This window comes from Myotis daubentonii, chromosome 3, assembly GCF_963259705.1.
Source record: "Myotis daubentonii chromosome 3, mMyoDau2.1, whole genome shotgun sequence".
In the NCBI taxonomy this organism is placed as follows: Eukaryota; Metazoa; Chordata; class Mammalia; order Chiroptera; family Vespertilionidae; genus Myotis; species Myotis daubentonii.
The window spans coordinates 136,704,407-136,776,495 of record NC_081842.1 but is presented as its reverse complement, the minus strand read 5'-3'; the positions used below and the strand labels follow the sequence as shown (position 1 = coordinate 136,776,495).

The 72,089-nt window shown below is 43.7% G+C and overlaps 1 protein-coding gene across 7 annotated transcripts; it reads left to right on the top strand.

The window, feature by feature from the left end:
- The first annotated feature begins 38,562 nt into the window (after nt 1-38,562).
- Nucleotides 38,563-64,752, top strand: MCUR1 (mitochondrial calcium uniporter regulator 1). Of its 7 annotated transcripts, XM_059688669.1 has the most exons (9): nt 38,566-39,144; nt 48,847-48,966; nt 54,393-54,496; nt 55,600-55,701; nt 56,558-56,599; nt 57,408-57,479; nt 60,833-60,886; nt 62,509-62,623; nt 63,425-64,752. In XM_059688669.1, exons 1-9 carry the CDS (start codon nt 38,724-38,726, stop codon nt 63,478-63,480), a joined length of 1,086 nt encoding a protein of 361 aa, XP_059544652.1. In that variant the 5' UTR covers nt 38,566-38,723; the 3' UTR covers nt 63,481-64,752. The 7 variants fall into 7 exon arrangements, with proteins under 7 accessions (XP_059544657.1, XP_059544654.1, XP_059544653.1 ...); XM_059688671.1 differs by lacking the exon at nt 55,600-55,701 and having other exon boundaries at nt 38,564-39,144; XM_059688670.1 differs by lacking the exon at nt 57,408-57,479 and having other exon boundaries at nt 38,564-39,144.
- The last annotated feature ends 7,337 nt before the right edge of the window (nt 64,753-72,089 follow it).

The following is a 72,089-nucleotide window of genomic DNA, read 5'->3' as shown; positions in this document are numbered from 1 at the left end:
CAATCCAGTTCTGGTCAAAGGTTTGTAAGAGAAATCTCCTTGGGAGAACAGAGAATATCAACCTGATAATGGACCACTCCTAAGAAGGAAGACATTAGCCACCCTGCCCTTCCCCCTTTTTCCACTGCTTCCTACCTTCAAAGGTAGTCACGTTATCTGGAGCTATTGTATTATCTGGAACCATGAAGCAGCAAGCTTAGCATGAGAAAGCAACACAATTAAGATAACAGAATAAAATGATAGTAAGGAGTTCTTAGGTGTCCTTGAAGACAGTGTTGAGCTGCTGCAGCAAACTTGAAAGTGCCTGTCCCCAAATTTCCTGTTAGGATAATTAAGGCTTTATAGCTTCAGCAACTGTTTGTTAGTATAAACTTGCAACCAAAAGTATTCCTAAAAAATTAGTATATCTTCTTTGGACAAATGTCTATTCAGGTCTTTGGCTCGTTTTTATTGGATTACCACAGTTTTTGCTATTGAGTTTATGCATTCCCTGTACATTATAAATATTAACCTCTTGTCAGATATATAGTTTTATAAATATTTTCTTCCATTCCACAGGGTGCTTTTTTATTTTGTTTATAGTTCCCTTTGCTGAGCAGAAGCTTTTTAGCTTGTTGTAGTTCTGCTTGTTTATGTTTGTTTTCGTTGCTTGTGCTTTTAGTGTCATTTCCAAAAAAAGTATTGCCAAGACTGATGTAAAGGAGCTTTTACCTGATGTTTTCTTCTAGGAGTTTTATTGTTTCAGGTCTTACATTTAAGCCCTTAATCCAGTTTGAGTTATATTTTGTGAAGAGTGTAATAGTGGCCCAGTTTCATCCTTTTGCATGTAAATATCGAGTGCTACCAACACCATTTATTGAAGAGACTATCCTTTCCCCACTGAGTATTCTTAGCTCCCTTGCCAAATATTAGTTGACTTGAGTTTATTTCTGGGATCTTGATTCTGTTCCATTGGTCTGTGTCTGTTTTTATTCTGGAATCATACTGTTTTGAGTACTATAACTTTGTAGTATAGTTTGAAACCAAGGAATGTGATTCTTCCAGCTTTGTCCTTTCTCAACATTTCTTTGGTTATTTGAGATCTTTTGGGGTTCTATACAGGTTTCTTTTCTATGCCTCTGAAAATTCTTTTGGAACTTTGATAGGGGTTGTATTGAATCTGTGTTTTATTTATGTTCTATTTATGTTTCAAATAGTCTGCTGTTGGTTATAGATGTGCTATTAATTTTGTATGTCGATTTTGTATTCTGCAACTTGACTGAATTTATTAGTTTTAAGAGGTTGTAGGGTTTTTTGCAGACTATTTAAGGTATTGTATATGCAGCTATCCCTTTTATAGCAAAATCCAAGACCCTTACATAAAATGATGTAGTATTTGCATATAATCTATGTACACCCTCTCATATACTCTAAATCATTTTTAAATTACTTATAATACCTAATGCAAAGTAAATGCTATGTAAATAGTTGTCATTATGTATTGTTTAGGGAATAATGACAAGGGGGAAAAGTCTATACATGTTCAATACAGAGGCAACCATTGTATACCTAACTACATAGTATACACATCAGCAACAATATAACTTTTTTTTTTCAAATATTTCAATCTGTGACTGGTTGAGTCCATGGATATAGAATGCATTGGGTATAGAGAGATGACTGTATAAGATCATGTCATCACCAGAAAGAGATAATTTTACTCCTTCCTTTCTGATTTGGATGACTTTCATTTCATTTTCTTGCCTGATTGCCCTGGGTAGGATTCCCAGTACTATGTTGAATAGGAGTGATAAGAGCGGGCATCCTTGTCTTGTTTTTCATCTTAAAGGAAAAACTTTCAACCTTTCACCATTAAGTATGATGTTCACTGTGAGTTTGTCATATGTGACCTTTATTATGTTGAGGTATGTTCCTTCTATACTTAATTTGTTGAGAGCTTTTATTATGAAAGGATGCTAAATTTGTCAAATGTTTTTTCTGTATCTATTGAAATAATTATATAATTTTTATCTTATATTCTACCAATGTTTTTTATTGTATTTACTTATTTGCATGTATTGAACCATCCTTGAATCCCAGGAATAAGTCCCATTTGATAATGGTGTATGACCCTTTTAATGTGCTACTAAATTTGGTTTGCTGGTATATTGTTGAGAATTTTTGCATCTGTACTCATCAGATATACTGGCTTTTAATTTCCTTGTAGTGACCTTCTCTAACTTGGTATCAGGTAACACTGGCCCCATAAAATGAGTTTGGGAGTGTTTCCTCTTCTTTGATTTTTTTTTTTTTGGAAGAATTTGAGAAGGATTGATATTAATTCTTTAAATATTTGGAAGAATTCACTAGTAAAAGCACCTGGTCCTAGGAATTTCTTTGTTGGGAGGAGGACAGCTCTATTTTTTAGTTAATTGTGTGACTTAGAGTACTTTAGTAATTGCTGAGTTTTCATGAGTTTTTATCTTTAGTAAGCATCCTTTGGCTGAAGCCACATTTAGCAGTTTGTCAATCCAAAATTGAATTTATAATTTCAATGACCTTAAAACTATACAAATTCCTGGCTGTGATTAGCTAATGCCTCATCACAAATAGCTGAGAGCCCTCTAAGAACCAAATTTCTACCTGAAGGGAAAGCGAGGAAGGGCAAGTGCTAGAGAAGTGAGAGGTTTCCATGACTACCCAAACAAACACAGATCTATGTTCCACCTGGGAACATGGTAAGAATTTTTATTTTTTTCAAATGTTACCTTCTTTCTGTACTCTTTAGGAAAATCCTAAAGGGGAAGGGGAGGAATAAATGTATGTCTTGAATTAATTAAACAATTTCCTAAGTACCCCAAGCTACTCTGCCAGCTACAATGCAAGCACCAGTCAGACATAATCCTTCTTATCTTGAAAGTGTTGGTTACTGGGTCTGTAGTTAAAGTCAACAAAACAGGCAGCCTGCTGGAAGGAAGCTCTAAAGTTAAAAATAGGCTCCACACATTATTAGCAACGTGACAACTCCAAAATAAACAGAAAGAAATAGAAAATGGGTTTATAAAATGGGTCACAGTGGTTGAAACTTCACCTGATATTCTTTGTTCTATGGCTTTTTAACTATTAAGGATTATACAAATACTAGAGGCCCGGTGCACAAAATTCGTGCACTGGGGGAGAGGGGTGTCCCTCAGCCTAGCCTGCACCCTCTCCAATCTGGGACCCCTCAAGGGATGTCTGACTGTCCATTTAGGCCTGATCCCCTCTCACAATTCAGGACTGCTGGCTCCCAACCGCTCCCCTGCCTGGCTGCCTGATTGCCCCTAACCACTCCCCTGCCAACCTGATCGACGCCTAACTGCTCCCCTGCTGGCCTAATCACCCCCAACTGCCTTCCCCTGCCAGCCTGGCCATCCCCAACTGCCCTCCCCTGTCCACCCAGTCACCCCTAACTGCCCTCCCCTGCAGGTCCAGTCGCCCCTAACTGCCCTCCCTTGCCAGCCCAGTCACCCCTAACTGCCCTCCCCTGCAGGCCATCTTGTGGCGGCCATCTTTGACCACATTGGGGGGGCAACTTGTGTGTTGGAGTGATGGTCAATTTGCATACTGGACATGACTAATTAGTATACTGGGGCTAATTAGCATATCCCCCTCTTATTACATAGGATCATTCTTTAGACTAGTAATATTAGCACACCTTTTATATATATATATATATATATATATATGTATATATATATATATATATATATATATATATATGGTGCTTATTCTCAGAGGATAAGATTTTCAGTCACACTTAGTGTAAGTAATGCTGAAGCAGAGATGAGTATACACAGATAAAATAAATAGCTACATGTCCTCCAGAAAGACTCACTGGAAACAGAGTCTAACACAGAGGGGCATGAAGTTGGTTCATCTGGAAGTGCTCTCAGGAGATGAACCCAGAAAAAAAAATGAGGAAGGCAGGAAATAGGCAAAAGGAAAAGCTGCTTTGCAATGCAGTCGTGACAGACACCTCAGCAAATCCTTCAAAGAGCTCTGGAACTGGAACAGCCCATTAGATTGTCCCAAATTGAGATAAAAGAATGTTACAGACTGAAATGCACCCCCCCCCCAAAAAAAAAAAAAAACACAAATTAGTTTTCTACGTTGAAGTCCTAACCCTTAGTACCTTAGAATGCAACTCTATTTGGAGTTGGGACCTTTAAAGAGGTGATTAATGTTAAAAGAGGTCATGTGAGTGGGTCCTAGTTCAATAGGACTGCGTCCGTGTAAGAAGAAGAGACACCAGAGAATTACACACAGAGAACAAAGGCCATGTGAGAACACAGCAAAGAAGGCCACCATCTGCAAGCCCAGAAGAGATGCTGCAAAAGAACCCAAAATGCTAACACTTGATGCTGGACTTTCAGCCTCCAGAACTGTGAGCAAATAAATCCCTGTTGTTTAAGTCACCCAGTCTGTGGTATTTTGTTATGGCAGCCTGAGCAGATTAATGCAGGCAGCCAGGCCTGTGTCTGTCAAATAGGTCTTCCATTCCTGCCTATAATTCTGTTATCATAACTAGCAATGTACTTGTTTCATCCACCAAAATAATAATAATAATCACCTTCTCCCTGTCAGGCATAATGACTTCTTAAAGAATATAAACAAAAAAGTAATTACGATAATGTGATAAAGGGCAATAATACAGGATGAACATGGAGGGCATCATGAAAGTACAGATGGGGGCACCTAATTAGACTTGGGTGGTCATGGAGGGCTTCTGGATGAGTAGGAGATATTAGGTTGAGAGAGGGGAGGAAAAATATAGGAATAAAGACCAGCATGTGCAAAAGTAAGGAAGTGAGAATTGATGGCATATTAACTGACAGAAGGGTGGAGGGTAGGGTGAGAGGGGATGGAGTCGTAAGAGAGGAAGATGAGGGAGTACACAGTGAGGGGCCATCCCAGGACTATGGACCTTACATGAAGAGCTGCAGAGAGGTATTGAAGGGTTTAAAGCAAAGGGATGAAATAAAATCTGTTCTTCAGAGAAACATCTGAAATGGATTAGGTAGGAGGAGGATGGATTGGAGAGGATGAGTGATGAAGCTCTTGCAGTAAATCAGTTGAGCTGGGAAATTGCTGTGAGGACATAGAGAACCCTTTTAATCTGAGCCACAACGAAGAGGTAGAAATAAGAAGACGTGATTTATTGACCGTCAGTGATAAAGCAAAGGGAAGAGTCCTTTGGAAAACTGGGTGGATGGTGGCACCCATCCCAGGGAAAGGAGTAAAGCACAGGGTTAACCGTTACCCCATTAACTGCCATCATCACATTCAAACCCAAACCATTTTTTAAAAAAATATATTTTATTGATTTTTTTTTACAGAGAGTAAAGGAGAGAGACAGAGAGTTAGAAACATCAATGAGAGAGAAACATGGATCAACTGCCTCCTGCACACCCCCTACTGGGGATGTGCCCGCAACCAAGGTACATGCCCTTGACCGGAATCGAACCTGGGACCCTTCAGTCCTCAGGCTGATGCTCTATCCACTGAGCCAAACAGGTTAGGGCAAACCCAGCCCATTTATATGTGTTCACAAATATGTCACCCCACTGAGACATCATCGTCTTGACTATGAGGAAATAATTTACATCTCTGTTCACTTGGAACAATAGCTAATGCTACAAGAAAAAGCATGAACTCTGAGGTCAAGCAGACCTGACTTCAAATTTCAATACCACAAACTATTGACCATGTGAGTTTAGGGCAAGTGGGTGATTTTTTCTCTGAGCCTCAGTTACCTCATCTGTGAAATCGAGAGTAGCACCTACCCTACTGGGTTGCTGTGGCGATCAGTGATTATTAAGTGTTGGCGTATATGCTAAACCTAGAATACGTATTTATTCATTCATTCATTTGTAAGTACTTGTAGGTGCCAGGTACTGTCCTAGGCTTGAGAATTCAGGAGATACATTCCATTAAAGGGAGACAGGTGTCTGACTATAAGCCTATAAACAAGATAATTTCCGACTGTAACAAAACAGAGGGAGATAATAGAAAGTGCGAGTGAGAATAGGGCTTGCTTCTTTAGGCAAAATCATCATGAAAGACTTCTCTGACAAGGACACATTTAGCTGGCACTGAGTGATGAGCAGGAGAAAGATGATTTCCAGGTAAAGGAAATAGCAAGTGCAAAGGCAGGCCCTGAGGTTCATGCTCATTAATTATTAGTCTCCTTTCTTTCCTTGCCTTATTGCAGTGAATAAAATAACTCTATTTGCTACCAATTCAATCTCAAGATCACCACTCTACAGCAATAGGCCCTTTGTTTTCAGCTATTTATACTTTGTAGCAGCAATTCTTAGACTTGTATGGACCCTACTCCCTGAAGATTCTAATTTCGCATGAGGTGGGCCTAGATTTGTACCTTATTAAAAAGCTTCCATCTGATTCAAAGCTTGAGATGCACTGTGTTACACATAGGACAGTGAGCCCCAATTTTAAAATGTACTACTGTATTCCTCAAAAAATGTCCTTCTTAGAGTTTGATGGTTGACTTTTCCCTTCACAGCTCTCCCAGCCAAATTCGGAGTTAGATGAGGACTTATTCAATTATGAAATGAGTTAACTTTGCTCCAAGCTAGGGGAAGACATGTGGCCATGCTTTTAGCACATTTTAATTGGAGATGAACATTAACATTTTGGAGAAAATCCAAATAGCAATTAAGAAGAGGAAAGAACAAGCAAAATTATGAAACTGGTGAGTATTGTTTCGAAGAGCTGAACATCCTCTGCTCCCTAATGATAGGGAGGGAAATGTGTCCACGGGGATTTATAAATGACAAACAGTAATGCTCCAGAGGAGAAAAGTGTTCCATTTACCAAGTATGAGCTTCTTGTTTTAAGAAGCTCAATTTCGAAGTTACAAATGAGGGAAATATTTATATCAGTCATAAAAATGTAATTTATAAAATGGAAACAACTATTGTGTTGAGACCACTCGTACATTGCTGTGTGGAATCGCTGTGTTTTTTGAAAAGAGGTGATTAGCTCACTCCAGAACGGAGAGGAAAAGGCCAGCAGCGAGGGAGTCGAGCAGCTTCCGAAAGAGGCCAGAACAGAAGGGAGAGGAGAGGGAGGAGGAGGAGGCAGCCCTCGGGGAAGCACAATGCCCATCAGCAGGCAGCTGGGTTGGACTAGAGGGATTCTTACTGGCAGCTCCCTGAGAAATGAAGTCAGCGGCAGCAGTGAGATTAAAAGTGAGGGGCAGGGGCAGCAGCAGCAGTGCAGGGTCACCTGGAGTGAGCCGAAGAAGAACGCTTCCAGAGCAGTGTCATGTGGCACTTGTTAGCAGTGGCTACAGAAGGACAGGGAGACAGGGTACAGTCTCCACAGTGACCTGATCACCAGGGCCATATGGTGCCAGGAAGGAGAGGCAGTCATAAAGTGTCCCAAAGAGTCACATGCGCTCTCTCTCTCTCTCTCTCTCTCTCTCTCTCTCTCTCTCTCTCTCTCACACACACACACACACACATACACACACACACACACACACACACACACGTGCAGATACACATCCACACACCACATTCATACATACTCATACACATACCCCACAGGTACATCCACTCACCCATTCACACACATGACCTACATGTTCACACTCACACATACACACACAAAAACTCACATTTATTTATTTTTTTAGAATACATTTTTATTGATTTCAGAGAGGAAGTAAGAGGGAGAGACAGAAACATCAATGATGGGAGAGAATCACTGATTGGCTATCTCCTACAGGTCCCTTACCGGGATCGAGCTGCAACACGGGCATGTGCCCTGACCTTCTTGTTCATAGGTCGACGCTCAGCCACTGAGCCACACGTGCCGGGCACATACACTCACATTTAACCAGAAGGCGGAATTTTAAGGCATTGTTAAGCCAGACGTAGCTGGACTGCTCAGAGTCTCCAAATCATTGCTTGTTACTGTTTTCCACTAGTACCATGAATATTCAAGTGGGAAGCCAGGGAAACACCTGTTACTGTATAAACTATACTTTGAGGAGGGGAAAATAGTGACCCAATCAGAAATGCATTATCTCAATTTTAATTAATCCCCAACCAGCAAGGATCCTGAATGCTGGGAGCCATTAGAGATATTGGCTTAGACAAAGCCATCTTAAGAATTATAAGTTTCTGGTTCCTCCAGAAACTCCTAATTACCAGAAACTACGTATGTCCTGAGGTTTGGTCAACAGCTAAAGATAACCATCCTATACCCTGAAGCAACTACCTGAGCCACAACCTGAGCCTGCTACAACCCTGCTGATAAGCTAATAGGCTTCTCCACCCACCCCCCATCCCTAAAACAGTATATATCCTGCCATTGTGAGAATAAAGTTGGAGGCTTGATCAGGACTTGTCTTGCCTCCATTCCTTCGTGTCCCTTGTTTGTTTCATTCTCCTAGGGTGTCTCTGCGTTCCCCCGTTGTTGTCCCGCGGGTCGGGGCACCTGAACCTTTGTCTTTAAAAGCCTCTCTCACAACAAGCCAAACCACAGCCTCTCCCTACCAGAGAATAAATGGTAGTGCTATTTGTCCTGTGGGCCCCTCTGTGACTGTGACTAAAGGAGCAGTGCTGCCAGAGCCGGTTTGACTCTGAATAGAGTGTGAGCCCGCGGACTGATTCCGGACAAGGGCACGTACTTTGATTGCAGGCTCCCAGCCCTGGTCCGGGTGTGTGCAGGGAGCAATCAGTCAATGTGTCTCTCTCACACTGCTGTTTCTCTCTGTTTCTACCTCTCCCTCCCACTCTTTCTAAAAATCAATGGGAAAACATCGTCAGATGAGGATTAAGAACAATTTTTTAAAAATTAAAAAATACTCAAAAAATAAAGGAGCAGCGTTGCCAGGGCCAGACTTGCCCTGTGAATCAGACACAGTCAGCAGGTCAGGGAGCTAGTCCTGTAATAACTTTGAGTAAGAGGAAAAGTTTAAAAGATGTTTTTATTTTATCACTTAAATCTTTCTCTGAGGGTAAAAGCCTCCTTATGATGTGAATACACTGTCATCCCCAGAAATACTTATTGAGGGATTCTATGTGTTATTCCCTAGGAATGTCTGCCCTTCTGGAGTTCATGTTCTATGTGATGGGGTGGGAGATAAAAGGAGGAGGAGGGAGACAAAAACCAAATGGATAAAAAAAATATACAGCATTTCAGAGAGTTGTTTTAAGTTCTGTGGTAACATGTTAAAAGGATCCAGATAAGCACCTCAGCTCTTCCTTCTGAGTTGGTTCTCCATATTCTTGAGGTGTGTCTTTTAGAAATTCCCTTAATGAAGATCTGTTGGTGATAAACTCTGTTTATTTATCAGAATTGTCTATATGTCAGCCTTCTTCCTGGAGAACAATTTTGCTCAGTATATAATTACTAGTGGCCTGGTGCACAAAATTTGTGCATGGGGGGGGGGTGTCCCTCAACCCAGCCTGCCCCCTCTTCCAATCTGGAGCCCCTCTGGCAATCAGGGACCTCTGGCTCCTAACCACTCACCTGCCTGCCTGCCTGATTGCCCTTAACCACTCTGCCTACCAGCCTGATTACCCCCAACTGCCCTCCCTTCTGGTCTGATCACCCCTAACTGCCACCCCTGCCGGCCTGATCGCCCCCACTTCCCCCGCTACCAACCTGCTCGCCCCCAACTTACCCCCCTGCTGGCCAGATCACCCCCAACTGCCCTCCCCTGCTGCTTGCTCACCCCCACTGCTCCCCCTGCTGGCCTGATCACCCCCTACTGCCTGCCCCCCACACCGGCCTGCTCGCCCCTAACTGCCTCTGCCTCAGCCCCACCACCATGGCTTTGTCCGGAAGGATGTCCAGTCTCCCGGAAGATCTCCCAGTCTAATTAGCATATTACCCTTTTATTAGTATAGACTAGGGGCCCAGTGCACGAAATTCGTGCACTGGGTGTGTGGGGGGGGGGGAGTGTCCCTCAGCCCAGCCTGCACCCTCTCACATACTGAGAGCCCTCAGGTGTTGACCCCCATCACCCTCCAATCGCAGGATCGGCCCCTTGCCCAGGCCTGATGCCTCTGACAGAGGCCTCAGGCCTGGGCAGGGGACCCTCATTTCCCCCCATCACTGGTTCTGCCCCCAGCCCCTCTGATTGCTGGCTCTGCCCCTTGCCCAGGCCTGATGCCTCAGCCAGAGGCGTAGACCCCCATCACCCTCTGATCACCTGATCGGCCCCTTGCCCAGGCCTGACGCCTCCGCCAGAGGTGTCAGGCTTGGACAGGGGACCCCCATCTCCCCCCGATCACTGGCTCTGGCCCCTGCCCAGGCCTGAGGCCTCTGGCCCAGGAATCATGCCTGGGCAGGGGACCCCCATCTCCCTCTGATCGCTTGCTCCACCCCCCGCCCAAGCCTGATGCCTCGGCCAGAGGAGTTGACCCTCATCACCCTCCGATCACCAATCACCAGATCAGCCCCTTGACCAGGCCTGAGGCCTCCAGCAGAGGTGTCAGGCCTGGGCAGGGGACCCCCAGCTCCCCGTGGTTGCAGGCTCCGCCCCTGCCCAGGCCTAATGCCTCTGGCTGAGGCGTCCGGCTTGGGCAGCGGGGACCCGCAGCTGCAGCGGCCCCGCAATCGTGGGCTCCGCTTTAGGCCCAGGCAAGGGACCCCTAGCTCCCGGGACTGCCAGGTTCGACCGTGTCCAGCTCCCATCGTTGGCTCCACCCCTACTTCCTGCTATCACTGGCCAGGGCGGCAAAGGCGCTTGATTCTCCAATCATGGCTGGGGGGCAGGGCAAAGGTGGCCCTAGGGCCGCCTTTGCCCTGCCCCCCAGCTCTTAGCTCCTCCCTGGGTTTCCGATCACTGTCAGTGGCAGGGGGCTTCTTCCTGCTTTCCCTTTCGCCTCCCTGCATTGTGCCTACATATGCAAATTAACCGCCATCTTGTTGGCAGTTAACTGCCGATCTTAGTTGGCAGTTAATTTGCATATAGCCCTGATTAGCCAATGAAAAGGGTATCGTCGTACGCCAATTACCATTTTTCTCTTTTATTAGTGTAGATGGGTTGATAACTATTCTCCTTCAGCACTAAATATAGTTTTCTTTTTTTCTGGTTTCTGTTTTGCTCTTGGTACCTCCATTATTGTCTTTGATGTTTTGCAATTTTTTTACCATATGTCTAATTGCACATTTCAATAAATCAGCTTTGTTAATATTCCTTATTATTTCTTCATTTTCTACTAGTATTTCTTTCTTTTTTTTCCTCTCCTGAATTTTTTTTCTTTTTCTTTTTTCATAAAGGATCAGAGTTCCTTCTTTTTTTTAATATATTTTTATTGATTTCAGAGAGGAAGGGAGAGGGAGAGAGAGATAGAAACATTTATGATGAGAGAGAATCATTGATTGATTGCCTCCTGCATACCTCAATGGGGATCAAGCCCACAACCCAGTCATCTGCCCCAACTGGGAATCAAACCATGACTTCTTGGCTCATAGGTCAACACTCAACCACTGAGCCACATCAGCTGGACTAGCTTTTCTTTTTAAGACTAAACGTTTGTTATGAAATACCTCTTTAGCTACATTTATTAAGGTTTTTTAAAATATTTTTATTGTGTTCTTTTGTTTGTTTGTTTGTTTGTTTTTTAGAGAGAGAGGAAGGGTGAGGGAGAGAGAGAGAAATATCGATGTGAGAGTGAAGCATCAATCCGCAGCCCCATGCATGCCCCCTACCTAGATTAGAACCAGCAACCTTTCAGTGCACAGGCAAATACCCAACCAACTGAGCCACACTGGCCAGAGTCATCCATTACTTTTTCTTTTTAATTGCTTTCGAGAGGAAGGGAGAGAGAGATATAAACATCAATGATGAGAGAGAATCTTTGATCAGCTGCCTCCTGCACTCCCCCTACTGGGGATCGAATCTGCAACCAGGGCATTTGCCCTTGATCGGAACTGAACCTGGGACCCTTCAGTCCACAGGCAGATGCTCTATCCACTGAGCCAAAACAGTTAGGGCCATCCATTATATTTTAATGTCTAGTATTATCTTTGATCCTTGAGGTATTTGGAAATGTATTTTTTTAAACTCTAAACTAATTAGAATTTTTAGTTTTCTTGTTGATTTCTAACTTAATTTCACTGTGGTAAAAAAAAATATGATCTTGAAATTTGTCAAGATTGACTTTGTGGCCCACTCATGGTTGATTTTTGTACATGCTCCATGTGTTCTCATAAAAAATATATATTCTCTAAGTTTTGGATACAAGGGTTTATAATATTATACTATAATATTGTTAGTAGTATTTTTGAAATCTTCCATGTCCTTATTGATTTACCATCTTTTGATCTTCAATAGTGTGTTAAACTGTCTCACTAGGAAGGTAGATTTGTCTATTTCTCCTAATGTTTTTCTTTTCTTTGTGTATTAAAGGCTTTGTAATAAAGTGCACACAAGTGTTGTTATTTCTTTCTGGTAAATTTAATGTTTATCATAATGAAGTGATCCTTTTGATGTCTAGGAATGCTTTCTGCCATAAGGTCCAGTTTTCTGGTATTAACATAGTTACAACAGCTTTATTTTGTGTTAGTCCTGGAATCTAGACTCTAGAAGTATTGCTTACACAATCACTATTATCCAATGGTGGTCTTTGAAAAAACTCTTTAAGGATTCTCAGGATACCGGATTCTCAGCTCACTCAGAACAAATGTGGGGAGGTTTTAGCTTTCTCAATAATAATGACTTTGCTTTGTGGAACTGCGCCACTCTCCCCTTCCGTGTCCTAGGAGCCAGGGAGGAAGAATTTGAAAGCTAATAATTAACAGCATTTCAGAACTTCAGGTAATTTCAGTTTAGGTCAGTAAACTAGCTTCATCCATGTGTCATTTGAGGTCACTACCCAGGTGGAGCCCCTCTCCCACAGCAGGGTGGGACTGCCCTTGCCTGTGCCTCACCTGCTCTACAACTCACCTGGGCCCACATCCCTTCCTGCAGGTCCCAGACGCTGGTGACTGGCAGGTGTTTTTGCCTAATGAGCCAAGGGAGCCTCTTGTGCCAGTGGCATTTCTTCGGGGACTGCAAAGTGGTAGGAGCAGTTTGGGGACCTGGGAGTCCCTGCTAGCACCCCGAGTCTAGTAGAGATCCTGTTCCACAAGAAATGCCAGAATTTCCACTGGGATGGCCGCTTCTCTGTGACAACCAGAGGGGAAGAATACTCACCCTGCCCTGCCCTCCATGTGCCTTTGCCCATGGCCAAGTCCCTCCCCACCCACGCAGCATGCTAAGCTCTCCCCCACCTTAATTCTCTTGGGGAACCCAACTACTAAAAGGAGTGGTTATTAGCTCCTTGCATGAGATGGGACAGGCATATGAACACTCCCCTCTTCACAGGAAGGGCAGAGAGAAGATATGGTCACCGCTCATTAATTCTGTTATCCAAAGAAAAGAAAATCCTGCTCTCACCTCCACCATTCTCTCTCTCTCTCTCTCTCTCTCTCTCTCTCTCTCTCTCTCTCTCTCTCTCCCACATACACACACACACACACACACACACACACACACACACACACACACGCACGCACGACAAACCGGTTTTTCCTCCATCTCTGCCTCATCAAGACAAAGTGACTGTGTTAGTCCGCTCTGGCTGCCACAACAAAGTACCACAGACTGGGGCACTTACAGAAATGCAGGGTGTCCCCCCAAAAAAGGTATATACACTTTAGCAGCTAATGGCTCAGTTTTGAAAATGGAATGCGTTTTAATAAACACTGCCTTTATCATTATTCAAAGTGTGAGTATACATTTTGGGGGGAAACCCTATGTTCCCACAGTTCTGGAGGCTGAAGTCCCCGAGCAAGCTGTCAGTAGGGCTGGTTTCTTCTGAGGCCTCTCCGGTGGCCTGCGGATAGCTGCCTTCTTGCTGTGTCCTCTCAAGGTCTTTCCTTTGTGCAAAAGTGCCCCCTTAGGTTGTTGCCACAGCAAACACGTCACATCCCTGTTGCCTGTGTTCAAGCCCCTCATTCACAAACATTGGTGTGAAGCTCCGTCCTAACCGCTCCAAATGGGTGCCATGAACCTGTGTCCAGTGATTGTTGGTAAAACAAATGTGGGGACTTGAGGGGAAACAAACCTTGGGAGTATAGACAGGAGGTTAAAAAGTGCCTGGAACCACCCTCAGAAGCAAAGGAAAACAATGAAAGCAGAAGCCAACGGTGCTGGCTGAGCCCCAAGACCTCAGCCCGGATAACACCGCCTGGGACATTTTTCTTCTGCTGCCTCAAGGCTCCCTGGTGAGCAGTCATGAGAATTAGAGGTGGGCTTGTTCCAAGAAGCACTTCACTAAAGTAAAACTCTGCAACTTTAACTGCCCCACGGCTGGTCCTCCCAGGTCTCTCTTCACTACTTGTTACTGCTTGCTGGACTTCTGGAGCAAAACAGAAGTACGCGCTTCCCCTCGTAGCTACCACAGCACCATCACTTAATAGGGTTTGTTTTCCCTTTATCCTAAGTGAGTCTAGTAAAGCACAATAAATGGTTGTGATGAAACCATTTTCTGTGATCCCAATTAACTCCTTCAGGGTGATGCTTTTTCTAGTTCAATATATCTTGGGCTCTGTTTCTTTAACCACTGCCAAGAGCTTCCTTTACCCAGAAACTCTCCCAGGCAACTAATCCCCAGGAACTGGAGGCCTCACAACCTTGTACCAGTTAAAAAGGAAGGAACACCTCACACTCAATAGCATGACTACTATCAACAACATGCAAAGTAAGTGTTGGTGAGGATGTGAGAAATTGGAATCTTTGTACATTGTTGGTGGGACTGTAAAATGGTGCAGCCACTGTGGAAAATTATATGGCAGTTCCTCAAAAACATTAAAAATAGAGTTATCGTGAGATCCAGAAATTCTACTACTGGGCATATACCCAGAAGAGTTTAAAGCGGGATCTCAAAGAGATATTTGTTCACCCATGTTCCTAGCAGCATTATTCACAACAGCCAGAGGGGAAAGCAACAAAAGTGTCCAGCAACAGATGAATTCATAAACAAATATGACGTATGCATATAATGAAATACTAGAGGCCTGGTGCACAAAATTCATGCACTCGGGGGGGAGAGGGGGATCCCTCAGCCCAGACTGCACCCTCTCCAATCTGGGACCCCTCAGGGGATGTCTGACTGCCTCTCACAATCCGGGACTGCTGGATCCCAACCGCTTGCCTGCCTGCCAGCCTGATCACCCCCTAACCACTCCCCTGCTGGCCTGATCAAGGCCTAACTGCTCCCCTGCCAGCCTGATCATCCCCAACTGCCCTCCCCTGTAGGCCTGGTTCCCCCCAACTGACCTCCCCTGCCAGCCATCTTGTGGCCACATGGGGGTGGCCATCTTGTGTGTTGGAGTGATGGTCAATTTGCATATTACCTCTTTGTTATATAAGATTATTAGCCCTGAGGCCCTGAGCGGGCGGGCGGGGGTGCAGGCACTGACTCGTGCCCATGGCCGCAGCACCGGAGCCCAAGGAACCCGGGCAGAAGGTAACCTGGGGGCGGGTGCCTCCGAAGGACGCGGCCTCGGAGCTGGGACACCCGAGGCCGAGCACGTGTCGTTGGCTCCCCTGCCGCCCGGGGCAGAATCTGTTCATGCCCCCCGCTGCCCTGGTATTTTTGTCTTCATTCTGGACCGGTGACCACACAGTGAGAGGGTGGGCCACTGTGAATCGCACACAGGCCTTTGGCGGGAAGGGGGTGTTTAAAAGCTCCCGAGGACGGGGCCTGGTCTGGGAGGGCCTGGTTAGGCTCCACGGGTTTCCGAGCCGAGGAGGAGAGAGATCGGGACTTCCCATTAACCTGGATCTCGCCCGTGTGGAGCACCGGTGTGATCGCAGGTCCCCCATCCATGCCAGGTGCAGCTGCTTCCCCCCGGGCCTGTGATCGGGCCCCGCCGGCTGCTGACCCCCCAGGTGCTCTGGAGCTGAACGGGGCTCCCCAAGGGCTGCGGAGCGAGTCCCCCAGCTCATCAGCCACCGCACATGCATCGCCGGAAGTCACTCCCTGGACTCCTTATTGTCCAGTGGGTGTCAGTGGGCCCATCATGCACACAGTGAGGACCCGCAGGGCATCCTAGTTGCTCCTAGTCTGTAGTTTTAGGATCGTCTGACCAGCTTGGATGTTTTGCTCACTTTTTCAAAGTTCTTGTTTCTCTGGGGACTTTCCCACCTATATTTGGCCAAGACAGCCGATCACCAAAAGGTTAATAGGAACAAAGCTTGGATAAAATTTTTCCATATTTAATAACAGATTTTGTCAATTTATACAACTCTTGGTGCCTTTTGTTTTTAATGTATATTATTTGGGATAGGTTTAGTGTAACAAAATGTACCCTTGTTTGAAACTTCCATATTTAATATATGGAATTCTGCATTGTTTTGCGAGAACACTGGGCTCTTGAATGGAGCTTTAATCCCTTCTGTATCGGATTGTTCACTTTGATAGGCGAACTGCTGTCATGTAATGGTCATCAGGGTGTTTTAATTCATTGAGACTTGATAAAAGAATTCAATGGAAGAAAAAAATTAGTGACCTATTTAATTGGTCCAGCATTAACAAAATACTGTAAGTAAAATCAGTCCTGTAAGTTGTTCATGAAACACTCGTACCTATCAAAGCTCATCAAAAAGTATAATAAAATTAATATAAGCTATGTCTAAAAAAAAAAAAAAGATTATTAGCCCTGAAATAAAAGGAAATTCTGATACATGCTAATACATAGATAAACCTCAAGGATGTTATCCTGAGTATTATAAGCCAGTCACAAAAGGACATATACGTGATTCTACTTAAATGAGTAACTAGAGTAGTCAAATTCATAGACAGAAAGTAGAATGGTGGTTTCCATGGGCTAAAGGGAGGGAAGAATGGGGAGTTATTGTTTAACTAGAGGCCCGGTGCACAAAAATTTGTGTACTGAGGGGGGCAGGGGGGTCCCTCAGCCCGGCCTGTGCCCTCTCGCAGTCTGGGACCCCTCGGGAGATAACGACCTGCTGGCTTAGCCCTGCTCCCGGGTGGCAGAGGGCAGGCCCAATCCCTAGGTGCAGCCCCTGGTCGGGCTCAGAGCAGGGCCGATTGGGAAGTTGGAATGCCGCCCCCTGTCACGCACAGAGCAGGGCCAATCAGCGGGTTGGGGCACTGCCCCCTGTCACTCACAGATCAGGACCCATCAGGGGGGTTGGAGCTCCGTACCCTGTCACGCACAGAGCAGGGCCAATCAGGGGGTTGGGGCGCCACACCCTGTCACACACAGAGCCGCAGGGCGATCAGGGGGTTGGGGAGCTCCCCCCTATCAGGCACAGAGCAGGGCTGATCAGGGGGTTGGGGCGCCTTCCCTTGTCACGAACAGAGTAGGGCGGATAGGGAGGTTGTGGCCCCGCCCCCTGTCACACACAGAGCCACAGGGTGATCAGGGGGTTTGGGCGCTGCCCCCTGTCACGCTGATCCCGGTGCTGGGAGGCATATTACCCTTTTACTATATAGGGTAGAGGCCTGGTGCACGGGTGGGTGCCGGCTGGTTTGCCCTGAAGCGTGTCCTGGATCAGGGTGGGGTCCCCACTGGGGTGCCTGGCCAGCCTGGGTGAGGGGATGATGGCTGTTTGCAGCTGGTCACACACCCTTCAGGGTGGGGGTCCCCACTGGGGTGCCTGGACAGTCTGGGTGAGGGGCTGAGGGCTGTTTTCAGGCTGGGGGTGACTGAAGCTCCCAACCGCTCCTTTTTTCCTTTTTTTTTTATTCTGGGCCAGCTTTAGCTTTGAGGCTTGGCTCCAGCTCTTTGACCTCCGCTGCTGAAAGTAGGTTTCTGGCCTTTGCTTACAATGTTGCGATCCTGCTGGCTGAAGCCCGGAAGACTAAAGCAGGTTTCTGGGGTTTTGTTTAGCTTCTATATTTGTTACATAGTTGCTTAGAGTTGCAGCTCAGAGGCCTGCAGCGGCAGGCGGGGAATGTTGGAGTCCTCCGTCACTGAAGCAAGCAAGCCTCATGTTAGTTTCAAGCTCCCTGGCTGCCGGCGGCCATCTTGGCTGGCAGTTAATTTGCATATTGCCCTGATTAGCCAATGGGAAGGGTAGTGGTCGTACGCCAATTACCATGTTTCTCTTTTATTAGATAGGATGAATATAGAGTTTCAGTTTTTCAAGTTAGAAAAGAGTTCTGGCGTGGAGGGTGGTGCTGGTTGCACAACAATCTGAATGTACTTAAAGTTACTGACTCATACACTTAAAAATCATTAAGGTAGTAAATATTATGTATTTTTATCACAAGTTTTAAATTTTTGAAAATCCATAAATGAAGATATACATTTTTAAATACATTTTTAAAGAGAAGGAATGAAGGATGAGAGTCAAAGATGGGGTGGGGTCCAGGAGAAGCGGCTGTATCGGTTAAGCATGCCATTTGGTAATTTTTAAAAGCTGAATGACATTTTTATCATGCAACAAATTATCATTGTCAAAATGGTTGTGTCAAAATATTGATTGTCCCCTTTGTAGTTACAGAGCAAGAATGACATATCACCTAAATATGCCTCTCCTGGAATCTGCCTTTTAAGTACAGACATTATCAAAAATATTACCTGCTCCAAACCCACTTACATTTTCATTCTTTTACATCCAACTAGATGGGGTGAGCTTATACTGCTGATCCGAATGGGCCATTTTAACGTGGAGGGTGAGAGGAAGACATTTTCATCAGCTGTTTGTCAATTGTGTCAAAGCAATGCATCAAAATGAAGAAATCCTATTTTTATTTCTTATTAATATTTCAAATAAACATCACTGACACCCCTCACCCTGAGCCTCACCCCATCACTAAGCCAACCCATTTCCTTACCTCCATATTGAAATAACTGCATCCAAATTGTTACAACTGTTTCTTTTCATTATCAGTTTTCGCCACAGACATCCAGACATCCCTGAGCTTCACACATTGCTTATCTGGTCCCATTCCTTGCAGGCACTTCCCCCGTAATGATGGAAAGAAGCTCAAGAAAAAGTGTGTGTCCAAACAGGATGAGACATCAGGTACCCATATTAATGGGAAATTGCAGCAGCCACTTTTGGTGCCCCGTGTCCCATCCCCTCAACTCAGCTCTGATTTAGTCACAACTGCAGTAGACAGTTCCTGCTGGAGTAGACTCAGACCTATGGCACCCACGCCAAGCGTTCACTTTCAGTCTCCATGTCCTGCCTCAAGCCCTTCTCTGAACTCTCACAAGCACACTCATAAAAACATGGCCTGAACACACAGGGCAACTAGCACTTTTAAGACGACCCTCAATCAGTGGAGGATGAAAGAGCTGGAGGATGAAATGCCCCACAGTCTCATCTTACAGACAGATTTGGAGGCTGCCTGAACCTTGCTCATCCAGGTGGAATTGAACCCCCATCACCTGAACAACTCACCTCTTTCCTGGTCTACCTCTCTCCACTATTTTCTTGTTTCTTAGAATTACCCCTCTCTGTAGTGTTTGATTCAGGCTCAACTTTCAGAAGGACCCATACTATGATGGTAATTTTTTTCAAAACCTGTATGTTTCATGCTAGTTTTTTTTTTTTTTTAATGTTGTTAATTTTTTTAAATGGTGGGCTAGGAAAAACAAACAAACAAAAAACTAGTTATTTTCTTCAGTGTGGTATCTCTGTGACCTGAAAAAGAGTTCATACAATTTCTATTTTGCTCATTGGTTCTGCATCAGCCTAGGAATGTGTAAAGTAAATCCCACAAGAAGGCATGTATGAGTGTGTGTGTTTGTGAGGGAATAGGTATACACTAGAGGCCTGGTGCACAAAATTCGGCCCTCTCACAGTCCGGGAGCCCTCAGGGGATGTCCGACTGCCTTGGAGGCAGGAGAGGTTCCGGCCACCGCTGCTGCACTCACCAGCTGTGAGCCCATCTTCTGGCTGAGTGGCACTCCCGCTGTGGGAGCATAATGACCACCAGGGGGCAGCTCCTGCATTGAGTGTCTGCCCCCTGGTGGTCAGTGCACATAATAGCAACTGGTCATTCCCTCTTCAGGCCAAAACCTGCTCTCTAACATCCCCCAAGGGGTTACAGTTTACGAGAGGGCACAGGCCAGGCCAAGGGACCCCACTGGTGCACAATTGGGTCCAGGGAGGGATGCAGGAGGTTGGCCAGCCAGGGAGGGATCGTGGGAGGGCTCCAGGGCATGTCTTGCCCATCTCGCTCAGTACTGGTTGGAGCATCTGCCCCCTGGTGGTCAGTGCATGTCATAGCAACTGGTCAACCAGTTGACTGTCTGCCCCCTGGTGATCAGTACACGTCATAGCGAGCGAGCCGTTGAGCAGCCTTAGCATATCATTAGCATATTACGCTTTGATTGGTTGAATGGCCAACCAGACAACTGGACACTTAGCATATTACGCTTTTATTTATAAGACTAGAGGCCCAGTGCACAAAATTCATGCACAGGGGGGTGTCCCTCAGGCCAGCCTGCACTCTCTCCAATCTAGGACCCCTCAAGGGATGTCCAACTGCCCGTTTAGGCCCAATCCCACTGGGGATGTCAACTGCCCTCCGCTGCAGGTCTGGTTCTCCCACTAGGATTGGGCCTAAACGGGCAGTCAGACTTCCCTCTCACAATCCAGGACTGCTGGCTCCAAACTGCTCGCCTGCCTGCCTACCTGCCTGCCTGATGACCCCCTGCCCGCTTCTCCCTGCCAGCCTGATCACCCCCTAAACCAGGGGTGGGCAAACTTTTAGACTCGAGGGCCACAATGGGTTCTTAAACTGAACCGGAGGGCCGGAACAAAAGCATGGATGGAGTGTTTGTGTGAACTAATATAAATTCAAAGTAAACATCATTACATAAAAGGGTACGGTCTTATTTTCCAATAGTTTTATTCATTTCAAATGGGCTGGATCCAGCCCGCGGGCCGTAGTTTGCCCACGGCTGCCCTAAACACTACCCTACCAGCCTGATGAATGCCTAACTGCTTCCCTGCTGGCCCAGTTGCCCCTAACTGCCTTCCCCTGCCAGCCTGGTCACCCCTAACTGTGCTCCCCTGCAGGTGTGGTTGCTCCCAGCTGCCCTCCCCTGCTGGTCCAGTCAGCCCTAACTTCCCTCCCTTGCCAGCTTGGACGCCCCTAATGCCTTTCCCTGCTGGCCCAATTGCCCCTCAACTGCCCTCCCCTCCAGGCCTGGTCCTCCCAACTGCCCTTCCCTGCAGGCCTGGTCCCCCCAACTGCCCTTCCCTGCCTGCCTGGTCACCCGTAACTGTCCTCCCCTGCAAGCCTGGTCGCCTCCAACTGCTCTCCCCTGCAGGCCTGGTCCCCCCGCAGTTGCCCTCCCCTGCTGGCCTGATCACCCACAACTGCCCTCCTCTGCCAGCCATCTTTGACCACATGGGGCAGCCATCTTGTGTGTTGGAGTGATGGTTAATTTGAATATTACCTCTTTATTAGATAGGCTTACTAGTGTAGGTTCAGTCCTAGGATTGTTTTTTTAAGGCATCTTTATATTTTAGCAGAAATCATAAAAAGAGGCAAATGATATTTGTGTTGAAAAAGTATTTAGACATCATCATATCCTATTTTATAGGTGGGGAAGCTCAGGCCCAGAGAGGTTAACAATGTGCTCAAGGCATCTCATAGGGGTAATGGTAAAAGTGGGATGAAAACCCATTTATTCTGAATCCAAGCTTGGTGATCCTTCATTTATACCACATAATGAAATATTTCAAACATAAAGGAGCCCATTACTTAAATGATAATGATGAAATAAAAATAGCATTTACTGGATACTCACTATGTGCTCTAAGTGCTTTACCTACTCAATTTCATTTAGTTTACACAGCCTTGAGATAAATACTGTTATCATCCTCATTTTTGCAGATGGGGAAACTGAGGCACAGAAGCATAGGGTAATCTACCCAGAGTCACAGGACTAGTAAGTAATAGAACCAGGCCTTAAACTCAGGCAGTTTGGCTGTAGAACTTAGAGGGTTTTTTAAATATATATATATATATATATATATATATATATATATATATTTTTTTTTTTTTTTTAATGATTTCAGAAAGAAGGGACAGGGAGAGAGGGATAGAAACATCAACGATGAGAGAGAATCATTGATCTGTCGCCTCTTGCATGCCCTGTACTGGGATTGAGCTCATAACCCTGGCATGTGCCTTGACCGGGAATCAAACCATGACCTCCAGGTTCATAGATTGACGCTCAACCACTGAGCTATGCCAGCCAGGTGAACTTAGACTTTTAACCCTTATGCTTAAGTGAAAATTTATCACATAATATCTCAGTTTTATAAATGTACTAGAGGCCCGGTGCACAAAATTCATGCACAGGGGGCCCCTCAGCCCAGCCTGCACCCTCTCCAATCTGGGACCTCTCAGGGGATGTCTGACTGCCAGGGGATGTCCAGCAGCTGGGCATCCCTCTCACAATCCTGGTCCTCTGGCTCCTAATCGCTCACCTGCCTGCCTACCTGGTCACCCCTAACTGTCCCCCCTCTGCCACCCTAGTTGCCCCTCACTGCCCCCCCACCAGCCTAATCACCCCCAACTGCCCCCCTACCAGCCTGGTTGCCCCTCATGGCCCTCTACCCCCGCCGGCCTGGTAGCCCCACGCAGCCTGCTGTTCAGTAGTTTGGTTGTCCCTCACTAACCCCCCTGCTGGCCTGGTTGCCTCATGCAGCCTGCTGTTCAGTCGTTTGGTCATCCCTCACTAACCCCCCTGCTAGCCTGATCGTATGCAGCCATCTTTGTGAGGGCATGAGGGTTAATTTGCATATTACCTCTTTATTATATAGGATATTTTCCCATGTATAATCAAAGTCATTGTCTTTGAAAGAACAGAAAAAGGTTTTAAAGTAGCTTTCTAGTTTCACGGGGAGCTATGGCACTGGTATTGGTGTCTTGGGAACAGGCCAGAGCTGAGCTGCCTCCACAGATGGCACCTCTCTGCCTGCCAGTGCAGTGCCGGCAATTCTGGCCACAGTCGGAACCTCCATCTGGGAAAGGGCTAGTGTTCTTCTTCCCTCTTCTTCCCAACGACTCCAAAAGTCCTGAAGTTCTTTAGATGGGATGCTTCATTTAATACAGACTTAGTGCCTAATGCCTACAGAGGATATTTCACAGAGAGCTCCTTTCATGAGCAACTGACAAAAATGGCATTTTATCAAGACAAAACATAATCAAATTTGAAAGGAAACATGTTTTCCAGGTTCACCAGTATCAAATAATTATAGTTACGTAACTACTTTATGTCCATACAAATTATATTCTTAAAGCACAATAATTATGTCAGATTCCATATAGTTCTTTAAATTATAGAAAAGTTAAATATTACTGGTGTCTATTGTAAGCATAATGTTGATTAAGGGGGGAAAATGCACAAGCAAAGTAAAGTCTATTCTTTTTCTAAACATATTACAAGCCACTAAAAGAAGGCAATTATGCTACTGATAATAGAAATGGTAACACTAATCATAAAAACAAGTTTGGCCCAGTCTGTATGGCTTAGTGGTTGAGCGCCAATCTATGAACCAGGAGGTCAGGGTTTGATTCCCAGTCAGGGCACATGCCCGGGTTGTGGGATCCCCAGTAGGGGGAGTGCAGGAGGCAACCAATCAAGGGTTCCCTCTCATAACTGATGTCTCTCTCTCTCTCTCTCTCTCTCTCTCTCTCTCTCTCTCTCTCCCCCTCACCCTCTCCCTTCCTCTCTGAAATCAATAAAAATATATTTTTAAAAAATATATAATCTCATTTCTATACTACTTACCCCTCCAACTTTCACCTCATTTCTCTGTGTTCTTTACAGTAGAACTCTTGGAAAGTTTTACTACAATTTTTCTCCAACTTTTCTCCTCCCATTCTTTTGAAACCCACTCCAATTTGGCTTTCCTTTGTTCTTCCATTAAAAAGGGTTCTTGTTGATCTTACTAATGACTTTCATGCTGATCAATGGTTAATTCTCAGTCCTCATCCTACTTGATCTATGGGGATTTTTTGACCCATTTGCTCTCTCCCTCCTTGACATTTCTAACCACTCCCTTCTTGTTCTCTGTTCACCTCAGTAGCTGCTTTTGCTAAGTTTTCTTTACTAGCTGGCATGCCCCAGAGCTCAGACCTCCTCTCTGCTCTGTCTGCATTCAATCCCTTGGCCATCTCACCCAGGCTTGTAATGTTAAAAGGCATGCTGGCAATCCAGACCTCTCCCTTGAACACCAAATTCAAATCCACCTGCTTGCACACCATCTCCATTTGAATTCATCATAAACTCAGCATATCCAGAAACACACTGCTATCCCTGCCCTCCTCCAAACCTGCTCCTCCTGTTATCGGTAGAAGTGGAGTTCTTGGGTTGCCATGGGGAAAAAATTTTCTGAGGACCTCACAGGTGGTTGGGGTTTCATGGAAAGCTTTATTGATGATGTAAAATTAAGGGGGTTCCCTTCCAAGGTCCCATCTCTGTCTGTCTCATCATGGAAGAAGTCCAATATTGTCTTCAGCAGGGCCAGGATTAAGGCCACTACCCAGAATTTCTGTTCCATGTCCAGTCCAGCATCCTGCGTGTGGAGTCCATGACCATAGGTCATGCAGCTGCTTAATGCCACATGGCTATAGAGAGAAAACACGTAAATGCACAGGTGAATGCAGGTCGTGGAGTAGCAAGAGCAAGAGGGACCAAGTGATCAAGAGAGTAAGAAGGAATAAGGAAGGAGGGAACTCTTTGGCTGGGGATTTTAACCTTCCAAGATTTCCCAGGCTTGCACTGCAGTCCACCCGCTAGCTAACCCATTGTTCGCAGGCTAAACTGACAGACAATCACCCTCCCTATATCACCCTGACTTCGCTGGCATGTGCCCATCTCCCCCTTTGTTCGACTTCTTTCCCCAGTGATTTGTAGGGAATGGACCGGTGGTTCCCTAGGGAGCATGAACCTGTAGCTTCCTGATTAAGCTATCCAAATGACCATGCTTATAATGTCTGGCCTCCCCTTTGCTCTCTTCCTATTATTAATATTAACAAACTAGCTAATTACAACAATAACACTCTCACCATCAACCCCATCTCAATAAAAAACAATTCCATCCAGCTCTGGTGGGTTTTCTCAGTGGTTAGTGTCAGCCCGCAGACTGAAGGGTCAAGGGCTGGATTCCTGATAAAGGGTACGAGCCTCAGTTGCAGGTTCCATCCCTGGTCCTGGTTGGGGAACGTGCCGGAGGCAACCAGTCAATGTATCTCTCTCACATCAATGTTTCTCTCTCCACTTCCTCCCTTCGTTCTACTCTCTCTCTAATGATCAATGGAAAAAAATATCCTTGTGTGAGGATTGAAGAAAAAAAAGAAGAAAGCAACTGCATCCTAGTTTTTCTAACCTTAGAGTCAACTTTGACTTCCTTCTTTCTCTCACAGCGCTTACCCAAACAAAGCCAGCAGCAAATTTTGTTGCTTCTACCATCAAAATACATCCAACGTCTGACCATTTCTCATTACATCTGCTGTTACCTGACTAGTTCTAGACACCATCATCTCCCCCGTGGATTACTGCATTATCCTCCAAGCTAGGCTCCCTGCTTCCCACAACAATTTATTCACCACACAGCCAGCAGGGAGTGTGTGTGTGTGTGTGTGTGTGTGTGTGTGTGTGTGTGTGTAGATTTCAGAGAGGAAGGGAAAGGGAGAGAGATAAAAATATCAATGATAAGAGAGAATCATTGATCAGCTACCTCCTGCATGCCCCACACTGTGGACCAAGCCCACAACCTGGGCATGTGCTCTGGCTGGAAATTGAACCCTGACCTCCTGGTTCATAGGTCAATAATCACTGAGCCACGCCAGCTGGGCAGGGAGCTACCTTTTAAGGTGAGGCAGATCATGTCATTCTTCTGCTCAAAACCATCCAGTGACTTCCCCTCTCACTCACATAAAAGCCTTACTCTTTGTAGAGAGTCACAAGGGCTCCTCTAATCTCATCTTCTCCCAACTCTTCCCCTTTTCTCAATTCACACTGGCCTCTTCACTGCTCCTTACACAAACCAAGCACACTCCTGCCTCAGGGCTTTTGTATTTACTGTTCTGTCAACTTGGAATTTTCTCCCGATTTTTACTAGATCCTTTCCAACGCTAAATTAAGGGCCCTGTTCAAAAGCTACCCGATCAATTGTGGCCTTCCCTGATTGCTTTCTGTAAAAGAGCCCAGAAAAGTAGTAAAACCAGGTGGGTGATGCCAGAACCAACTGCAATGACTAATGACCCCGGCATCGACCAACAAGTGGAGACCAGACCCTGAAAGGAAAAGATGATTAGTCTATTGAGATCCTTCCCTAAGACTTCCCCTAAACTCTCAGCCTTTACAAACCCTCAAAACAAAGGTTCCAGAGCTCTTTCTCCCTCCCAGGAGCATGCTTATGCCTTTCTCTTCTCCCTCTTTTTCCCTCACAGGTGTGCATCTCTTGAACTCTAAGGGTCCCCAAGAGCTTGCAACAAGGGGAGCAGTGGACAGCAGCAGCTCCTGCCAAGATAACCCCCTGAACCTGTTTCCAAGGCCCCCTTTTCTCTGACTTCTCAATGAGCCAAAGCAGCCCCACCTCGGCTCACTTCTTTCCTATAACATTTTTAGAGAACAAAAGCAACCCTACATAGACTCTCTCCTGTTGCTTCTTCCATCCCAACTCTTTCTAGTTTCACCCTCCCCATCTTTAATAAACATACTCTCAATCACCTGGACTCATGTTGTGAAACCTTTCCTGCACAAAGTCAAGAACCCACACACTGCCAGCTGGCCCTAGGCAGACCTGCTCTGGGCCAGTCCCCTATTTTAGAACAAGTTCTAACTAATCATTAACTAGTTCTTGGAAGAATAGGCAAATGAATGGATGAATGGAACATTTTTCTTATTGTTTTCCTAATAACATAGAGGAACAATAAAAATTGTCCCACACCAATACAAATGTGCACCATTAGGGAAGTATAGCATGATTGATAAAATACAGTTTTTGTAGAAAAATTTTTGAGAAACTAATTAAAGTCCTTCTGAAGTTGTACAGAAATTCATTAGTTTAAGAATGGTACAATAAAACACACAGCAATGAAAAAAAAATAATCAATTAGAACAATATACAGTGACCTAAAGATTTGTCCATAAAGTAATGTTAAATGACAAAAAAAAACTTCAAAGTAATAAAATTAGCATCATTCCATTTTTTTTAAGTTTCAATTACTATATTATATAAATACTAGGGGCCCGGTGCACGAAATTCGTGCACTGGGTGTGTGGGGGGGGGAGTGTCCCTCAGCCCAGCCTGCCCCCTCTCACATACTGGGAGCCCTCAGGCGTTGATCCCCCATCACCCTCCAATCGCAGGATCGGCCCCTTGCCCAGGCCTGACGCCTCTGGCTGAGGCATCCGGCCGGGGCAGCGGGGACCTGCAGCTGCAGCGGCCCCACGATCGTGGGCTTCGCTTTAGGCCCAGGCAAGGGACCCCTAGCTCCCGGGACTGCCAGCTTCGACCATGCCCAGCTCCCATCGCTGGCTCCACCCCTACTTCCTGCTATCACTGGCCAGGGCGGCAAAGGCGCCTGATTCTCCGATCATGGCTGGCGGGCAGGGCAAAGGCGGCCCCAGGGCCGCCTTTGCCCTGCCCCCCAGCTCTTAGCTCCCCCCTGGGTTTCCGATCACTGTCAGTGGCAGGGGGCTTCTTCCTGCTTTCCCTTTCGCCTCCCTGCATTGTGCCTACATATGCAAATTAACCGCCATCTTGTTGGCAGTTAACTGCCAATCTTAGTTGGCAGTTAATTTGCATATAGCCCTGATTAGCCAATGAAAAGGGTATCGTCGTACGCCAATTACCATTTTTCTCTTTTATTAGATAGGACTAGGGGCCCGGTGCACGAAATTCGTGCACTGGGTGTGGGGGGGGGGGAGTGTCCCTCAGCCCAGCCTGCCCCCTCTCACATACTGGGAGCCCTCAGGCGTTGACCCCCATCACCCTCCAATCGCAGGATCGGCCCCTTGCCCAGGCCTGACGCCTCCACCAGAGGACCCCCATCTCCCCCTGATCACTGGCTCTGGCCCCCGCCCAGGCCTGAGGCCTCTGGCCCAAGAATCATGCCTGGGCAGGGGACCCCCATCTCCCTCTGATCGCCTGCTCCACCCCCCGCCCAAGCCTGACGCCTCTGACCCAGGCTTCAGGCCTGGGCAAGGGGACCATCATATCCCCCCAATCCCCGGCTCCGCCCCCCACCCAGGCCTGATGCCTCAGCCAGAGGAGTTGACCCTCATCACCCTTCGATCACCAATCACCGGATCGGCCCCTTGACCAGGCCTGAGGCCTCTGGCAGAGGTGTCAGGCCTGGGCAGGGGACCCCCAGCTCCCCGTGGTTGCAGGCTCCGCCCCTGCCCAGGCCTAACGCCTCTGGCCTAGGCGTCCGGCCCGGGCAGCGGGGACCCGCAGCTGCAGCGGCCCTGCGATCATGGGCTTTGCTTTAGGCCCAGGCAAGGGACCCCTAGCTCCCGAGACTGCCAGCTAAGTCTTAAAATGCAAAATTAAATTATCAAATGCTTGAGCCAAACTTAGAAAAATTATGAATTAGATAAATTAAAGAACCTCCATATTTTTTCTTTCATTGCTTATGCAACTCAAAATATTTTCAAATAGTTCAAGTGAGTTTAGTGTATAGATACATCTAAACTGCAAAAGATCTTTTTTTTAAGAAGGACATAAACAGATTATCAAGGAACCATTTCTTGATTTTGTTCCTTGGAAAGATGGTCCAATTGCTGGAATTATATTAATATGGGAACTCTATTAATTTGAGTGATCTGGAGCTTTCTAAGTGTCATAGATAGGTCTATGGTAGACTAAATACAACAGAAGCATAGAAGCAGGCTTAAGAGACTGACAGCACACACTACCTAGTCCAGAATCTCAATTTCTTTAGCAACAACACAGTTAGTGAGTGAAAGAAGGATCTAATTATTTTTTACAGTGTTTAAAATACATGTTTTACCTATGACTTCAACCTTGAGATTTGCTTCAAATTCCATCCCAAGCAAATGAGATACTGTATTAAAGAAATTTAATTCTGAACACATTGATAATCCCTTTATATAATACACTAGAAGCCCAATGCACAAAATTCATGCAAGAGTAGGCCTTCCTTCCCCCAGCTGCCAGCACTGGCTTCCCTCTGGCCGCTGGCAGGCACCCAGGACCCGGGCTTCCCTCACAGCCCCAGCTTCATCCAGAGGTCATCCAGAAGGACGCCTGGTCTAATTAGCATATTATGCTTTTACTAGTAGCCCAGTGCACAAAAATTTGTGCACTGGCGGTGGGGGGGGCGGGCGGCCTCAGCCCAACCTGTGCCCTCTCACAGTCTGGGACCCCTCGGGAGATAACCACCTGCTGGCTTAGGCCCGCTCCCCTGGTGGCAGAAGGCATGCCCAATCCCGCAGTGTCTGCCCCGTCTCCCCTGGTTGCAGATGGCAGGCCCAGATCCCATGCTGGGGCAGGCAGCAGCTCGGGATAGCGCTGAGGTCCCTGTGGATGTTCAGGCTCTGAAAGCGTAGTTTTTCTTTCTTGGTTTTGTTTTTACTTCTTGAAGAAATGTGTTAACACCTTTCGTACCGTTCACCAGCTTTCTTGTGTTTCCCACTCCATCTGTTAAGGACCGCTCACGAATTTTCTCGTTTTTCACGCGCCATCTGTTATGGACCTTAGATGTCAACACACTGCCTTGTCCACATCGAATGAAGGGATCTCATTGGTGGAAACCGTGCAGGTCAATCTACGAAAAACTATATAATTGCACGGACCCATAAAGCATTGCAGTTACATTGTACTTTGGTCATTCCAATAGTCTTCGTCTTCAAGTTCCTGGCGCTTTTAGAAAATGTTTTACGCAGTACCATACGTTAAAAAAGTACTAGGAACTTTAATTGTTTAATTGTTTTTGTAAATAAAAATGTTACAATTATTGAAAAGCAACACCTAAAGTGCATTATGATCTGTAGTTATGATTTAAATAACGTGCAGTTTGCCCAAAAACGTGCGGTCCCTGGTGTATGTCTTAGAGATTTCTATGTGGTACGAAAGGTGTTAAATATATATATATTTTTTTTTTCTGCACCTTTTTGGGTCCCAGGGACCCCGCCATGCACCAGCTGTCCTTTCCCAGCTCAGTGCTCCTCCGAGCTTTTCATGGAGGGGCAACCTTTTAGGTTGCGGGGTGTGTTGAGAGAAGCCCGGCTTTCTGAAAGCGAGTGTTTGATTTGGGGATTTGTGGTCTGGCTGAGGAGCCCCCAGGGCCCACTCAGAACAGTGGGGGCAGCCACAGTGAGTGACCAAAGAAACCAGAGAAAAGTTAGGAGACAATAAACGGTTCAATTTCTAATTCCGCACTTTGCAGGAGCCGAGGTGCACCCTGGATTTTCCAGGGAGAGAGTGAGCAAGTTGCATGTGTGTCCACTGCCCCTCACACAGCCAGCCACTTGGAGTGTGACTTTCGCCAGCAAGGGCGTGGACGCAGCCGCCTGGGCCTTGTTCCTGCCTTTGCAGATGCATGTGTGTGTGTGTGGAAAGGGGAGAGGCAATTAGGACCAGGAGGCGGGTGCATGCTCTGGGGGTCATGAGGTCAGCAAGGCCTAGGTGCACCGGACACGCAGGGGCCGCCGCCCAGCTGTTGGGGCCAGCAGGGAGCCGCGGTGGCCACCTGCCCCCGGGGTAGCTGGGAGCCGGTGCTGCTCCGCGGCACTCTGCTTTCCCCACCCCAGGAGGCGCTGTTTGTCAAACTTGGCCGCCTTGGCAGGAGGCGCTTGCCCGCATGTTCTCACTGGGAGAATTGTTCCCTTTGCAGTCCTTGGATCTGGGCTCAGGAACCTTAGCCTCACAGAATGGGGGGCGAGGGGGGGGGGGTGTGTGTGCAAAGAAAAGGGGTCTGGAACCCATCAGTGTCTGTGTTTTACCTGTGAATCCCGCCAGGCCTCCCACCTTCCAGGGCAGGAGAGAGGAGGCCGCTAGTGCTCCCCATGCATTTGGGGCATGGTGCCCAGTTACTTGCCTCTCGGTGCGAGCAGGACTCCGGCCTGGCTTGGGTTCAGTCACCACATGTCTCCGGAGGGCCCCCTGGCCACCCTCTTGGCGCAGAGAGTGAAGGCGCCTTCCCTGGGCCTGACAAACCCACCCGGACCTGGCCTCCCCAACTTTGTGCGAAACTTCACAGGTTGGGGTGGGCCTTGCCTGCCTGGTCGCCGATCCCCGGGCAGGGGGGTGGCCAGGGAAGAGGCATGTGCTGGTGCCCGCCTCTTCCCTGCCCCCCTCCAGCTTCTCCAATCACCGGCTGGGGGGCGGGCAAAGGCGGCCCGGTTCTCCGATCCGGGGTCAGGGGGCAGGGCAAAGGCGGCTCCCAGGCCCACCTTTGCCCTGCCCCCTGGCTCTTGCCTGCCGCCTGGGTTTCTGATCACCATCCTTCCCCTTTCGCCTCCCATCATTGTGCTTTCGTATGCAAATTAACTGACATCTTTGTTGGCGGTTAACCCCCATCTTTCTTGGCAGTTAATTTGCATATCACCCTGATTAGCTAATGGGAAGCGAGGCAAAGGTACAGTCAATTACCCTTTTTGTCTTTTATTAGATAGGATTATTATAGCTAGTATATAAATATTTATATATAAATATGTGTATACTAGAGGACCAACGCATGAATTCATGCACAGCCCACCCTGATCAGGGCCTAATTGGGGGCGGAGCCAGCCAGCCCCAACCCCTGGTTGAATTCCCTGTCAAACTCCTGGTCAAGGGGACAATTTGCCTATTAGCCCTTTATTATATAGGATTACATATCCATAAATGTGCATTTTAATATATATAATATGTATGTACTTTATAATATAAAACTTAGTTTTTCCTACCATGGAAAAAGTGAATATTCACACGTGGTGAAAAATCTTTGAATTAATAAAAGGTAATAAAAGTTCTTGGGGCCCTACTGGTTTGGCTCAGTGGCTAGAGTATTGGCCTGCGGACTGAAAGGTCCCAGGTTCGATTCCAGTCAAGGGCATGTACCTTGGTTGTGGGCACATCCCCAGTAGGAGGTGTGCAGGAGGCAGCTGATCAATGTTTCTCTCTCATGGATGTTTCTAACTCTCTGTCCCTCTCCCTTCATCTCTGTAAAATATCAATAAAATATATTTTAAAAAAAAGTTCTTGGGTTTTTTGGATTAGCAATAATACTCAAAATTTTTATTTATGATCACAATACTACAATACAAGGAATAGATAATATGTGTCCACACCAAGACTTATACAAGAATCTTCATAACAGCCTTATCCTATATAATAAAAGCCTAATATGCTAAGTGTCTGGTCAACTGGTTGGTCATTCAACCAATCAAAGCATAATATGCTAATGCTATGCTAAGGCCGTTCAACCGCTCGTTATGATGTGAACTGACCACCAGGGGGCAGAGAGTCGACTGGTTGACCAGTCGCTATGACATGCACTGACCACCAGGGGGTAGGTTAGCTTGCTGCTGGGGTCCGGCCAATTGGGACTGAGCGAGACAGGCCGGGCATGCCCTGTCCACAGTCCCTCCTCGGCTGGCCAACCTCCTGTGTCTCTCCCTGACCCTGATCATGCACCTGTGGGGTTCCTAGGCCTGGCCTGAGCCCTCTCACAATCTGGGACCCCTCAGGGGATGTTAGAGATCCAGTTTCAGCCTGATTCCACAGGCCAGGCCAAGGAACCCCACTGGTGCACATATTCATGCACCAGGCCTCTAGTTCATAATAAGCCCAAACTGGAAACCAAATGCCATCAATAGTAGAATGGATGACTAAGTTATGGAATAGTTATACAGTGAAATGCTACTCAATAATAAAAAGAATAATTCCTAAAACAACAATATGGATGCACCTTACAGATATTATATTGAAGACAGACACAAGGCAGGAGGAAGTCAAACTCAAGGCAATACTTGATTCCATTTATATGAAGCTCAAGAACAGACAAAACTAATCTGTGGTGACTGAAATCAGAAAATGGTTGTTTGTGTGAGGGGATTATTTAAAAACGAAAGGAGCACAAAAGAATTTTTGTGAAGTGATAAAAATGTTCTATATCTTGTTTAGGTGGTGGTTACATGAGTATATACAATTGTTAAAAGTCATCAAGTTGGAGGGAGAACCAAGATGGCGGCATAGGTTAACGCCGGAGTTTGCTGCTTTGAACAACTACTTCAAAAGTGAAACCAAAAAACGGAAGGGACATCACCCAGAACCACAGGAACGCTGGCTGAGTGGAAGTCCTACAACTAGGAGGAAAGAGAAACGCATACGGACACTCAGAGGAGGCGCAGTGCTGAAGTCAAATTCTGAGGTGCGGAGTGCGCGGAGCGGGCTGGCGGCGGAGGGCGCGGTTGTTGTTTTCAATCGGGAGGGAGTTGCAGACTCTGAGCACCAGATCCGGGCGAGTCTTTAGGGACCCAGACTCAAACGGGAGAAGCGGGACTGTCTGGCTTCGGTCAGAGCGAGTGCAGCTTTCTCTCCGAGCTTTGCAGCGGGTGCTGGGACTCAGAGAGGCAGAGCCCCTTGGGACAGGACTGAGAGCCGCCATAACTGCTCTCTCCGGCCCACCCTGTTGATCCTGTGCGACCCGCCCCGCCCAAGCCCTGCACAGAGGCATTTGTCGGATAGCCTCAGGCAAAGGCTAGATTAGCACCTCCCTAGAGGACAGAAGTTCTCTCACTGCTGACACAGCTGATTCTCATAGCCACTTGGCCTGGAGGTCAAACCCTCCCTGGAATTAGCTACAACAATCAAGATTTAACTATAAGACTTCGAACAAAGACCACTAGGGGGTGCACCAAGGAAGCATAACAAAATGCGGAGACAAAGAAACAGGACAAAATTGTCAATGGAAGAAATAGAGTTCAGAACCACACTTTTAAGGTCTCTCAAGAACTGTTTAGAAGCTGCCGATAAACTTAATGAGATCTACACGAAAACTAATAAGACCCTCGATCTTATATTGGGGAACCAACTAGAAATTAAGCACACACAGACTGAAATAACGAATATTATACAGACGCCCGACAGCAGACCAGAGGAGCGCAAGAATCAAGTCAATGATTTGAAATGCGAGGAAGCAAAAAACATCCAACCGGAAAAGCAAAATGAAAAAAGAATCCAAAAATGCAAGGATAGTGTAAGGAGCCTCTGGGACAGCTTCAAGCGTACCAACATCAGAATTATAGGGGTGCCAGAAGATGAGAGAGAGCAAGAAATTGAAAACCTATTTGAAGAAATAATGACAGAAAACTTCCCCCACCTGGTGAAAGAAATGGACTTACAGGTCCAAGAAGCGCGGAGAATCCCAAACAAAAGGAATCCAAAGAGGACCACACCAAGACACATCATAATTAAAATGCCAAGAGCAAAAGATAAAGAGAGAATCTTAAAAACAGCAAGAGAAAGAAACTCAGTTACCTACAAGGGAATACCCATACGACTGTCAGCTGATTTCTCAACAGAAACTTTGCAGGCCAGAAGGGAGTGGCAAGAAATATTCAAAGTGATGAATACCAAGAACCTACAACCAAGATTACTTTATCCAGCAAAGCTATCATTCAGAATTGAAGGCCAGATAAAGAGCTTCACAGATAAGGAAAAGCTAAAGGAGTTCATCACCACCAAACCAGGATTATATGAAATGCTGAAAGGTATCCTTTAAGAAGAGGAAGAGGAAGAAAAAGGTAAAGATACAAATTATGAACAACAAATATGCATCTATCAACAAGTGAATCTAAGAATCAAGTGAATAAATAATCTGATGAACAGAATGAACTGTTGATTATAATAGAATCAGGGACATAGAAAGGGAATGGACTGACTATTCTTGGGGGGGAAAGGGGTGTGGGAGATGTGGGAAGAGACTGGACAAAAATCGTGCACCTATGGATGAGGACAGTGGGTGGGGAGTGAGGGCGGAGGGTGGGGCGGGAACTGGGAGGAGGGGAGTTATGGGGGGGAAAAAAAGGAACAAATGTAATAATCTGAACAATAAAGATTTAATTAAAAAAAACAAAAAAAAAAGTCATCAAGTTGAAGATCTGCAGATTTTTATTATATGCAAATTTTATTTCAACTTTCAAAAATCAAAAGGGCTATCATTAATGAAGTTTGTGCTGTAGTTTATTTAACCATTCCTGTAATGATAGACATTAGTTTTCCCCTTCTTTGTCACAATAATAAATTATAACACAATAAATATCTTAGTATATTAGGTTGATTCATATGAAATTATTAATATTCAATATTTCCATGTATAAAAATGAAAAGTCCATATGTTAATGTTTTGGATTATTCCCTTAAACTTTCAGAGTTGGGAGGCTTGAGCAAAATTTATGAACACGAAAAATTGTTGATACATATTGCTTAATTGTTTTCCTATTAGTTCTACAAATGTATAAGTCCTACTAACCTTTTTTGTTGTTGTTAATCCTCACCTGAAGATATTTTTTCATTAATTTTTGGCAGGCTAATTTATTTATTTATTTTTATTTATTTATTAAATTTATTGGGGTGACATTGGTATAGATAGCCCAGCTAAAAAACCACATGTATATGGACAGATAATTTTCAACAAAGGAACCAGAAACACACAATGGAATAAAGATAATCTCTTCAATAAATGCTGCAGAAAAAACTAGAAAGCGACATGCAAACAAATGAAACTGGATTATAGTTTGTCCCCATGTACAAAACTTAATTCAAAATGTATCAAAAGACCTAAACATTAGACCTGAAACAATAAGTTACATAGAATAAAAGATAGGTAACAAACTTATGGACCTTGGTCGTAGAGAACATTTTATGAACTTCACCCCAAAGGCAAGGGAAGTAAAGGCAAAAATGAGTAAGTGGGACTATATAAAACTAAAAAGCTGCACAGAAAAAGAAACTGACAACAAAGCAAAGAGGCAGCCAATCAGATGGGAGATGATATTTGCAAACAGTAGCTCCGACAAAGGGTAATTTCCAAAATATATAAAGAACTCATAAAACTCAACACCAAACAAATAATCTAACCAAAAATGGGCAGAGGACCTGAAAATACACCTCTCCCAAGAAGACAGATGAACAGCCAATAGATATATGAAAGGGTGTTTGCCCTAACCGGTTTGGCTCAGTGGATAGAGCGTTGGCCTGCAGACTCAAGGGTCCCAGGTTCGATTCCGGTCAAGGGCATGTACCTTGGTTGCGGGGAACATCCCCAGTAGGAGGTGTGCAGGAGGCAGCTGGTCGACGTTTCTCTCTCATCGATGTTTCTAACTCTCTATCTCTCTCCCTTCCTCTCTGTAAAAAATCAATAAAATATATTTTTAAAAAAAAATTTAAAAAAGGGTGTTCAACCTCACTAGCAATTAGGGAAATGCAAATCAAAACTACAATGAGATACCACCTCACCCCTGTTAGAGTGACCATTATCAACAAGACAAGCAGTAGCAAGTATTGGAGAGCTTGGGAGAAAAGAGGGAACCCTCATTCACTGCTGGTGGGAATGTAGACTGTACAACCACTTTGGAAAGCAGTCGGGCAATTCCTCAAAAAATTGAGAATAGAGCTACCATATGACCCAGCAATCCCTCTCCTGGGGGATACTTGAAATCATGTATTCACAAAAGTATGTGTACCCCTATGTTCATTGCAGCATTATTCATGGTGGACCTTGGGAATATTATGCTCACTGAAATAAGTTAGTCAGAAAAAGTATATGGATCAGAAGAACCATATAATTTCTCTTATACTAGAGGCCTGGTGCATGAAATTCATGCACAGGGGGGGAGGGGGATGGAGGGTGTCCCTCAGCTTGGCCTGCACCCTCTCCAATCCGGAACTCTTTGAGGGATGTCCGACTGCCAGTTTAGGCCTGATCCCACAGGGGATTGGGACATCCCTCTCTCAATCCGGGACTGTTGGCTCCTAATCACTCGCCTGCCTGCCAGCCTGATAGCCCCCTAATTGCTCCCTCCTGCCGACCTGATCGCCCCTAACTGCCCCCCGCACCGGCCTGATCATCCCTAACTGTCCCCCCCCCCCCTTGCAGGCCTGATCGCCCCTAACCACCTCTGCCTTGGCCCCTGCCACCGTGGCTTTGTCCAGAAGGACATCTGCAAGATGTCTGGTCTAATCAGCACATTACCCTTTTATTAGTATAGATGTGGTATGTAAAACTAAAACTTGTGGACACAAACAGCAATGTGATGGTTGCCAGAGGGAATGGGGTGGGGAAGAAGGAGGTTCTAATGCAGTTGTTCTCAACCTGTGCGTTGCAACGACCCTTTCACAGGGGTGGCCTAAGACCATCGGAAAACACATATATAATTACATATTGTTTTTGTGATTAATCACTATGCTTTAATTATGTTCAATTTGTAACAATGAAATTGGGCGTCACCACAATATGAGGAACTGTATTAAAGGCTCATGGTTAGGAAGGTTGAGAACAACTGTCCTAATGTATGGTGACAGGAGATTTGACTTTGGGTGGTGGGCACATGGTGCAATATACAGATATTGTAACAAAAACCCACACTTGAAACCTATATGTTCATGTTGACCAATTTGCATTGATTTTTAGAAAGGGTAGAAGGGAAGGGGAGAGACAGAGAGAGGCACATGGATTGGTTGCCTCCCACACCAGCTAGGGCCCTAGTAACCTTTCAAGAATGTGTCTATTTGCACCTTAATATTGTTTTAATTCTTTTATAATTTGATATCCATTTACATCTCTTCCACAAGCATATGCACTTTCTATCTTACCAAAGAGAGCACTTTGTAGCTCTCTTATGCCTCATGTATATGGTCACTTAAGGGTGTATAAGAAAACAACTTCTGAAGGTCAAGAACAACCTAATTTTTCTTTATCGCCTAGCCTAGGGCTTTGTGCATGTCGTTCATTCGCTCAAGGAACATCTATTGAGTTCGCACAATGGACCAGTAACTGAGATAGGTGCGGCAGGCATCCAGGACGTTGACCAAACTGAGCGCCACTAGTTTCAGATATCCTTTTATTGTACCAGTGGGTCGCATTCCACATACACGCCCCGCGTTTTAAATTTCCAGATTGAGACTTTCTCATTTCTATGGTGCACTAATCCGGAAATAAAAGCGCTGAACCTTTAGCCTTTGAATGTATTGACTATGTACAGGTCCTTCCCTTGGCCCTGTTAATAATTCCTTAAAACGCACCCAAGCGCCATACTCTGGGGGACTTCGAACCGGGAGAGTAAAATCGAGGGCAGCCTGGCGATGCAGGGACTTTTCACCGAAGTCTGAAGGGCACCAGGGTGGTGAATGTCTCCATAAGGACGCCTGTGTAATAGATATGCAAATCATGCCGCACAGGCTCGCTCCGGGTCCGGGAGCGCCCGCAGCCCCACCCCACTTCCCGGGGTTGCCTTACTCAGCGGGACGGGATCGCCTCCCGCGCGGAAACGGAGGCCAGCCCCGCCCCCGCCCCGCCCCGCCCCCCGCCCCCCGCCCCAGGCGCGCGCCCGGAGCCCCGCCCATCCGGCTGGAAGGGCCGCCGGCGCTGCGGCACAGCGTCCTGCCGTCGGATTCGGGCCGGAGCCGCCCGTGACCGGAGCCGCCCGTGACCGGAGCCGCGCGCGGACGCCATGCGCGCGCGCCCGGGCCAGTGACAGCCTCCGGGATGGACGGTGGCTCCGTCTCGCGAGAGGGGCCGAAGCGCCCGCCGGACCGCCGGCGGCTTCTGCTCTTCTTACTCGCCGGCCGCTGCGGAAGCCCGGGCGGCGTCCCGGCGCGCCGCTGCCTGTCCGCGCTCGCGGAAGGTCTGGAGGCGCTGGGCCCCCGCGCCCCCGCGGCCCGCGTCGCGTCCCGTGCCTCGGCGCTGTTCCTCCTGGTGCAGGTGCCCGTCCCGCGCCTGGCCGCCGCCGCCCCGCGCCGACCCCGGGGAGACCGGGAGCGCTCGCGCCTGGGGCCCAGGGCGCCCCCAGCCGGGCGCTGCTGCGCGTGGAGGTGCCAGCCCGGCCTCGTCCCAGGCGTCGCCTGTGCCGCAGGCCCCCTCCACCTGTGCCATGGCCGAGTGCCCGCCCTCGCTTCCGCCCGGAGAGGTAGGGTCCGGCGGTCGGAGGAGAGGGGGCTCGCCCGTGGGGCTGGGACAGTGGGGCGGGAGGAGCTGTGGCTTTGACCTCCCGGGGGAAGGCCCGGAGACCCAGAGGTCGGGTCACTGGAGGTCACCAGGCTCCTAGGGCGTGGGGACGAAGGTCTGTCTGGCCCCGCCCTTCTGGTCCTCGGTATCCAGGACTTGGCCAGCTAAGAAGACCTGAGTTACTCGAAATGCCGGCCCAAGGGTTTGGGCGCAAAATTGAAATGGGATGCGGGGAGGTGGTGCGTGTCGGGGTGGTGAGTTTGTGCACGCCCCTGTGCAGAGCTACCACGTGGGCGCTAGCACACAGGTTGCTGTTTTGCCAGCAACTCTGATGAAGGGTGTGCGGAAGGCTTGCACGTTTGAGAAGTGGAGCTCTGGAGAATGAAGGGACTGTTTTACAATTTAAGTTTAAACTCTAATGGGTTCGTTGTTTCCTTCAGTTTAGCACTAGCTCCTATTCTGTGCCTGGTACTTTCCTAGATACTTGGGATCTATCAGTCAACAAAATGCCTTCCTTCTGTTAACGTAAAAAAAACACACCATTGAAACCTGTAACGAATTTTTGTTAGTTTATTTGAGCCAAACTGTTGACATATGCCAGGAAGCAGAAACTCAACGAATTGAGATAATGCTCCAGAGAATGGCGGGCTACATCTGTATTTATACATTGCAATCAAAGGACAGACGTAGGTGGGTTACATGAAATCCATTGGTGATAGACTAGAGAGGAGGGAGAAAGCAAAGCAGGGTAAAAAGTAAAATAATAGACACATACTTAGGTGGGTGCAGGAACAATTAACATAACAATGAAGGAATTTGTGGTATCTGTCCTGGAGCCCAGGCACATTAGGCTGTGCCCTAAGGGGTCCAGAAAAAGGGAAGTCACAAGTTACCCAGACATTTCAAGGGTATGTTTTATAGATGCAAAAAGACAGATAGGCTCAGTTAAGGTAAAGGTTGACCTTGTCAGTGAAGATACCAGCCTAGGACATAACTACCCACCATAATTGCTTTTAGTTAAAGTTTAATTTCAGACCATCCTTTGTGGTTACTTTAGGTCTCTGAGTTTGCAAGACCGCCAAGCAGGCCTCCCTTGAGCTTGTCAGGTTAGCATGTGGCCCCTTTTGTCCACACTTCTTGAAGCTTAATTCTAGCAGAGGAGATGATACACAAATATGTTTAAATAGATAGATATAGATATAATTTTTGTATACATATACAATTTACATATGAACATATGATATTTATATGTACATAATGGATAAATACTACAGGAAAAAATAGAGGTGGTAAGGGTTAGGAAGTGAGATGGGCCTCCAGTTTGAATTTAATAGCATCATCAGAATAAGTTTCATTGAGAAGGCGGCTAAATACTTGAAGGGGATGAGAGCAGTCACTGTCCTACATGAGATTAAGGAAACCTAAACAGGTTCAATTTACTAGGTTTGGCTGGGGAAGATACTGACTGGTAGAGCAACAGAGTGAACCAAGCTTGACATACAGAGGTTGGCGAATGAGTAGTGAGTGAACTCTGTCAGTGTCCTGCAGTAATTTTGAGTTAGAGACGGCTTTGAACTTTATTTCTGTACTTTGCCTTTTGGTGCTCTTTTTTGACAAGCTGGAAACTTGTGATTTGTTTTCCTCTAAAATCTCAAGATTATGGGACAAAAGGGAGAGTGTTCTTTCTCATCAGTTTTTTGACGAGCAAAGTAGTAATGTTGTTTTAGTCTCAGATTATGTCATTCTTCACAGTGTGGATGGATTAATAAATACTATGGGGGAACACAGCCAAGACAGTTAAGGATCATGTATGCCCACTCACCATCAGTAAATGAGAGTTTTGTTCCTTTGTCTTCAGCCGAAGGTTCTAAGTAGGGCTACTTAGACTTAAGGATGTTATGGATAGGAAATTTGTACTTGGTTTCCTCCTCTGGTCAAAGGTAACTTTGGGCTTCTTTTGTGTGTGTTTTTAATATCCTTTTGATATACTGAAGGTCCCCCAAGGAGAATTTCATATTACACTTTAACATAGCTCGGTTTACTTGCTTCCTGGTTTTAAATAGGAATTTATAGTTCGTGGGCCCCGTTTTGTTATCACAATAAAAGAGGAAAAGTGAGTCAGAGGTGTTCTGGATGTCTGAGTATTGCTGTTACCCTTTGACAGAAAGCAAACTGGCATTCACCTTCTGTCAGCAGGGGTTGGAGGGCCAACTGGGAAGTGGCCAGCCCTTTTCTCCACTTCTCAGATGACAGTATTTCTTTGAAATAAGCTTGCAATTGAAATAAATTCCAATACTTTTTTTTGAAAAAAAATCAGCAGTATCTAAGTTGGAATTGGCTCTTGCTTAGAAAATAGTCATAATGCTTTGTTTTGTTGGGGAAGGGGGACAGATTATTTTGTTATTAGAAACAAGGAAATTGGGAGTAGACTAATCCCATCATTCTTCATAAGCCAGCTTCTAGACTCCAATGTTTTCAAGCTCCCTAACCCATTACACAGTCCTGAACAGTTCTGTGATGGATGGGGTGGCCTGTGGAGAACCCCTTGAGAGGTGCATTCATTAATTCATTCATTCACCCACCCAATGTTTTTAGAGCTAGGTCTGTTTTGTGTCAGCAGACATTCAGGTTCTCTTCTCATGAGACCAATTTTTGTCCCAGAACTGTAGATAAAGAATGAAAAAAGAGATACTCATTTATGTGAAAAAGGAAGACCATAGGCAAAGAGCAACACTTGTTCCTGTGATTTTTGTGAGCATATAATCAGATGTGCCTCCCTTAGCACAGTATCTGTCACCTAATAATTGGTGACAACCTTATTATTTTTGCCATTGTTACTCTCTGTCTTCTGAGCATGCTCCCAAGCCCTGTCCCCACATGTGGTGGACACTCAGCTGCGTGCATAGACATTATGACTCTGCCCCCTAATCATAAGTGGCTGGGCCCAGCAAGGCCTCTCAGAGGTCGAGAGGCTGGCTGTGCCACTAACTGGCAGTGTGACTTTGGGCAAGTGTCTCAACCTCCCTGAGTCTTATATTTCTTGTTTGGAACATGAGGGTCATAATAGACCTATATCCCCCATAGGATTGAGCTGAGGCTCAAATGAGTTACTGCATGAACAGCATTTAGCACGTTGTGAGGCACATGGTAAGCACCTTTAGATATTAACTATTCGTGTTACTACTGACCCATGTGACTACAAGTTATTTGAGTGCCTATTGCAGTGATGGCGAACCTTTTGAGCTTGGCGTGTCAGCATTTTGAAAAACCCTAACTTAACTCTGGTGCCGTGTCAACATATAGAAATTTTTTGTTATTTGCAACCATAGTAAAACCAAGACTTACATTTTTGATATTTATTTTATATATTTAAATGCCATTTAACAAAGAAAAATCAACCAGAAAAATGAGTTCGCATGTCACCTCTGACACGCGTGTCATAGGTTCGCCATCACTGGCCTACCGTATACCAAGCAAGCACTGTCCTTAGTGCTGCAGGTACATAGTGAACAAAACCAGGCACACCTGACCTTGCAGAACTTAGATCTAGGAGGAGAAGGCAAACAATAAACAAGTAAATATAATATCCAGTAGGGAGCAGTGCAATGAAGAGCATTAAAGCAGGATAGGTCTGTGATACAGATGATTAAGAAAAGGGGTAACATCAAGCTGTTCACTGAATGTTTTGGGTTCTCCTTCCCGAACTTTGTGACTTGATTTGGCCAATGAAATATGAATAGAAGGGGTAGGTGTCATTTCTGAGTGGACCTGCAGAGGCACGGTGTGATTCTCCACACCCCTTTAAAAATAGAAAAAAAAGGAACAAAAAAGAGGTACTCCTTTATGTAAAAAGGGAAGATGATAGGTTAAGAGGAGAAAGGAGTTGATCTCAAAATTGGTTCTCAATCTTCCTAATGCCGTGACCCTTTAATACAGTTCCTCATGTTGTGACCCAACCATAAAATTATTTTCGTTGCTACTTCATAACTGTAATTTTGCTGCTGTTATGAATCGTAATATAAATATCTGATATGCAGGATGTATTTTCAATGTTACAAATTGAACATAATTAAAGCATAGTGATTAATCACAAAAACAATATGTAATTATATATGTGTTTTCCGATGGTCTTAGGCGACTCCTGTGAAAGGGTCGTTCGACCCCCAAAGGGGTCGCGACCCACAGGTTGAGAACCGCTGTTCTAGACTGTCTCATGATCCAGATCTTAGAAATCATACAATTGAATTTTTGTTTTTAATATGTTGTTGGCCTGCAGTATGGCAGGCCCTCTGCTAGATGCTAACAATACAAAAATGACTAAGATTGGCTGCTCTTGGGGTTGTGGACTAACACATGATACAGATATGGAAATGATATAACAAGTGCTATGATAGAGCCATCTGTACCGGGCTGAGAACACAGATAAGGGAGCAATAAAGGCTGCTCCCTGACCGGGGTGGGGTTGGCAGAGAGAACTATAAACTGTGTAATCATAACCAGAACATAATGAAGACTTAGGAAGTTGTCAAATTAAATGAAGGGGGTAAAGAAGGTGCTTAAAATTTACCAGTTGAGAAAGGGAGCAAAACAAGCTTCAGGATGGAATACCAAAGTATGAAAGAAAGTTCAGGAGGCAGAATAGCTCAGGTGGCTAGAAGAAAGCTGAAAAGGTAAGTGGAGGCCAAATTGGCACAGGCTTTGTGTGCTTTGCTAAGGACTTTATAGTATAGTCTGGCTAGTGATTTTTTTGAATGTAAGGGCCCCTTTTAACCATTAAACACAGATAGACAATTGTTGCATTTTATATTATGTCAGTCTGCAAACTGTGTGCTACAGAGTGATTATTGGATCTCTTGATCTTACTTGATGCTGACTATGACCAGCAACCATACTCATTCCAAGTCATCAGTAAGTTGGGAACCACTGCTCTAGGCTTACAGAGAAGAATCAGATCCGTGGGGTTCTGTCCATGTCATCTTTTTGCTTACTTTGCAGTTGCTATTAGAGTGTGTAAGGCTGAGAATAGGAGTTGATTAGCTGAAGTATCTTTCTGGTCATTTAGGAGATCTACTGAGAAAACCTTTGAACTTTGAGTTAGTAGATGACTGTTCTCTCTTCTACCACTCTTCTACAACACCTGGCATCATTTGAAAAGTAAGAACAAATATGTAGCAAGATTTACATATCTGTGTTTATTACATTTAAATGGAGGATTTTTATTTTATGTTGTCCATCTTTTTTTATTTCCTTTGCTATCAAAATATCTTTTTTAGGATGATTATAATAGTAAGGCGCTATTACGTTTACATGTCCTTTTTAGGCAAAATTATAAATTGACACTGCAGTTGTTCCATTAAAAAAAAATAAAACTATTATTGTGGTTCATGAAATACAAAAGCCAGGAAGCCATTACTATGCCACCTCCTTTAAATGAGCACCTTGAAATAAGTATACAAAACAGGTTGGATCTGTGGTTAAGTGCACTGAAATTCATAAAAGTGGTAATATACAAATCGTTAGACTTCATCTCTCCAAAAATGGGCTTTTGCAAAGACATCACAAGGAAAGAAAATGACAGATCAATGTCTCTCGTAAATAAGGATTAAAAAAAAAATACTAGCAGACCAAATCTTGCAATACATAGCAGGAGTATACACCATGACCAGATGGGATTTTGTCCCAAGAATACCAAGTTCATTTAGTATCTGAAAATCAATTTATGTACTGCACCTTATTAACAAAATAAAGGAGAGAAACCACATGATCATTTCAAAAGACAAAGAAAAGGAATTTGAAAAAATTTAGCACCCCTTCATGATTTAAAAAAAAGACCACTTGACAAATTAGGACTAGGAGGGAACTGCCTCACCTGATAAAGGGCATCTGTGAAAAACCCATGGCTAACATACTTAACTAGGGTCCCAGTGCACGAATTTGTGCACCTTGAAAGGAACTGTGGGCGTGGGGACAGGTCTCGGCCCATCCTCTGCGCCCCCGCCCACTTCCTCCCACCGCGCCCCTGGTCACCTGTCCATGGGCAGCCCTGCTTCTGCCACCGCCACTCCCACACGCTGACAGCACTGGCCCTGCTCGCACCCATCAAAGGCGCGTTTGGGGCCGGCGCCAGCAGTGGGTGCAAGCAGCAGCTGCTGCCCTGTTCGCCCCTCAGGAGCAGGGGGAGGTGGAGAAGCCCTGGGGCAATCAGGGCTGGCAGCTGCCGCTAACACCCAGTGATGGTGCCTAGTGATTGGGACCGGCACTGGGTGCAAGCTGGGCCGTCGCTGGCAGTGGGTGCAAGCAGCAGGCAGCTGCTGGCCCTGATCTCCCCTCAGGAGCAGGTGGGGGGGTGGAGAAGCCCTGAGGGGCAATTGGGGCCGATAGCCGTCACTCGCACCTGCTGATGGTGCCAAGTGATTAAGGCCGGCACCAGGCACCAGCAGTGGGTCAGTGCCGGGCGGGACTACGGCGCGTGGGAGCAAAGGATTTTCAGTAACCACCAGAGGTTCGCCCCAATGACAGCGACCAGTGCCCCGCCTTGGTCTGGAGGCCCTGCTCACCTGCTCCACCATCCCGCCAGGGCCAACGCCCGCCAAGTTCCACTCATGCCCCCTGGTAGTCAGTGCACGTCATAGCGACCAGTTGTTCGGTTGTTCCGCCGTTCAGTCTATTTGCATATTAACCTTTTATTATATAGGTTAGGGAAAGACAGACTGCTTTCCCTCTAAGGTCAGGAGCAAGGATGTCTGCTCTCATCATTCCATTTAACATTGTACTAGAATTTCTAACCAGGGAAGTTAGGCAAGAAAATGTAAAAGTATTCAGATTGTAAAGGAAAAAGTAAAACCATCACTGTTCACAGATGACGACCTTGTACATAGAAAACTCTAAGGAATTCACTAAAAAACTATTGGAGCTAATAAGTTCAGCAAGATACAAGATCAATATATTTTTTTAAATATACAAAAATCAGTTTTATTTCTACACACTAGCAAGGAAAAATCTGAAAAATCTAAAAAAGAATTCCCTTTATAGTAGCATCAAAGAGATTAAAAGACATAGGGATAAATTTAACAAAACATAAAATTTGTACTCTGAAACCTGTATAACATTATTAAAAGAATTAAAGACATAAATAAATGGAAAAACATTCCATGTGTGTGAATTGGAAGACTTTAATATTGTTAAAATGGCAGTACTCCTCCAAATTTATCTACAGATTTAATACAATTTCTATCAAAGTTCCAGGTGCCTTCTTTGCAGAAATTGGAAAACTGACCCTAAAATTCATATGGAAATGCAAGGGACTCAGAATAGCCAAAAGCAGACTTGAAAAAGAACAGGGTTAGAGGATTCACTTCCTGATGTCAAAACTTACTACACAGTAATCAGGAAAATGTGGCACTGGCATAAGAACAGACATACTAGTATAGATCAATGGGATAGAATGGAAGACCCAGAGATAAGCCCTCACATTATAGTCCATTGATTTTTTTTTTTTTTTACCAGAGTCACAGGACAATTTAAGGGAGAAAATAGTGCTGGAACAACTGGACACCCACATCATTCAAAAGAATGAAGTTGAACCCCCTTATCACAACATCCTATCTAATAAAAGAGTAATATGCAAATTGACAATTTCTCCAACTCACAAGATGGCTGCCCCCATGTGGACACAAGATGTCCTGCAGGGGAGAGCAATTGGGGGCAATCAAGCCAGCAGGGGAGCAGTTAGGCATCAATCAGGCTGGCAGGAGAGTGGCTAGAGGGTGATCAGGCTGGTAGGGGAGTGGTTAGGGGTGGTCAGGCTGGTAGGGGAGTCGTTAGGGGGTGGTCAGGCTGGTAGGGGAGTCGTTAGGGGGTGGTCAGGCTGGTAGGGGAGTGGTTAGGGGTGGTCAGGCTGGTAGGGGAGTGGTTAGGGGGTGGTCAGGCTGGTAGGGGAGTCGTTAGGGGGTGGTCAGGCTGATAGGGGAGTGGTTAGGAGCAATCAGGCAGGTGAGTGGTTGGGAGCCAACCATCCTGAATTGTGAGAGGGGTCCCAGATTGGAGAGGGTACAGGCTGGGCTGAGGGACACACACACACCCTCCACCATGCACGAATTTTGTTCACCAGGCCTCTAGTATACAAATATTAACTAAAATCGATCAAAGACCTAAATGTAAGAGCTAAAATTATAAAATACTTAGAAGGAAACGTAGATGTAAATCTTTGTGAACTTGAATTAACCAATAGTTTCTTAGATATGACACCAAAAGCACAAGGAACAAAAGGAAAAAATAAATAAATTGGGCTTCACTAAAATAAAAAACTGTTGTGCTTCAAAATGCACTACAAAGAAAGTGAAAGACAATTCACAGAATGGGAGAGAATATATGAAATCATATATAATACGGAACATGTATCTAAAATATGTAAAGAACTCTTACAACTCGGCAATAAAAAGATAATCCAATTTTTTTAATAGGCAAAGGGTCTTAATAGAAATTTCTTCAAAGGAGATATACAAATGTCCAATAATCACATTGAAAGATGCTCAACATCGTTAGCCATTAGGGAAATGCAAATCAAAACTACAATGAGATACCACTTTACACCCGCTAAGATGATTATAATAAAAAAGTTAATACCAAGTGTTGAGGATGTGTAGAAATTGGAACCCTCATACATGGCTGTTGGGAATGTGAAAAGGTGCAGCCACTTTGGAAAACAGTCTGGCGTAACCTCAGAAGGTTTAACATAAAGTTACTGTATGGTGTAGCAGCTCCACTCCTAAGTATGTTCCCAAGAGAACTGAAAACATGTTTACACAAAACCTTATATACAAAGGTTCATAGCAGCAGCATTCATAATAGCCAAGAAGAAACAACTCAAGTGACATTCAATTAATGAATAGGTTAAATAAAATTGGTATATTTATACAATGGAATAGTATTTAACAATAAAAAGAAATATGGTACTGACACGTACTACAAGGTGGATGAACTTTGAAAACACCATGCTAGGTGAAAGAAACCAGTACAGAATACCACATATCTTATGATTCTGTTCATATGCAGTATCCAGAGTAGGCAAATCCATGGAGACAGAAAGTAAATCAGTGTTTGCCTGGGAGTAGGGGTGTTGGGAGTTTAGGTATAGGGCTTCTTTGGGGGATGATGACAGTGTTTTAAAGTTGATTGTGGGGATGCTTGCACAACTCTGTATCTATATATATAAAAGCCTAAGTGACTGTTATGACCGAATAACCGGTTGACTGGTCACTATGATGCGCACTGACACCAGGGGCAGATGCTCAGTGCAGGAGCTGCCCCCTGGTGGTCAGTGCATTCCCACAGCCAACCTCCTTCAGCTGGCCAACCTCCCACAGTCCCTCCCCCAGCCGGCTGGCCCCGATCAGGACTGGGCAAGATGGCCCTGATCGCCAGCCAGGCTGAGGGACCCCACCCATGCACGAATTTGTGCACTGGGTCTCTAGTATATAATAAAAACAATCAAATTATATACTTGAAATGGGTGAGTTGTACAGTAGTATGTGAATTATAGCTCAATAAAGCTCTCGTGAAAAAACAAACAGGCTTTTGAGGTATGACTGATTTTTTTCATGTTGCTGATTTGCTTTTGTTTACCATTATGTCTGTTTGAACTTTATTGTCCTTTCTGTTCTAGAGCTAAGCCTCTCTGCTGGGTGCCTACAGTTGGAGCACAAACGCCGAGATTTCACCTCCGCTGGGAGTAGGAAGCTCTACTTTGACACCCATGCCTTAGTGTGTTTATTTGAAGAAAATGGTAATCCTCTCTCTTTGGTCACTCAATGCCATAGAAGAACACAATAAATTATGACTTCTCTTATGGTTTCATCTAATTTCTCTGATTTCTCTTTGACTTTTAAGTCTACAAGTAATCTTTTGGTCAGTCTCCATTTCTTAAGTCCTCATTTTCTGTGGAAGGACATTTTTGCTCTGTCAGTGCAGTAGAGATTCTCTCACACAGTCTGTCCAGGTGAAGCATATTCTTTTAACATCACTCCAGAAATACAGCGCTAAAGATACCAAGTTAGACACAAGTCAGCAAAACTCAGGGGTGGTTCTTATGATGACTACCTGAAGCACAGGAGTGATGTTTTATTACTGCATCTTGTGTGCTTTTACAATTTTTATGAAATTAAAATGTTGCTGAGCAGTAGTTATTGATATCAACTCATTGTGTTCTTTATAAAAAACATTCAAACTAACATTTTCCCTCACTGCTCTTGTGTTCATTAATGTAAAAGATTGCTCTGAATTTTGTTGAAAGTGCACTTAATCTATAATAATAATAGAGTATATGCAAATTGTCTGGGACACCATCACAGTAATAATAACAGTAACGACCAAAAAGCAGGCTGCATGGGGCCACCAGGCCAGCAGGGGAGTTAGTGAGGGACAACCAAATGACTGAACAGCAGGCTGTGTGGGGCAGCCAGGCCAGCACGGGGGGCAGTTGGGGGCGACCAGGCCGGCCGGAGGGCATTTGGGGGCGACCAGGCCGGCAGGGGGGGCAGTTAGGGACAATCAGGCCAGCAGGCAGAGGCGGTTAGGGGTGATCAGGCTGGCGGGGGGGGGCATTTAGCGGCGATCAGGCAGGTGAGCAGTTAGGAGCCAGCGGTCCCAGATTGTGAGAGGAATATCCAACTGCTGGTTTAGGCCCCATCTCCGGGATGGGGCCTAAACTGGCAGTCAGACATCCCCCAAGGGGTCCTGGATTGGAGAGGGTGCAAGCTGGGCTCCTCCCCATGCACGAATTTTGTGCGCCAGGCCTCTAGTATATAGATAACATCCTTATATTTAATCTTATCAAGACAAATACACCAATACTGAGATACATATACTCTCAAAATCAGAACCTCATATATCATAGATTATGCCTTGGAAATAAATATATGTGCTTTTACTTCATTGTATAGTTATTTACCCAGCTGTGCATGATTGTATCTGAAAAGCTGCCCTCTGTAGATGTACTGTATGTCTAGGGCAAGGTGATGGAATAAATTGTGTTCCTATGGGGCAATTAGAAGCTCTGGGTTCAAGCTGTGCTGGTTTCTAGCCTAGGCAGTCCTTTTCTCATCCTCAGTTTCCATTACCTCATTGATGGCATGGGCATAATAAGAATTCCAAAGAACCTTTTAAAAATATATATATGTTTTTAGTGATTTTAGAGAGAGATAGAAACATCTGTGAGAGAGAAACATCGATCAGTTACTTCCTGCGTGCCCCCTACCAGGGATCAAGCTTGAAACCCGGGCATGTGCCCTGAACCCGTGACCTCTTGGTACATGTGCTCAACCACTGAGCCACACCAGCTGGGCTCCAAAGAACCTTTTACTTTTTTTTCTCTATTTAATTTTTTTCCCCGAAGAGCCTTTTAAATATTAAATGAAATAATGTACGTAAGTGTACTCTGGAAAAAATGTCAAATGCTATATAATAATTTTGGCAACTATTTTCTTCTCAAACTTGAAATAATAGGCCTTTTTCACCAAAAACTTCTTTCATTGGCCAAAAAGAAAAGTGGAAGTGAGAAGAGGGCCATCTAAATTATCTTGATGAACAGCAGTCTTCCTATTTTTTTTCTTATTCTTTTTTTTGGGGGGTGGAGGGTGGGGTGGTGACTGTGTGTTTGTATTCAAAGTAACCAATTGTAAAAGGAGATATTAGAGACAATGGGGACATTTCAACATCCACGAGGTGTATGATGGCGTTGAGGGAGCACAGGTAGTTTTGTTAAGTGGAACAATGCAAGGTAGCTGCAGTGGACTCTAGATGGCCACCAACCCTTCCAACGAGAGGTGGAGTTTATTGCCCCTCTCCCTCTTTCAGATTTGCTTTAGACAGGAATTGCATATGTCAAAAATATGATGTTTTGGTATATGTACTTTCTGCTTTTCTTGGGTTCAAACCTTGGTCCATGAATATTTGCATATTTCAAGAACAGCGATGTGAAGACCCCACTAAAGTGTGGGTAGGGTATGACCGTGCTGAGATCAGTGATAGATGTGTAAGTTGTCTGGGTTAGGGTAAGGCCAGGAAGAACCCTTCAAGGAATATTCCCTCCTTTACCCTTTTTTTCTTCAGTTATGTCTCCTGATTAACAAAACTTGCTATGTCTATAATCTCACTAACCCTGATGTGTCTTGTTCTCTCATTCCTACAAAAAATAATTTGTATCTGGTAAGTCAGCAGGTTTTCAGGCATCTGCTTTTCCTTATTCCCTTTCACCTTCCACGGGTGCATGTTAAATTTTAAGGCTTTGGAGTTTGCTTTTTATTATCAGCAGAAGTCTTTTCCAGTCTCTATTTTTATTTTCTTCATGATTGCCAGATTTCATTATGTTTACCTATGAACTTTTCTTAAAGTTTTAAAAATTGCAAAAGACATGTTTATTTTCAAAAAATTAGGAAGACAGAAAAGAAACATGAAAAACTATTCTAAATCCCAACGTTAACACTTTGGTGGGTCAACCTTTTGGGTTATTTTTCCAGATGTGCATGACCTACATGTTGAAAACTAAAGGATTTTGAATGAAATAAAGGGAGTAGGTCTTCTTTTCTTAAATTGTTTTTTAGAACTTTATTGATTTTAAAGGAAGGGGGAGAGAGAAACACCTATTGTTTGCCTCCCACACGCACATGCCCCAACCAGTAACCTGGGTATGTGCCCTGACTGGGAATCGAACTTGCCACCTTTTAGTGTATGAGGTGATGCCCTAACTGAGCCACACCAGCCAGGGCTGGGAGTAAGTCTTTGAAGGTCTTTTTTGTCGCCTTTAAGTCTGTGCCTTGTTCTTTTTTTTTTTCTCTCTCTTTTTTTAAAATATATTTTTATTTTATTTTAAGTGTGTCTGCTTTTTATTTTTTTCCCTATCAACATTATATTTAAAAATCTGTATTGTTGAAAATATTACATATGTCCCTCTCTTTCCCCCATTGACCTCCTTCAGCCCACCCCCCGACACCCCACTCCAGGCCTTCAGCACCCTATTGTCAGTGTGGCCATGGGTTATGCATATATGCATACAAGGTCTTTGGTTGATTACCTCCCATCCACCCACCCACCCTCCCCACCTTCCCTCTGAGATTCCACACTCTATTCCATGCTTCCATGTCCCTGGATCCACTCTGTTCATCAGTATATTTTGTTACTTAGATTCCACATATGGGTGCGATCACGTGATACTTACCTTTTTCTGACTGACTTATTTCACTTAGCATGATACTGACCCTTCATGCTGTTGCAAATAGTAAGAGTTCTTTTTTACAGCAGCATAGTATTCCATGGTATAAATGTACCATCATTTTTTAATCCACTCATCTGCTGATGGGTACTTAGGCTGTTTCCAAATCTTAGCTATTATAAATTGTGCTCCTGTGAACATAGGGGTGCATATATTCTTTCTGATTGGTGTTTCTGATTTCTTGGGATATATTCCTAGACGTGGGATTACTGGGCCAAGTGGGAATTCCATTTTTAATTTTTTAAGGAAACTCCATACTGTTTTCCACAGTGGCTGCACCAGTCTGCATTCCCACCAGCAGTGCATGAGGGTTCCTTTTTCTCCACATCCTCACCAGCACTTCTCATTTGTTGATTTGTTGATGGTAGCCATTCTGACAGGTGTGAGATGATACCTCATTGTTGTTTTAATTTGCATCTCTCTGATGATCAGTGACTTTGAGCATTTTTTTCATATGTCTCTTGACCATGTGTATGTCTTCTTTGGAGAAGTGTCTATTTAGGTTCTTTGCCCATTTTTTAATTGGATTAAAAATAAATAAATAAAATAGATTTTTTTACTTATTTCAGAGAGGAAGGAAGAAGGAGAGAGAAATAGAAATATCAATGATGAGAGACAATCATTGATCAGCTGCCTCCTGCACGCCCCCTCCTGGGCATTGAGCACTCAACCCTGGCATGTGCTCTGACAGAATCAAACCATGACCTCTTGGTTCATAGGTCAACGCTCAATCACTGAGGCACACACCAGCTGCGTTGTGCCTTGTTTGTTTTTTTTATTATAGTCTCATGCTTAATCTCATCCATATTATATCAGCTATAACTTTATTCAAACAAATGTGCCATTAATTAATTATAAGAATCAACAGAGCCCTAGCCCATTTGGCTCAGTGGATAGAGCGTCAACCTGCAGACCAAAGGGTCCCAGGTTCGATTCCTGGCAAGGGCATGTACCTCGTTTGCAGGCTCTTCCCTGGTCCATGCCCTAGTCGGGTGCATGAAGGTGGCAGCCAATCGATGTATTTCTCTCTCATCGATATTTCTGCCTTTTTCTCTCTCTTCCACTCTATCTAAAATCAATGGAAAACTATCCTTGGTTGAGGATTAAAAAAAAAAAAAGAATCAATAGATTCTTCTGAAATTCTTATAGATGGACATATTTAATAGAAAGAATTACTTTCCAGGGACTTGAACATTTTATTAGCATTTCCAATGTGAAATATAAATTACTATCTAAAGTTATTAAAAACAGTAATACTCCTGAGTCGAATCTTTATATAATTCAATTTAGCATCATTTCTTGAGTATAAAAGTATATATATTTTTTTCCAGTGTGGGCCCCTATCACTAGTGACTGAAGAGAATTGTGGAGGAAAAACAAAAGGATTGATTTTAACATTATCTTTGAACATTAAATTAACAGCAAAATTATAATTTCCATAGTCAATAATTTGATTTATGCTCGATATAAAACAAATGAGCTTTTCTACGTAAGTAAATTATTTTTGCTAAGTATATACATTTTAAAATTAAGGAAGTCACATCCATTGAAGAAAATAAAAATTATCTAGAATCTTTGTTAAATCACAAAAGTGATAAATTGTATCTATAATATTGAGTCTTGCTTTTTTTCACTTGACCTTGCATGACAGGCATCCCCTATGTTATTAGACATCTTCTGAGAACATGGTTTTCGACAGTGCAGAAGGACATTAGAGAGCAGTTAGCCCACTGCTCATTTCACATGAGGAAACACTCAGACATGTCATACTTGTCCAGATGACATAATAGCCTGTGACTGTAGTCTCCTCATCCACTTTCCACCTGCTTCTCGAATTCAGACATTTGCTCCATGTGTAACTTTGTGTTGTCTCCCTTTCTACGAAGGCTTTTCTTTGACAGCTAGAGTCTCCTGAGTGTGATTGTCTTTGTGTGTTTGCTTAGGGTTTACTACTCAACAAGCAGAAATCATTGTATCTGCATTGGTGAAGATCACGGAGGCCAACATGGATATCGTCTACAAAGACATGGTCACCAAGATGCAACAGGTTAGCGTTGTCAGGGCACCTTGCAAATTTGAAATCTAAAGGGAAGATGTCACTTGTAATATATATTTTGGATAATATTGAAAAGCATGTAGTTAATTTTTATCATAGTTGAGAGGCTAATTATTGCAGTGGCATAAAAAGTATTTGCTCAAAGCTATTTAGTAAACTCTTGTAGAATCAAATTATTATGCTAGAAATTCACTATACTTGAAAAGTCTCTCTGCTTGAAAACTGTTTCAGTCCACCATCCTATATAATAAAAACCTAATATGTTAAGTGTCAGGTCTTCCATTCATCCAATCAAAGCATAATAAGGCTGCTCAACCACTCGCTATGACGTGCACTGACCACCAGGGGGCAGACACTCCGACCGGTAGGTTAGCTTGCTGCTTGGGTACGGCCGATTGACAGCGAGACAGCCGGACATGCCCTGGAGCCCTCCCGCAGTCCCTCCCTGGCTGGCCAAACTCCTGCGTCCCTCCCCAGCCCCAATCATGCACTGGTGGGGTCCCTCGGCCTGGCCTGTGCCCTCTCGCAATCCAGGACCCCTTGGGGGATGTTGGAGAGCCGGTTTCGGCCCAATGGCGGAATGACCGGTCGCTATGATGCACACTGAGCACCAGGGGGCAAATGCTCAATGCAGGAGCTGCCCCCTGGTGGTCAGTGTGCTCCCACAGGGGGAGCACCGCTTAGCCAGAGGCCAGGCTCACGCAGGGAACAGGCCTAAGCCGTCAGTCAGACATCCCCCAAGGCCTCCCGGACTGCAAGAGGGTACAGGCCAACCTGAGGGACCTCCCCGTGAGTGCACGAATTTCATGCACCAGGCCTCTAGTACTTTAATAAATGGAGGTGTGGCCAGAATTATTGCAGTGTGTTTTTGACCCAGTGGTCTTCAGACTGCCACCCTTTTAATTGTCATCCACTTGATGATGATACTAGACTTGAGTTTTTATTCTTTTCCTTTTCTCATTTTGGAAGAGAAAAACCTCTTTTCTTGTGTCCCCATTCTTCTAGTTTCTCATTAAGATGATACCAGGTAGAGACCATAGGAGGTGGATTTCCTAGACTGCACTAGGTTATCTGTTTTGCTTTCCTTTTCCTAGGAGATCACTCTTCAGCAAATAATGTCTCAGATTTCTAACGTGAAAAAAGATATGATTATTTTGGAGAAGAGTGAATTTTCAGCCCTCAGAGCAGAAAATGAGGTAAAACTAAACAGCCATTTATCCTTATAAAATGCTTCATATTCAGACATTGAGATATAATGTACATAAACGGAAGTGCACAAGTAAGAGTACATCTTGATGAATCATCACAAAGTATGCAGTACCAGAGGTGGCCACTGTCTTGGATTCTGTCACCATTGACTGGTTTTGCCCATGCTAGAACTGGAAGTGATGGGATCTTCAGTGTGTCTTGCAGCAGTAGGTCATTCTTTTTCATTGTCTGTGGTATATGAATATGCCACATTATTCTACTATGATGCATATTAGAATTGTTTCCAGTGTTTGGTTATTATGAATAAATGCAGCTATAAAATAGCCCTTAGTTTCTTAAAGTGTGACATGGGATCAGCATTTAAATAAATGCTGTCTTTGCATCTTCCTTGTGTTGTTAGTCCTATCAGAATCCCATAAAGGAAGCTCATTTATTACCTGTGTGTTAGTCTTAGTCTTGCAAGAAACCTTCTAGCAAAGATGCTTTCTTTTGCTAGAAAAAGATGAAGTCTGAAACTCTCAGAATTATCCTTAAAGTCAGCTGTTTGAGGGCATTTAGTTAAAAAAAAAAATTTAAGGGAGGTATTCAAGAAAGCTAAGTCTCTGAAGACAAATGTGTATTTAAAAAAAAAAAAAAATTGCACCATCCTGGCATGACAAGTAATCACTTCTCCTATGGAGACTATTCAGCTAAGGTTGTATTCTGAATGTAGCAACTTCACATTGAATGAGGGAAGACCTTGTGCATAAGTACATGTTCTAATATTAGTTTGTTACCAAGTTTTCTTTTTTTTCTAACCTTCTAAACATATTTTTGACTTGTTTCTTTTTAATGTGTTTTTAGAAAATAAAACTTGAACTGCATCAGTTAAAACAACAAATAATGGTAAGATCCTCATTCCTATTTGCTTGCTTGTTTATAATTACCTAAGCTTAATAATAAATATAATGTTACAAATACTTTATATGTTCTTAAAAACTTAATTCTATGTTAAATATTTGTGTGATATGCCTCAAAGGTACACATTGAAAGATTTAGCTAAAAACACAGCCAATGAGTAAATTACTGATGCGTGTAACTAAATTCATTAAGAAAATTGTGTTCTAGAAGGAATTAAGTCATTTTTAAATAAGAAATTCTCTAAAGTAGCCAAGTGGAACCCTTAAATTCTCTTTAAAGGGTTCTCACATGTCTTTAGAGAATTACATGTGATTTTAAAATGATTAGCACTGTGCCAGTTTGATTTTTTTAAATGGCAAGGACATTGATGTGAAAGAAGAAAAGATTTTGGTGAGTGTCAGAAAGAAGGCTGTATTTAAATAAGACTGTAATATTTTACTTCTTTGAATCCATCTCTGCTTTCCAAAGTTGTCCAAGAAACAACTTTAATCATAAATTCCACAGGCTATTATCTTGGGAAGTTTGAAATAAAAAGCAACAGTGACCCATGCTAGGCTCATTTAAGCATAAAAGGGAATTATTTCTGTATATATTGGAAAGTCCCAAAGCAGGGCTGACTCCAGATGTGGATTGGCCAGAGTCTCCCCAGTCACTGGTCCCCAGCTCTGTGAGCACCTGGGCTGACCCCTTACTTAGAAGAGTGGAGGCAGCTTCCACAGGCTTCACACACTCAGTGGGTTTTAATTTCTTACTTTGGATTTCTTTCTTTCTTTGTTGTTTGCCCTCCTACTAGGATGAAGTGGTCAAGGTCCGCACAGATTCCAAATTAGACTTCAATCTAGAAAAGAGCAGAGTAAAAGAATTGGTATGTTCCCTTATTAAAAATAGAGTATGAATTAAATTTTTTGCAGGATGGAATGCTTGGTCAAGTCTAAGTTTATACACAGTTCACAAGTACTATTAAATATTTCATTATTAAGACAGTTTTTTCTTTATTTTAATTATATTTTGGAGTAGGGCTTAAATTTGATGCTTTCATAAGTAACATTAAAATTAAAATGTTGCCCTGGCCAGTGTGGCTCACTCGGTTAGAGCATCGTCCCATACACAGAAGAAATGGTGATTTGACTCCTGGTCAGGGCACATACCCAGGTTGCAGGTTTGATCCCTGGTCAGGGAGCGTATGGGAGGCAACCAATCAATGTTTCTCTCTCTCTCTCTCTCTCTCTCTCTCTCTCTCTCCCTCTCCCTCTCTCTCTCTCTCTCTCTCTCTCGCTCTCGCTCTCGCTCTCTCTCGCTCTCGCTCTCTCTCGCTCTTGCTCGCTCTTGCTCTCACTCTCTTCCTTCCTCTAAAAAACAAAACAACAACAAAAACTTTAAAATTAAAATATTGGTCAAATAAGTTTGAATCCTTTTTTGTTTCAGAGATACTAAATTATGTATCACTTAGATATTAATAAAGAAATGAAACTCAATCTTGACTTGATAGTAAATAATATTAAATTTTATACCATAATTCAAGATTTAAAAAATATTTCCCTTTTATCTTTTTCTTTAATAGAGAAATCGCAATGACTTTACTATATTATTTTGAAATGCAAATTCTAAGTGAGTAAGCTATGTTAAATTGAAACTTTTAGTTAGGAAAGTTAGTGCTGCACATTTGTTACCAAAAAGATAAACTAAGAAAACTGGAAATACAGCTCTGTTGCCCTTGCTTTTTCAAAGATAATGCATATAAATACAATATTTTTTCCCTCAGAGTTTTTGCAGTAATCTTTTTTTTTTTTTTAACTGAGGTGTAATTGACATATATTAGTTTCAGGTGTACAACATAATGATTTGATATTTGTATATATTGCAAAATGATCAACACAGTAAGTCTAGTTAATATCCATCACCATATTACGTAGTTAAAAAATTTTTTCTTGTTATAAGAACTTTTCAGATTTACTCTCATAGCAACTTTCTAATATACAGTACAGTAGTATTAACTCCAGTTGCCCTGTGGTACATTACATCCCCAGGATTCATTTTTTAACTGCAAATTTGTACCTTTTGACTCACTTCACCCATTTTGCTCACCCTCCATCCCTCGCCTCTGGCCACCATTAATCTGTTCTCAGTATCTGTGAGCTCCTGAGGTTTCTTGTTTTTGTTTTTTTTCAGATTTCACATGTAAGTGAGATTATACAGTATTTGTCTCTCTGTCTGACTTAGTTCACTTAGCATAATGCTCCCAAGGTTCACCCATGTTGTTGCAGTGGCAATATGTTCTTATTTTTTATGACAGAATAAGATTTCATTTGAGATTTATACTATGTACCTCACATTTTCTTTATCCATTCACCCATCAATGGGCTCTTAGGTTGCTTCCATACCTTGGTATTGTAAATGCTGCTATGAACATGGGGGCAATAAATTGTATATTTTAATCTTTATGTGTTGGCTTGCCTCTGATTTTTAACCCATCTATCTTCTTATTCAGTCTTTATTTGGATTTAATAACATTCGGGAGATACCTTTTTTATTCTTAGCATAATGAGTAAGGGCATATAAAGCACTTTTCACTAACATAGAATTGGATACACATGCAGAAACTGAGTTCTCAAAATTTGTTCATTGTATTCTCATTTTTCACAATTTGCTTTCAACTAAAATATGCTATGCTGATAAATGAAACTAACATTGAAACGCAAACAAGTATTTCACTATATTTTGGAACTGGGTATGAATTCAATAGTTAAGCTAAACTTTATTATATCAAGTAATTATTATTCTGTTCATATTACCCGTTTTCTAGTCTTAAAATGTTTTCAACCATGAAGATTAAATCACTTAGTATCACTAAAATACTTAGTGATCACTAGCATATGACTATATCTGGAAGAGGAGAGACTCTTTTGGTTACCTTTGTCCTTATAGTTTGTGTACTTAACAAATTTTCTGAATTCACTTTGTTAAAAATTTTGTTTGTTTATTTTAGAGAGAAAGGGTTGGGGGGAGAAACATAGATTTGTTGTTCCACTTATTTATGCATTCTTGTAAATGCCCTGACTGGGGATCAAAACCGCAACCTTGGCATATGGGACAGTGCTCTAACCAACTGATCTACCCGGCCAGGGCTGAATTCACTTGATTTAAGAAGATGCCTGTTGTTAACCAAGCTGGGAAGAAATATACCTAGAAGATTGGGAAATATGGGATGTGAGCCTGGATTAAAGCCTGTGAGTTTATATGATTTACTGATCTAGCTGAGAAGTTGTTCTTGGCGATCCTAAACTTAGATTATTCTGAAGTGCAGGACAGTAACATAATATTATGCAGCTAGTATGCATTTAACATGCTTTGATGAAAATGAGTTATTTGACCCTCTCATTCCCTTGTTTAATAAAGTTGTAATATTGTGCCAATTACATTAACTGGGGTGATATTTACAGCCAGTTTCAAACGTACTATGGCAAGTGAACTGTTTTGGGATACAAGAAGATGGCACTTATTTTAAAAATCATGGCAATATCAAGATATGTAGGCTTTTCTTTTCTCTTGTGGCTGAATCAATATTGACTTACTGAAGGCCAGAATTTAAAGGTGTGAAGAAAATCCAGTTCCCCCTGCCTTCTGGCGGGGATCAGATGCATAGCTCTCTCCTGGTCTGAAGCCCTGGCATTTAAAGACAGAGATGAGCATTCATTGGTACTATGACTAGTCCTTCGTTTGGGGTTTGGGGCCTTTTCTTCTTCATCTTCTTCTTCCTTCTTCCTTGTTCTTCTTCTTTTTTTTTAATTTACAAGTAATGCTGTTGTAGTCCCAGGGGCAATTTTTCTTGGAATTATTCCCCACTTTTCAACTCTCTTGTCAAAGCCAAAACACGTATGACTCCGCATCCATCTAAATTGGTCCCTAGAGTGCCGGTATGAGAGTGGGAGGGATCTAGAGACATCACAGCTAAGAAATGAAAAGAAAAAAAACAGAGAGAGAAAGGTGAAGGCTGACAAAAGGGAGTCCAGATACTGGAGTGATGAGTGAATATAAATAAGAAACCTCAAAAAAAATAGATCTGAAGGAAAGGGTCACGTAGGCTCCTTTATCCTGGAGGCAGTTTCTAGTGTTACATATTCTTGGAAGTAGTGAGACCAGAATATTTGAGATACTAGTGGAGGAGGAGAGGAGAGAGAAAGAAATCAGAATCTGACCTATGTGACATGTTTGTTTCAGTATTCATTAAACGAAAGGAAGCTGCTGGAAATGAGGACAGAAATGGTGGCATTGGTAAGAATTGAGACCGACTTTTCTTGGTCATGTTATTCATCTCTGCTTCATCCTGTGCGTTGTTACTGCTATTTGTAGTGATGTATTATAGGAAAGTATGTGCAGGTTTAATGTCATAGAATTTTTTAAATTGTTGTAAAATACGCATAAACAGTACCATTTTAATCATTTTTAAGTGTATGTCATTAAGTACATTCACGTTATTATGCAACCTTCACTACCATCCATACACAGAACTCTTTTAATGTTGAAAAACTGAAGGTCTCCCATTAAACAGTAACTTCCCCCGCCCCAGCGCCTGACTACCTCTATCTACTTTCTGTCTATGAATTTGACTAATGTAGGTACCTCATATAAGTGGGATTATACAGCATTTGTCCTTTTGTGACTGGCTTATTTTCATTTAGCATAGTGTCCTCTAGCTTCATCCATATTGTAGCATGTGTCAAAATGTCCCTTTTATAGTTGAATAATAATTAGATGGATACACCACATTTGATTATTCTGTCTCTGGACAGTTGGGTTGCTTCATCTGGTGGCTGTTGTGAATAATGCCACTATGAACATGGGGATACAAATATCTGTTGGGGTCCCTGTTTTCAATTTTTTTTTTTTATTTTTTTTTTTTTTAGCATATACCTGGAAGTGGAGTATCATAGGATTTTTTTGCATTTAACCAACTACTTGATTATCATAATAAAAGTTTAAACCTCAGTGATTTAAGAATAATAAGGAATGGACTTAAAATTTTTAATTAATGGCATGCATTTACTTCTTTTTCATTCTGTATTACTTGGAACCTCTGAAACCCACAGGAGATTTCCATGAGAGAATATTGGAATATTCCTCTGGAATACTTTTCTGTTCGTCTAGGCTCTTGTTTTTTTATTTGTTACCTGAATTGTTAGCCATAGGGAACTGCTTACCTGCCCTAGAATTTTTAGTGAAGCATTTCTAGTGCTTTGATGCATTAGTGAAGTATGACAACCCCTTTATAACATCAGCCAAACTCACCATCCTTTGGGGGTAATTATGTATCTAGTTTGCCTGTTATATTTGAGAAAAACACAAATAGGCCTTTGGTACAGCCCAGCCTCATAATAATAATAAGACACTTGGTGTTTGAACTATAAAAGAAGAAAACTTTAAAAAATGTGAATAGAAACAGTGTCAAGGCAAGCACTGTTCCTTTTAAATTATCCAAGATTCTTTTCATTTTTTAAAGCATTCTTGTATGCTTTTCATTAAGGCGAACTCAGAAGGGTGGAACATATTTATTGCCATTAAGAACAGACTGGCTTCATAATGTTAACATTACTTGCAGAGCAACTTTATGTAGATTATCACACTGCATTCTCTAGCCTGTGTGGAGGCAGGACTAATGGTTTTTTGTTTGTTTTTTTCCTTTTTTTCAAACAGAAAGAAACAGGCCTAAGTATATTAAAGGCCCTGACCAACGTAACATAGCATGAGGATAGTAGAACTAAGACTAAAGCCTAAGTCTCGTTAATCTTACCCCAGTTCCCTTGACTGCACCTTGGTGGGCAGGAACTCAGGACTGACAGCAGAGGGGACGGTATATCCCAAGTGGTGTAATGCTGCGAATCTCTTTGTTTTAAAAGCATGCCCAGCAAGATCGGGCCGTCACCCAGACAGACAGGAAGATAGATACTGAGGTTGCTGGCCTCAAAACCATGCTCGAGTCGCACAAGCTTGACAATATTAAATATTTAGCAGGTAAGCTGTTTTATATCTAGGTAATTGCAACAAGCTGACAATAAAATAAATAAATTTTATAAAATAACTTGGATAGATATTGCATTTCATTAATTCTAACACATATTTTTTCATATTTTAATATCTTTGAATTTGGCAAGATTCTTATATTTCCGATAGACAGTATCAGATTGGCAATTTTTTCTTAGAAGTAAATAAAATGATGTACTTTACAGTCAGTGGAATCTTAAATCTGATAAGATACTATCATTGAATTACAGTTATTTAAAAAAAATTTTAAGTGGAATTCAAGACGGAATATTGGGTGGATAGAACGAAAAGTTTTTAAGTTGTGATCTTTCTTCTTCTATTGGTGATCTTCCTCATAAGGAGGTATTTGCAATTTTTGAGACAAAACGGAATAAAGCTTCATATACAAAAAAATTAGCCATTATTTTAACTCAAATTTAGTATGTTGGGTTCATCAATATTTTAAAGGTACAATAGTATTAAGAAGTGACATTTTGCTCATAAAACGAAGGCTGTGTCCCTTGCAGTACATATACATGTGCTTTGTGACCACAGACTTTGTGATTCTAAACTCTTATTGAAAGTTCTTTTGATTATTTGATACATTTGTCCTTGAAAAATGATGATTTCAAGGTGTGGGGGTTTTTTATGGGCAGGTGTCTCGTGGAATGTGGCACATCAGTGTGGTTTCCCCCTTGTTAGATAGGTGGATATGTTTTCTTAATAAAGAGATGTTCTCTCAGGTAACTATTAATATAACTAATACTGTGCTTAATTATGTTTTTTTTACAGGGTCTGTTTTTACATGCCTAACAGTAGCTCTGGGATTTTATCGCCTGTGGATATAATAAAGTGTATATTTAAAGAGATCTCTATTGTTTTGCCTTGAGAATACCAGGTTGTTGTGCTCCCCTACCCCTCGTTTCAACTTTTAACACCGATTTTTACTTAAAGCCTATTATTTATTTTATGCAAATTATGGACTATAACCAACACAAAGAAGTCAGGAATTTCACAATTGCTCCTTTTCTCGTTTCTGTTTGGTTGACTTTATAACGCTGAGCGGCGGTGGACAAAACACGGAAGACTCCACTCAGCTGGATCGGTGAACTCGGCCTAACCTGTGGGACACAGCAACAGTAAATATTTGTGTAGCTACCATTGTAATCTTTTGTCACACAGAGAGAGGACTTGGGGTCTCCGTTTAAAAGGCACATTGGCTTTACTGAGCGCTGAAGAATCACAGAAAGTAAACCAAGAGCACCATACCGCTTCGCCTGTCCCGACCTTAGCTTCAGCGTCCCTAATGAAACAGCTGTACCTTACTTCCAAAGGAGGGTTTTTTCTTTCAATTGCCATTGTCTTAGTCAGTTACTGTTATGGGTATTTTTATGTGCCTTCAGGCTAGAAAATCTTGTTGCCTGGTGAGGTCTTGTAATTGTAATGGGGACTCTTGTGGGTTTCTCTCCCTCCCTCTCTCTCACTGGGCCCTTCTTCCCCTCCCTCCTGATTGGAGAGCTATGGTCACACTCCACCATGCCATCCTGGAAAACTTGCTGATTCTCAGCATGGACGTCTACTTCAGTTTGTGGGATGGGGTCTGCTTCCTTCTCTCGTCTTCTGCCTTTTATACAAGGGAGGCAGTCTGTGGCAGCATCTGGATATTTAGAGAGTGTGTGCACTTTTAGAAATGGCCCATTACAAGCTCAGATCGTAGGCTTTCAAAATTAGAAAACTCATGCCGGCTATCATCTGAGTTTAGGTTGATTTCTTTGGTTATTAAAGATATTCTCATATCTATCTTACCTCTATATTTAAGACAAATAAATTCCTAGATAAAAGGGTATTTTGAGAAAGCACCATCTCAAAAGCATCCTATTGGAATGACTGGCAGGTAGGAGAAAATGAGCATTTTAGACCGGATGACATTGGCAAGACCTTTGCTGTCCTCCACATGCAGATGTGTACGTAATCTGGTACAGTGGAGAGACCACGTTGAGACCACCTGATCAGACTGGTAGAATGAATACCCACTATCACTGTTCCAACCACACTGGTAAAAAAAAAAAAAAAAAAAAAAAAAAGTCACCTATTGTCCTGTGGATGTCATTTCTAAACTTCGGAAAGTGTAAGCTGTTGCCTTTTTTAAAAAAAAACATTTGTGTAGCACAAAGATTCTGAATTCCAAATAAGTCTGAAATTTAGTCGAGTACTTTTGCATTAAGTGAATAACAACTTAATCTTTTCAACTAGATTTAAAATGACTTAACTGCTTCATAAAATATTTTATCAATATATTCTTCTTTCAGAGAAGGATCCCCAGAAAATGCTGCACATGTAGCAATTGCCTTAAGTAGTAAAGACTCAAGGACATGACATCCCATTAAGACCACAGTTGCAACTACTTAATAACTTTGGTTGGCAGAGCTCAGAGAAAAGGCGTGGAGTACAGACACTCCTCCAAAATAAAGAGCACCCAAGGGAGAAAGTGTTCTATGTGATTATGTTCCAAAGCAGACATCAACTTGTACAGGTTGAAAACAGTGAAGTGGCCTTATATTCTGATAAAATATTTTTAAGGTAACATTCAGTGGGGTGACTTTCTTTCACAGCCAAAAGGAGTCCAAGTCAGTGGTCGCCAACCTCTCGGACCTCGTGGACCACCAGTGATCTGCGGACCACCGGTTGGCGACTGCTGGTCGAATGACATTCCTACTGCTGATAGCGGTCTGCATCAGCCCTTCACTTATTTGGGCCGTTGATTTTCTGTAGAGTCAGCCCTTTGCAGTACAGAGCAGCCTCTTTTACCCCTCCGCCTTGGGAACAAGAGCTCTCCTTTTGGTGGAGGGATTGCGTGCTGATGTGGAAGTTCAGAGGGTTCGGAATGATGTTCCCTTTATTTAGTCAAGTGTATTCTACTTGAAAAGCATATGGGCCAAAAATACAAGTGTCCCTTTCCCACTGCTGGCCCAGATACTGTGAACAGTGTAAGCATGCCGTGACGGGACACCGTGTGACAACTTCCTAAGCCCGCTTGGCTTGGCCGGCTTCAGACCACTTTAGGAAATGAAGCATTCGCACTCAGAAGGGGGCAGATGCCTGGCAAGGCTTCAGAAAATCTGTGTCTAGCCCTCGGGAAATTAACCACAGGTAGCTCCTGAAGCATACCTCTCAAGCACAGGTGCCTACGGTCCAGATGCCTGAAGCAGAACCTCACAGATGGAAACTGCTTCCTTGTACTAACTGCTCCATACCTAAGGGCTCCTCTGCATTCCTACTGTCTCCTCCCCCTTTATCTTTTTGAAAGAGCTGAACTCCATTTCCTCTTCTTACCTGCCCCATTAATATAAGCAAACCCTGTTTGTGTGTGCAGTTCTTACAAGAGACACGAATTTTTGGTTTTCCAGCTTAATATCTGACAAAACTAAATCTGAATGTATTCATTTTTCCCCTTAAGTATGCTAAATGCCTCAGTTGAGAAGTCACAAATTCACGAAGAAAGGCTTGATGACGAAAACCACGAGTCTTGCTGGGATTTGTCTCTGAACACATTAAAAACCAAAACCCTGAACCACTGTGAACGTGATCCTGACTGGACTGTCTTGGGCTCGGCTCTGCTTTTCCCTTCGCAGCCCCACTCCGTGACATGGTCCCACTTCGTTCTGGTCGCCTCCAGCCTCGCCGCTTGCTAGTTAACCGTGTCAGCATCAGCAGGCATTTGTTTCTCTTCCCCTACCCTAATGTGCTATGTTCTGAGAATTCTGGCCTCATTTCTGAACAGATACACAGTGGTACTAGAGAACTCATAGAAAACTCTGACTTTAACGTACGTTTACCAAATTTGTGATTTTTCTGACACTACAGCAAAAACATGTTAATCGGAAATAATTCTTTATGTATATAAAATGTTTGAGAATGTTTAGCCTTTTATTGGAATTCCTTTGGAAAATACCCTTCTACAGATTTACGCTTATTATGTTCCTCTGATTATAACCCAAATAATTTCTTAACCCTTTCATTACTTATGCAAATATTCAGTTATCCTTTATGATATATTAGAGTGGGTATAACATTTTTATCATCTAAAATAAAATATTCTCTCCGTGTTACTAACACACTTTTCTATTTGTTCAAATTGAACCTGAACACTAGAACTTCGCCTACTGTATTTCAACTGTTATTCCCTCCCATTGTATATGATAACACAAATATTATAAGAAAACCTAGTATCTAAAAATCTGAATTTGCATAAAAGACATTTGAAAGTAAATATTTGATTTACAAAATAATTTTTTATTTTTCAAAACAATTATTTTAGCATGTTCGTGGGAAACACTTGACTTGTTTGAGGGGAAGTGGGGTATATACTAGTACACAAGTTTTTTAAAATAGCTGAAGATTCAGGTTGCAAATGATAGAACCTAAATCGAACCAGCTTGAGCAAAAAGGCAATGCTTTTTTGACTTACGTAATCAAAGTTCAGGAAGAAAAAAACCAAAACACCATCACTTCTCGTCGTACCTCTTACCACTCAGTTTTCTCCAAGCGGGCCCAGTTCTCTCAGTCCAACTTCAAGTATGGAGAGTCGGAAATAGCCAGCAGGTGCGCTACAACCTCACGTTAGAGTTCCACTTTGAAAAAGCCTGGAAGGAAGTACCCCCTATGGGTCCGTTCCTTGCAGGCTTCTTCCCTGAGGACCTGTGAGCAAATGTCCCACCCCTGGAGAATCAGCTCTTCAGTCAGCCTGCCCTGGCTGATGTTTGCAGTAATAAACGTCTCCTCAGGAGAAACTCAAAGGAACACCTTGGCAAGACAGATACATGGCAAATAGCCTGGAAATTGATTTTAGATACATTTCGTTTTCTCTAACCAGAACTCTTTTACCAAAATTAGAGTCAAACTAAGTAGATTTGAGGATGAGCTGTTAAGTTTCTCAAAGGCACTAAATGATTTGCAAACTCAGTCTGTGTTTAAAATGGTGTGCCGTGGTTAGAAGGTCATCTATCCACATTTCTCACCTGGATTCCACTCAGTTGTGGTGTGTGGACCAACTAAAAAACATTTCCTTTGCTTTGGGGCTTTGGTTTCTTTCCAAATAAAATTTCTAGAAGCTGCATTCTCTCTAGAATCAACCTCTGCCATTCCACAGCAGAGCTTCACCGCGCAGTGGTGTCTCTACCTTAACTGCAGTTTCCACACAAAGATCAGACTGGGAACGGGAGAGGGGTCATAGAGCCACTGTCAACCTCACGAGTCTGAGGTTTGGTGCCCTTAAAGAGGGAACACTAAGCTTGTCTTGTACATACAGATATGCAGGTAACTGTTTTTTAGGCCAATACTGAGGAATAAGAAGTTGAAATACTTGAGCATTTTACAAGGTCCTAACTTTTCTGTTTATACTAACCTGTGTGCGTGTGTGTGCGCGTGCGTGCGTATACTCTGTTTCAGTAAACCCCAATCAGTGGCTTATGATTTTGAAGTTTCAGGTCAGTGTAATGCTAAAGCCCAGGAAGCTGCACTCCGTTCCGGGTAGTGTGTCATTTCTGAAGTTACTGTCTTGAGAGGTTTTTCAAAACTTCCCTCCTCAGCCATTTAGATTGGGCAACACCCATTCTCCCAGGAGAAAAGACAGCTGCTTGGTGGCATCTTGTGCCTTCCGACATGAAAGTCAGGGTCTGCCTAACATAGAAGTGGGGTTTTTTTTGTTTGTTTTTACCATTTCTCTTTAATTTTACAGTAATTTATGGCTTGGATGAACCTCACAGCAACCCAAGCCAATGCTGTAACAGGCACTGTCTCTCTCAAACCTCAAGAATTGCTATCTGAAAACCTCAGTGGGAAGGCTGTGGGGAAGAGACGGAAGCCAGAGATCAAGACAGTCTGAACCCATGCGAGCACTTGTGCATGTTTTCATTGCATTTGTGTCAATTGGCTGCTTTCAACTGCAAGTAACAAAACAAACAGGGCTTGTGCCTAATGACTTCAATTCTTACTTGAGTCTAGAAATAGGTGATCCTCAGGGTTGGGTTGGCAGCTCACTGTTGCTTTCAAGAACCCATCTCTTTTCATCTTTGGCGTTTTTACCTTCCTCTATTTGTTAGCTTTCAGCTTCAGCCTTGGTCACCAACCTACTCATGATATTACTACCACAGCTCCAGGCAGCACGCCCTTGCATGGCAGCATCCAAAGAAAAAGAGGTGGGAAAGAGCTCTTTTCAGATGTCTCCTTTTAATCAGGGAGAATGCTGTTCCCCTCCCGCAGAAATCCCCTTGTGTCTTGGGCCAGGACTAGGTCACTAGAGCAAGACAGGTAGCAAAGGGGAATATTTCAATTCCTCAGCCCCTCTGGTAGGATATGGTCAAGGAAGAAAGAGGCTAGAAATGAATGTTGGTTGGCATTCAACAGTGTTGGTTACAATGTTCATGAAAATACAGAACAGTCTGCACACTGAAGAGAGCCATACAACTCACTTGGAGTGACCACCTTTTGGTGACTAGAAACAGTTCAGAATATCCTTTCCCTTTATTTCTAATAACATGGGAATTTTAGTCTGTGGTGCGTAATATTTTTACTGGCTTTCCAACCAAATCTTCAAACCCTTTTTTTTGTTTTATAAACCAGTTTTCAGGGTTCCACCATTATTCTGAATAAAGTTGCATGATTGAGTGGGGGGGAAAGGTTCATTAACAAATTCACATACACACTTGAATATTTCTCAAAACTGCTCAATATACAGGGTTATGTATCCTTAGCTTTGCCATATTATTTGAGCCAAACCACAGCATACCCCAGGCTCCACTCTCTCCCCTTCAAAGCAGCAGGGTAGCCTTCCCACAGGCCCTGCATCCCTCAGCACCCACAGGTTTATGTTGCTTCAGTTACTTTAAGCTGCATGGCGAAAGCATGTCTGTCGCCTGCACTCCATCTCTCTTCTCTTCCCAGCTTCCTGGTTTCCTCTTTGCTATCTCCTCTAAAAATAACCCAGAACATATATTCTTGATCTGAAATTCACAGGGTTGCAGGAAGTATAAAAAGTAAGTCTATATGTGTTAGGATTCGAGGTGGGAGGGGATGACTGGGCTTCTTTGGGGGTGGACCTAGACGGCACTGTGGTCTCTACTGAGCAATATATACTTTGTGGGATGTTGCAAATTACAGATTATGTCCAACTTAGAGGCCCAGTGCATGAAAATTTGTGCACTCGGTGTGGGGAGGGGGGAAGGGGAGTTCCTCAGCCCGGCCTGCGTCCTTTGCAGTCCAGGACCCCTAGGGGATGTCCACCTGCTGGCTTAGGCCCACTCCCCGGAGGATCAGGTCTAAGCTGGCAGTCAGGCAACCCTCTGGCAGCCTGGGAGCCCTCAGGAGATGTTTGATTAACAACCATTAGTTGGACATCCTTAGTGCTGCTGAAGAAGTGGGAGAGGCTCCTGCCACCGCTGCTGCACTCGCAGCTGTCAGCCTGGCTTGTGGCTGAGCAAAGCTCCCCCTGTGGGAGCGTACTGACCATCAGGGGGCAGCTCCTGGGTTGAGTGTCTGCCCCCTGGTGGTCAGTGCGTATCATAGCGACTAGTTGTTCCCAATTGCTCTGCCATTAGGGTCAATTTGCATATTAACCTTTTATTATATAGGATTTCTTTGTGTGTCCTAGGACAGAAAAGTGTGCTCATGATGCCTGTGTGCAATTCAGTCACAAGGTCAGATGCTCATGAAAACAAAAAGCTGTTGAACCAGGCTTGGTCAGTCAGTCCTGAGTTTTCTCCATTAATATTTCTGTGAATGCCGTGGCATGGTCATGAGCACCAGCAAGTGCTGTTAGAGAGGCAGTAGCAATCCCCAAAGTTTAAGATTGAGAAAATTCTATTAACAGCTTTCTGTCAGTTAGTAAAACCATGATTATTTTGTTTTAGCTGCACAATCTCTTAGTCTGGTTGTTAAACACCAGTTTTTAGGGGCAGATAATTTCACAACCACTAATATGATGTATTCAGCTCCCCAGCCTTGCCATGTTAAACCTTTAACCTTACCTAGCCTTAGTTCTCCCATTTCTAAAAGCATAACAACAGTAATGATAATGGGAATAGTATAGTGCAGTGGTCGGCAAACTCATTAGCCAGCAGAGCCAAATATCAACAGTACAACGATTGAAATTTCTTTTGAGAGCCAAATTTTTTTTTAAATATATTTTATTGATTTTTTTACAGAGAGGAAGGGAGAGGGATAGAGAGTTAGAAACATCAATGAGAGAGAAACATTGACCAGCTGCCTCCTGTACACTCCCCACTGGGGATGTGCCCACAACCAAGGCACATGCCCTTGACCGGAATCGAACCTGGAACCCTTGAGTTTGCAGGCCGACACTCTATCCACTGAGCCAAATGGGTTAGGGCCAAATTTTTTACTTAAACTTTATAGGTAGGTACACTGTTATTAACTTAATTAGGGTACTCCTAAGGATTAGGAAGAGCCACACTCAAGGGGCCAAAGAGCCACAGTTTGCTAACCATGGGTATAGTGCATTTGTTTGCTGTATTCCAGGACGATCCTAAAGTTTTTACACACTCATTGAATCTTCACTGCATTCCTATGAATTAAGTACTATAATGACATCTGTTTTTAGAGGAAATCAGGGCAGAAAGAGTTGAAATAACTTGCCCAAAGGCACCCAACTGCTAAGTGGTGACTCCAGATTCAAACCCAAGCATTCTGACTCCAAAGAATAGAAGCCCTACCCAACTCATAGCACTTGGTAAGGATTGAATGAGGTCAAATACCTGAAAATGTTTTGTAAACTGTAAAACCATACATGCACAGCAAACAATGCAGTCCGTGCACCATAACTAAATTCACTTAGCAGTGGTTACTAGTAGTATGGCTTATATTACCACCCAAACAACTAAATTTCCCTTAGTATGCTCCTTAGCAACCACTCCAGAGTACCCAGACAGACACATTTCCAGGGAAAGATGCAGGATCTTAGCAAAAGTACATAACCCTTTGAACTCCTAGGGTATAGATAATAGTAGGTATTGGGGGAATAAGATAGCCTACAGGAAATCAGCATGAGCTCTCAAGTGCTGGACCCCACCAGCCCTCATATAAATTCCAGATGATTGTGAATGTTCATATTTATTTGGAAGTCTTTGTATTAAAAGATTGATGTTGAGCCCAGCCAGTGTGGATCAGCAGTTGAGCATTGACTCAGGAACCAAGAGGTCACTGGTTCAATTCCTGGTCAGGGCACATGCCCGGATTATGGACTTGATCCCCAGGGTGGAGGGGGTGTGTGCAGGAGGCAGCCAATCAATTATGTTTCTCTCTCATCGATGTTTCTATCTCTCTTATGAAAAAGGCCTCCCATTAAAGAAGGCTCATTGCAGTCATTAAAAGTAATATAGGTTAGCAAAAAAAGGAAACCTATCTTTTTTTTAATCTAACACAGTGGCCAGTATTGTGCTTA

Excerpts from the sequence above, each read along its gene's own strand:
- MCUR1 (XM_059688669.1), top strand. The coding sequence starts at position 38,724 with ATGGACGGTGGCTCCGTCTCGCGAGAGGGGCCGAAGCGCCCGCCGGAC. Across the intron at positions 39,145-48,846 it reads CCTCGCTTCCGCCCGGAGAG|AGCTAAGCCTCTCTGCTGGG; the intron begins GTAGGGTCCGGC and ends TTTCTGTTCTAG. Across the intron at positions 57,480-60,832 it reads AGAGCAGAGTAAAAGAATTG|TATTCATTAAACGAAAGGAA; the intron begins GTATGTTCCCTT and ends TGTTTGTTTCAG.